Genomic DNA, 72,089 nt, shown 5'->3' with positions numbered 1-72,089 from the left:
TATAGGAAGGTCCCCACTCCCCCCAACACCCATGAGGGCATTCCCAGTCCAATCAGCAACACACAAAAAATGCCAGTTTGGCTCATTGGCAGTGGTAACCTGGCAGTGCCAACTGGGTATCTCAACAGTGCCAGGCTGGCACTCGTCTGGCACTGCCAGGGTGCCCAGGTGGGACCAGCAGTGCCAGGGTACCAGCCTTTCCAAAGGGCATGCACCTGGGGACCTCCGATCCCCTGCGAGACCCCCCCCCCCCACGAGTGCCATTCTGTCTGGTAACAGTAAGAAATCTGACAACACCAGGTGAATGAGGAATCCCGGGAATGAGAAATGAGGATTCACCCGAGGAAGGAGCAGTGCTCCGAAAGCTAGTGTTTGAAACAAACCTGTCGGACTTTAACCTGGTGTTGTAAGACTTCTTACTGTGCCCAGCCCAGTCCAACGCCGGCATCTCCGCATTCTGTGTGGTGACCTTTGTGGCGACCAGTACTGAACGGCACTCACCCGAGATCTCTAAGGCAAAGAGGATAGATTCCAATGCCTCGCGTGCCTCGGGAAACTGCACATTTGCCAAAAAGTGATCCCGCCCACAATGGACGCAACATCGTTAAATCTCCGGAAGCGTTGCGAGCCAGGGAGATACCGGGAGCGGGGTCTCCCGGCTTTTATCGCTGCGGCGAGCTGCTTTTCGGGCGCAGCGTGGTCACTAGATCGCGGCCAAAGTGTTTTGGGCTGTGCTGGGGTGATGAACGGCGATATGTAAATGCAAGTTCCTCTTCCAAAACTTTCTTCTATCAGATCTGAGTTGTTGCATTTCGAGCTACTTCTCAACAGCCACAGGAACCGTTATTTGCAAAATACAGGAAATGGTTTAACACATGCTGCGTGTTATGTTTGTGGTGTGTGAGTGTGGAGGAGACAGGGAACTGCCAACCTCAACTTCAAACATTCATTTCCGCCTCCTGATAGTTCTGTGGGTGAAAGCAGAGTGCGGTGTTGAGCAAGGAACCAGAGGAACAGGAGGAGACCATTCAGCCCACCCGCCTGTTCTGCTATTCGATCAGAACATGGCTGATCTCGGCTCCATTTAACCGCCTTTGCTCCGTCTCTCTTGAAGACCCTTAACTCACAAAAACCTACCAATCTCAGTCTTGAAAGTTTAATTACTCTTCAGCCCCCCCCCCCCCCCCCCCCCCCCCCACAACCCCGCCGACCTCCCGAGCCTTCTGAGAGAGAACGTTCTTTAGATTTCCTGGGGCGGAATTCTCCGTAAGCCGACGCTCAAATCGGGAAAGGAGATTGGGCAGACAATTGGTTCCGATGTCAAAATTGCGGCAGGCGCCGATTTGATGCCAAATTGCAATGGTCCAGCGCCTCTACAGCGGCGTCAATGTGTTCCAGAACGCATGTACAGTAAACACCATTTGCATTTCATTAGCAGGCCCGACCACCGGTATTCTCTGGGGCCTCCATAATTCTCCGCCTCCGACGGGCCGAGTTCCCGATGGCACGGTTCACTTGTGCTTTTAAAAATCATGAAACTGGCGTGGCGGATGCTGAGGGCGAGAGAGAGGGTACAACACTGTCTCAACATCGCCGGAGTTTGCTGTCAGTTGTGCCGCTGGCCGGGGGGCTTCTGCCGCTGGCCGGGGGGCTTCTGCCAGGGTTGGGGGGGGGGGGGGGAGTAGTGGGGGTGGCCAGGAGGTGGGCTCTGGGGTCGGGGTGGACGGGCATGGAGCACCATTGCCACAGCAGGAAAGGCAGCCATGCAGCTGTGCACGCTGCTGACTGCCCACTGTGAATTTAGGGCCCCGGGTCCCTATTTGTGTCCCCCCAAGGCCACCCCCCCGGGTGCCCTCTGGCCTCAGCCGACACTTCAGCTGTAGGGGCCGCTCCAGCACGACCAGTGCCATCTTGGTGGCTGGGATGAGTGTGTGTGGGGAGTGTAATGTGTGTGTGCGGCTGGGATGAGTGTGTGTGGGGAGTGTAATGTGTATGTGCGGCTGGGATGAGTGTGTGTGGGGAGTGTAATGTGTGTGTACGGCTGGGATGAGTGTGTGTGGGGAGTGTAATGTGTGTGTGCGGCTGGGATGAGTGTGTATGGGGAGTGTAATGTGTGTGCGCGGCTGGGATGAGTGTGTGTGGGGAGTGTAATGTGTGTGTGAGGCTGGGAAAAGTGAGTGTGGGGAGTGTAAAGTGTGTGTGAGGCTGGGATGAGTGTGTGTGGGGAGTGTAATGTGTGTGTGGGGCTGGGATGAGTGTGTGTGGGGAGTGTAATGTGTGTGTGGGGCTGGGATGAGTGTGTGTGGGGAGTGTAATGTGTGTGTGCGGCTGGAATGAGTGTGTGTGGGGAGTGTAATGTGTGTGTGGGGCTGGGATGAGTGTGTGTGGGGAGTGTAATGTGTGTGTGGGGCTGGGATGAGTGTGTGTGGGGAGTGTAATGTGTGTGTGCGGCTGGAATGAGTGTGTGTGGGGAGTGTAATGTGTGTGTGCGGCTGGGATGAGTGTGTGTGGGGAGTGTAATGTGTGCGTGCGGCTGGGATGAGTGTGTGTGGGGAGTGTAATCTGTGTGTGGGGCTGGGATGAGTGTGTGTGGGGAGTGTAATGTGTGTGCGGCTGGGATGAGTGTGTATGGGGAGTGTAATGTGTGTGTGCAGCTGGGATGAGTGTGTGTGGGGAGTGTAATGTGTGTGTGGGGCTGGGATGAGTGTGTGTGGGGAGTGTAATGTGTGTGTGCGGCTGGGATGAGTGTGTGTGGGGAGTGTAATGTGTGTGCGGCTGGGATGAGTGTGTGTGGGGAGTGTAATGTGTGTGTGTGGCTGGGATGAGTGTGTGTGGGGAGTGTAATGTGTGTGTGGGGCTGGGAAGAGTGTGTGTGGGGAGTGTAATGTGTGTGTGCGGCTGGGATGAGTGTGTGTGGGGAGTGTAATGTGTGTGTGTGGCTGGGATGAGTGTGTGTGGGAAGTGTAATGTGTGTGTGCGGCTGGGATGAGTGTGTGTGGGGGGTGTAATGTGTCCACGGCTGGGATGAGTGTGTGTGGGGAGTGTAATGTGTGTGTGTGGCTGGGATGAGTGTGTGTGGGAAGTGCAATGTGTGTGTGCGGCTGGGATGAGTGTGTGTGGGTGGTGTAATGTGTGCACGGCTGGGATGAGTGTGTGGGGGGAGTGTAATGTGTGTGTGCGGCTGGGATGAGTGTGTGTGGGGAGTGTAATGTGTGTGTGCGGCTGGGATGAGTGTGTGTGGGGAGTGTAATGTGTGTGTGAGGCTGGGATGAGTGTGTGTGGGAAGTGTAATGTGTGTGTGCGGCTGGGATGAGTGTGTGTGGGGAGTGTAATGTGTGTGCGGCTGGGATGAGTGTGTGTGGGGAGTGTAATGTGTGTGCGGCTGGGATGAGTGTGTGTGGGGAGTGTAATGTGTGTGTGCGCCTGAGATGAGTGTGTGTGGGGGGTGTAATGTGTGTGTGAGGCTGGGATGAGTGTGTGTGGGGAGTGTAATGTGTGTGTGGCTGGGATGAGTGTGTGTGGGGAGTGTAATGTGTGTGTGTGGCTGGGATGAGTGTGTGTGGAGAGTGTAATGTGTGTGCAGCTGGGCTGAATGTATGTGGGGAGTGTAATGCGTGTGTGGGGCTGGGCTGAGTGTATGTGGGAGTGTAATGTGTGTGTGCGGCTGGGATGAGTGTGCGTGGGGAGTGTAATGTGTGTGTGGGGCTGGGATGAGTGTGTGTGGGGAATGTAATGCGTGTGTGCGGCTGGGCTGAGTGTGTGTGGGGAGTGTAATGTGTGTGTGCGGCTGGGATGAGTGTGTGTGGGGAGTGTAATGTGTGTGAGGCTGGGATGAGTGTGTGTGGGGAGTGTAATGTGTGTGTGCGGCTGGGATGAGTGTGTGTGGGGAGTGTAATGTGTGTGTGTGGCTGGGATGAGTGTGTGTGGGGAGTGTAATGTGTGTGTGAGGCTGGGATGAGTGTGTGTGTGGGGAGTGTAATGTGTGTGTGAGGCTGGGATGAGTGTGTGTGGGGAGTGTAATGTGTGTGTGGGGCTGGGATGAGTGTGTGTGGGGAGTGTAATGTGTGGGTGTGGCTGGGATGAGTGTGTGTGGGGAGTGTAATGTGTGGGTGTGGCTGGGATGAGTGTGTGTGGGGAGTGTAATGTGTGTGTGAGGCTGGGATGAGTGTGTGTGGGGAGTGTAATGTGTGGGTGTGGGTGGGATGAGTGTGTGTGGGGAGTGTGTTGGCTGGGATGAGTGTGTGTGGGGAGTGTGTTGGCTGGGATGAGTGTGTGTGGGGAGTGTAAAGTGTGGGTGTGGCTGGGATGAGTGTGTGTGGGGAGTGTGTTGGCTGGGATGAGTGTGTGTGGGGAGTGTGTTGGCTGGGATGAGTGTGTGTGGGGAGTGTAATGTGTGGGTGTGGCTGGGACGAGTGTGTGTGGGGAGTGTGTTGGCTGGGATGAGTGTGTGTGGGGAGTGTGTTGGCTGGGATGAGTGTGTGTGGGGAGTGTAGTGTGTGTGTGAGGCTGGGATGAGTGTGTGTGTGGGAGGCTGGGATGAGTGTGTGTGGGGAGTGTAATGTGTGTGTGAGGCTGGGATGAGTGTGTGTGGGGAGTGTGTTGGCTGGGATGAGTGTGTGTGGGGAGTATGTTGGCTGGGATGAGTGTGTGTGGGGAGTGTAGTGTGTGTGGGAGGCTGGGATGAGTGTGTGTGGGGAGTGTAATGTGTGTGTGAGGCTGGGATGAGTGTGTGTGGGGAGTGTGTTGGCTGGGATGAGTGTGTGTGGGGAGTGTGTTGGCTGGGATGAGTGTGTGTGGGGAGTGTGTTGGCTGGGATGAGTGTGTGTGGGGAGTGTAATGTGTGGGTGTGGCTGGGATGAGTGTGTGTGGGGAGTGTGTTGGCTGGGATGAGTGTGTGTGGGGAGTGTGTTGGCTGGGATGAGTGTGTGTGGGGAGTGTGTTGGCTGGGATGAGTGTGTGTGGGGAGTGTAAAGTGTGGGTGTGGCTGGGATGAGTGTGTGTGGGGAGTGTAATGTGTGGGTGTGGCTGGGACGAGTGTGTGTGGGGAGTGTGTTGGCTGGGATGAGTGTGTGTGGGGAGTGTGTTGGCTGGGATGAGTGTGTGTGGGGAGTGTAGTGTGTGTGTGAGGCTGGGATGAGTGTGTGTGGGAGGCTGGAATGAGTGTGTGTGGGGAGTGTAATGTGTGTGTGCGGCTGGGATGAGTGTGTGTGGGGAGTGTAATGTGTGTGCGGCTGGGATGAGTGTGTGTGGGGAGTGTAATGTGTGTGTGTGGCTGGGATGAGTGTGTGTGGGGAGTGTAATGTGTGTGTGGGGCTGGGATGAGTGTGTGTGGGGAGTGTAATGTGTGTGTGCGGCTGGGATGAGTGTGTGTGGGGAGTGTAATGTGTGTGTGTGGCTGGGATGAGTGTGTGTGGGAAGTGTAATGTGTGTGTGCGGCTGGGATGAGTGTGTGTGGGGGTGTAATGTGTGCACGGCTGGGATGAGTGTGTGTGGGGAGTGTAATGTGTGTGTGTGGCTGGGATGAGTGTGTGTGGGAAGTGTAATGTGTGTGTGCGGCTGGGATGAGTGTGTGTGGGGGGTGTAATGTGTGCACGGCTGGGATGAGTGTGTGTGGGGAGTGTAATGTGTGTGTGAGGCTGGGATGAGTGTGTGTGGGGGGTGTAAGGTGTGCACCGCTGGGATGAGTGTGTGTGGGGAGTGTAATGTGTGTGTGCGGCTGGGATGAGTGTGTGTGGGGAGTGTAATGTGTGTGTGAGGCTGGGATGAGTGTGTGTGGGGAGTGTAATGTGTGTGTGCGGCTGGGATGAGTGTGTGTGGGGAGTGTAATGTGTGTGTGTGGCTGGGATGAGTGTGTGTGGGGAGTGTAATGTGTGTGTGAGGCTGGGATGAGTGTGTGTGTGGGGAGTGTAATGTGTGTGTGAGGCTGGGATGAGTGTGTGTGGGGAGTGTAATGTGTGTGTGGGGCTGGGATGAGTGTGTGTGGGGAGTGTAATGTGTGGGTGTGGCTGGGATGAGTGTGTGTGGGGAGTGTAATGTGTGGGTGTGGCTGGGATGAGTGTGTGTGGGGAGTGTAATGTGTGTGTGAGGCTGGGATGAGTGTGTGTGGGGAGTGTAATGTGTGGGTGTGGGTGGGATGAGTGTGTGTGGGGAGTGTGTTGGCTGGGATGAGTGTGTGTGGGGAGTGTGTTGGCTGGGATGAGTGTGTGTGGGGAGTGTAATGTGTGGGTGTGGCTGGGATGAGTGTGTGTGGGGAGTGTGTTGGCTGGGATGAGTGTGTGTGGGGAGTGTGTTGGCTGGGATGAGTGTGTGTGGGGAGTGTAATGTGTGGGTGTGGCTGGGACGAGTGTGTGTGGGGAGTGTGTTGGCTGGGATGAGTGTGTGTGGGGAGTGTGTTGGCTGGGATGAGTGTGTGTGGGGAGTGTAGTGTGTGTGAGGCTGGGATGAGTGTGTGTGTGGGAGGCTGGGATGAGTGTGTGTGGGGAGTGTAATGTGTGTGTGAGGCTGGGATGAGTGTGTGTGGGGAGTGTGTTGGCTGGGATGAGTGTGTGTGGGGAGTATGTTGGCTGGGATGAGTGTGTGTGGGGAGTGTAGTGTGTGTGGGAGGCTGGGATGAGTGTGTGTGGGGAGTGTAATGTGTGTGTGAGGCTGGGATGAGTGTGTGTGGGGAGTGTGTTGGCTGGGATGAGTGTGTGTGGGGAGTGTGTTGGCTGGGATGAGTGTGTGTGGGGAGTGTGTTGGCTGGGATGAGTGTGTGTGGGGAGTGTAATGTGTGGGTGTGGCTGGGATGAGTGTGTGTGGGGAGTGTGTTGGCTGGGATGAGTGTGTGTGGGGAGTGTGTTGGCTGGGATGAGTGTGTGTGGGGAGTGTGTTGGCTGGGATGAGTGTGTGTGGGGAGTGTAATGTGTGGGTGTGGCTGGGATGAGTGTGTGTGGGGAGTGTAATGTGTGGGTGTGGCTGGGACGAGTGTGTGTGGGGAGTGTGTTGGCTGGGGTGAGTGTGTGTGGGGAGTGTGTTGGCTGGGATGAGTGTGTGTGGGGAGTGTAGTGTGTGTGTGAGGCTGGGATGAGTGTGTGTGGGAGGCTGGGATGAGTGTGTGTGGGGAGTGTAATGTGTGTGTGCGGCTGGGATGAGTGTGTGTGGGGAGTGTAATGTGTGTGCGGCTGGGATGAGTGTGTGTGGGGAGTGTAATGTGTGTGTGTGGCTGGGATGAGTGTGTGTGGGGAGTGTAATGTGTGTGTGGGGCTGGGATGAGTGTGTGTGGGGAGTGTAATGTGTGTGTGCGGCTGGGATGAGTGTGTGTGGGGAGTGTAATGTGTGTGTGTGGCTGGGATGAGTGTGTGTGGGAAGTGTAATGTGTGTGTGCGGCTGGGATGAGTGTGTGTGGGGGGTGTAATGTGTGCACGGCTGGGATGAGTGTGTGTGGGGAGTGTAATGTGTGTGTGTGGCTGGGATTAGTGTGTGTGGGAAGTGTAATGTGTGTGTGCGGCTGGGATGAGTGTGTGTGGGGGGTGTAATGTGTGCACGGCTGGGATGAGTGTGTGTGGGGAGTGTAATGTGTGTGTGAGGCTGGGATGAGTGTGTGTGGGGGGTGTAATGTGTGCACGGCTGGGATGAGTGTGTGTGGGGAGTGTAATGTGTGTGTGCGGCTGGGATGAGTGTGTGTGGGGAGTGTAATGTGTGTGTGCGGCTGGGATGAGTGTGTGTGGGGAGTGTAATGTGTGTGTGAGGCTGGGATGAGTGTGTGTGGGAAGTGTAATGTGTGTGTGCGGCTGGGATGAGTGTGTGTGGGGAGTGTAATGTGTGTGCGGCTGGGATGAGTGTGTGTGGGGAGTGTAATGTGTGTGCGGCTGGGATGAGTGTGTGTGGGGAGTGTAATGTGTGTGTGCGGCTGGGATGAGTGTGTGTGGGGAGTGTAATGTGTGTGTGAGGCTGGGATGAGTGTGTGTGGGGAGTGTAATGTGTGTGTGGCTGGGATGAGTGTGTGTGGGGAGTGTAATGTGTGTGTGTGGCTGGGATGAGTGTGTGTGGGGAGTGTAATGTGTGTGCAGCTGGGCTGAATGTATGTGGGGAGTGTAATGCGTGTGTGGGGCTGGGCTGAGTGTATGTGGGAGTGTAATGTGTGTGTGCGGCTGGGATGAGTGTGCGTGGGGAGTGTAATGTGTGTGTGGGGCTGGGATGAGTGTGTGTGGGGAATGTAATGCGTGTGTGCGGCTGGGCTGAGTGTGTGTGGGGAGTGTAATGTGTGTGTGCGGCTGGGATGAGTGTGTGTGGGGAGTGTAATGTGTGTGTGAGGCTGGGATGAGTGTGTGTGGGGAGTGTAATGTGTGTGTGCGGCTGGGATGAGTGTGTGTGGGGAGTGTAATGTGTGTGTGTGGCTGGGATGAGTGTGTGTGGGGAGTGTAATGTGTGTGTGAGGCTGGGATGAGTGTGTGTGTGGGGAGTGTAATGTGTGTGTGAGGCTGGGATGAGTGTGTGTGGGGAGTGTAATGTGTGTGTGTGGCTGGGATGAGTGTGTGTGGGGAGTGTAATGTGTGTGTGAGGCTGGGATGAGTGTGTGTGTGGGGAGTGTAATGTGTGTGTGAGGCTGGGATGAGTGTGTGTGGGGAGTGTAATGTGTGTGTGGGGCTGGGATGAGTGTGTGTGGGGAGTGTAATGTGTGGGTGTGGCTGGGATGAGTGTGTGTGGGGAGTGTAATGTGTGGGTGTGGCTGGGATGAGTGTGTGTGGGGAGTGTAATGTGTGTGTGAGGCTGGGATGAGTGTGTGTGGGGAGTGTAATGTGTGGGTGTGGCTGGGATGAATTTGTGTGGGGAGTGTGTTGGCTGGGATGAGTGTGTGTGGGGAGTGTGTTGGCTGGGATGAGTGTGTGTGGGGAGTGTAATGTGTGGGTGTGGCTGGGATGAGTGTGTGTGGGGAGTGTGTTGGCTGGGATGAGTGTGTGTGGGGAGTGTGTTGGCTGGGATGAGTGTGTGTGGGGAGTGTAATGTGTGGGTGTGGCTGGGACGAGTGTGTGTGGGGAGTGTGTTGGCTGGGATGAGTGTGTGTGGGGAGTGTAGTGTGTGTGTGAGGCTGGGATGAGTGTGTGTGTGGGAGGCTGGGATGAGTGTGTGTGGGGAGTGTAATGTGTGTGTGAGGCTGGGATGAGTGTGTGTGGGGAGTGTGTTGGCTGGGATGAGTGTGTGTGGGGAGTATGTTGGCTGGGATGAGTGTGTGTGGGGAGTGTAGTGTGTGTGGGAGGCTGGGATGAGTGTGTGTGGGGAGTGTAATGTGTGTGTGAGGCTGGGATGAGTGTGTGTGGGGAGTGTGTTGGCTGGGATGAGTGTGTGTGGGGAGTGTGTTGGCTGGGATGAGTGTGTGTGGGGAGTGTGTTGGCTGGGATGAATGTGTGTGGGGAGTGTAATGTGTGGGTGTGGCTGGGATGAGTGTGTGTGGGGAGTGTGTTGGCTGGGATGAGTGTGTGTGGGGAGTGTGTTGGCTGGGATGAGTGTGTGTGGGGAGTGTGTTGGCTGGGATGAGTGTGTGTGGGGAGTGTAATGTGTGGGTGTGGCTGGGATGAGTGTGTGTGGGGAGTGTGTTGGCTGGGATGAGTGTGTGTGGGGAGTGTGTTGGCTGGGATGAGTGTGTGTGGGGAGTGTAATGTGTGGGTGTGGCTGGGACGAGTGTGTGTGGGGAGTGTGTTGGCTGGGATGAGTGTGTGTGGGGAGTGTGTTGGCTGGGATGAGTGTGTGTGGGGAGTGTAGTGTGTGTGTGAGGCTGGGATGAGTGTGTGTGGGAGGCTGGGATGAGTGTGTGTGGGGAGTGTAATGTGTGTGTGAGGCTGGGATGAGTGTGTGTGGGGAGTGTGTTGGGTGGGATGAGTGTGTGTGGGGAGTATGTTGGCTGGGATGAGTGTGTGTGGGGAGTGTAGTGTGTGTGGGAGGCTGGGATGAGTGTGTGTGGGGAGTGTAATGTGTGTGTGAGGCTGGGATGAGTGTGTGTGGGGAGTGTGTTGGCTGGGATGAGTGTGTGTGGGGAGTGTGTTGGCTGGGATGAGTGTGTGTGGGGAGTGTAGTGTGTGTGTGAGGCTGGGATGAGTGTGTGTGGGGAGTGTAGTGTGTGTGTGAGGCTGGGATGAGTGTGTGTGGGGAGTGTAATGTGTGTGTGCGGCTGGGATGAGTGTGTGTGGGGAGTGTAATGTGTGTGCGGCTGGGATGAGTGTGTGTGGGGAGTGTAATGTGTATGTGCGGCTGGGATGAGTGTGTGTGGGGAGTGTAATGTGTGTGTGTGGCTGGGATGAGTGTGTGTGGGAAGTGTAATGTGTATGTGCGGCTGGGATGAGTGTGTGTGGGGAGTGTAATGTGTGTGTGTGGCTGGGATGAGTGTGTGTGGGGAGTGTAATGTGTGTGTGTGGCTGGGATGAGTGTGTGTGGGGAGTGTAATGTGTGTGTGCGGCTGGGATGAGTGTGTGTGGGGAGTGTAATGTGTGTGTGGCTGGGATGAGTGTGTGTGGGGAGTGTAATGTGTGTGTGTGGCTGGGATGAGTGTGTGTGGGGAGTGTAATGTGTGTGTGTGGCTGGGATGAGTGTGTGTGGGGAGTGTAATGTGTGTGTGCGGCTGGGATGAGTGTGTGTGGGGAGTGTAATGTGTGTGTGGCTTGGATGAGTGTGTGTGGGGAGTGTAATGTGTGTGTGGCTGGGATGAGTGTGTGTGGGGAGTATGTGTGGGGAGTGTAGTGTGTGTGTGGCTGGGATGAGTGTGTGTGGGGAGTGTGTGTGGGGAGTGTAGTGTGTGTGTGGCTGGGATGAGTGTGTGTGGGGAGTATGTGTGGGGAGTGTAGTGTGTGTGTGGCTGGGATGAGTGTGTGTGGGGAGTGTGTGTGGGGAGTGTGTGTGGGGAGTGTAGTGTGTGTGTGTGGCTGGGATGAGTGTGTGTGGGGAGTGTAATGTGTGTGTGCGGCTGGGGTGAGTGTGTGTGGGGAGTGTAATGTGTGTGTGTGGGGAGTGTGTGTGGGGAGTGTGTGTGTGGGGAGTGTAATGTGTGTGTGTGGCTGGGATGAGTGTGTGTGGGGAGTGTAATGTGTGTGTGTGGCTGGGATGAGTGTGTGTGGGGAGTGTAATGTGTGTGTGCGGCTGGGATGAGTGTGTGTGGGGAGTGTAATGTGTGTGTGGCTGGGATGAGTGTGTGTGGGGAGTGTAATGTGTGTGTGTGGCTGGGATGAGTGTGTGTGGGGAGTGTAATGTGTGTGTGTGGCTGGGATGAGTGTGTGTGGGGAGTGTAATGTGTGTGTGCGGCTGGGATGAGTGTGTGTGGGGAGTGTAATGTGTGTGTGGCTTGGATGAGTGTGTGTGGGGAGTGTAATGTGTGTGTGGCTGGGATGAGTGTGTGTGGGGAGTATGTGTGGGGAGTGTAGTGTGTGTGTGGCTGGGATGAGTGTGTGTGGGGAGTGTGTGTGGGGAGTGTAGTGTGTGTGTGGCTGGGATGAGTGTGTGTGGGGAGTGTGTGTGGGGAGTGTGTGTGGGGAGTGTAGTGTGTGTGTGTGGCTGGGATGAGTGTGTGTGTGGAGTGTAATGTGTGTGTGCGGCTGGGATGAGTGTGTGTGGGGAGTGTAATGTGTGTGTGTGGCTGGGGTGAGTGTGTGTGGGGGGTGTAATGTGTGTGTGTGGCTGGGATGAGTGTGTGTGGGGAGTGTAATGTGTGTGTGCGGCTGGGATGAGTGTGTGTGTGGAGTGTAATGTGTGTGTGCGGCTGGGGTGAGTGTGTGTGGGGAGTGTAATGTGTGTGTGTGGCTGGGGTGAGTGTGTGTGGGGAGTGTAATGTGTGTGTGAGGCTGGGATGAGTGTGTGTGGGGAGTGTAATGTGTGTGTGTGGCTGGGATGAGTGTGTGTGGGGAGTATGTGTGGGGAGTGTAGTGTGTGTGTGGCTGGGATGAGTGTGTGTGGGGAGTGTGTGTGGGGAGTGTGTGTGGGGAGTGTAGTGTGTGTGTGTGGCTGGGATGAGTGTGTGTGGGGAGTGTAATGTGTGTGTGCGGCTGGGGTGAGTGTGTGTGGGGAGTGTAATGTGTGTGTGTGGGGAGTGTGTGTGGGGAGTGTGTGTGTGGGGAGTGTAATGTGTGTGTGTGGCTGGGATGAGTGTGTGTGGGGAGTGTAATGTGTGTGTGTGGCTGGGATGAGTGTGTGTGGGGAGTGTAATGTGTGTGTGCGGCTGGGATGAGTGTGTGTGGGGAGTGTAATGTGTGTGTGGCTGGGATGAGTGTGTGTGGGGAGTGTAATGTGTGTGTGTGGCTGGGATGAGTGTGTGTGGGGAGTGTAATGTGTGTGTGTGGCTGGGATGAGTGTGTGTGGGGAGTGTAATGTGTGTGTGCGGCTGGGATGAGTGTGTGTGGGGAGTGTAATGTGTGTGTGGCTTGGATGAGTGTGTGTGGGGAGTGTAATGTGTGTGTGGCTGGGATGAGTGTGTGTGGGGAGTATGTGTGGGGAGTGTAGTGTGTGTGTGGCTGGGATGAGTGTGTGTGGGGAGTGTGTGTGGGGAGTGTAGTGTGTGTGTGGCTGGGATGAGTGTGTGTGGGGAGTGTGTGTGGGGAGTGTGTGTGGGGAGTGTAGTGTGTGTGTGTGGCTGGGATGAGTGTGTGTGTGGAGTGTAATGTGTGTGTGCGGCTGGGATGAGTGTGTGTGGGGAGTGTGTTGGCTGGGATGAGTGTGTGTGGGGAGTGTAATGTGTGTGTGCGGCTGGGATGAGTGTGTGTGGGGAGTGTAATGTGTGTGTGTGGCTGGGATGAGTGTGTGTGGGGAGTGTAATGTGTGTGTGCGGCTGGGATGAGTGTGTGTGGGGAGTGTAATGTGTGTGTGTGGCTGGGATGAGTGTGTGTGGAGAGTGTAATGTGTATGTGCGGCTGGGATGAGTGTGTGTGGGGAGTGTAATGTGTGTGTGCGGCTGGGATGAGTGTGTGTGTGGAGTGTAATGTGTGTGTGCGGCTGGGGTGAGTGTGTGTGGGGAGTGTAATGTGTGTGTGTGGCTGGGGTGAGTGTGTGTGGGGAGTGTAATGTGTGTGTGTGGGGAGTGTGTGTGGGGAGTGTGTGTGGGGGGGGGGTGTAATGTGTGTGTGGCTGCAGCTTGTCAGCCTTCCGAGTGTCAATCATGGATCCGGCGAATCCCGCACCGTTTTCCACTGGAATCGATTGTGTTCCACGTGGCACTGGTGCGAGCCCCTCAATGGTAGCAGAACCGGTCCAGGTGTGGCACCAGTTGTTCTGTCGTGGAAGCCAACAAATTCTTCATCGGCGTCAACACTGGAAACGGAGAATCCCACCCCAGTACTCTCAACATGAAGATCTGCTTCCCAAATAGCCAAGTATCTCGTTTGAGATTCTCCCACCAGAGGAAACACTGGGCTGGATTCTCATCTCCCCCAGCCCCGTGTTTGTCCAGGGCGTGCTGGTCACTGGGGTTGGCCATTGAAGCCACCTCAGTTCCAGCAGCGCGAACCACTGCCGATGAAGGCATGGCAATATATAAATATCTCTAAATTAGAAAGGTGACATAGCCAGTTGCGCAGAGGTGATCTCATCTCTCATTGATGCTGAGAAATGTGGGGCGGGATTCTGCGGTCTGCCAGCCGCGTTCTCCGGCACGGCGCTCCCCCCCCCCCCCCCCCCCCCACAGGCAGCGGGATTCTGCGATCTGCCAGCTGCGTTCTCCGGCATGTCGCGCCCCCCCCCCCCCCCCCACAGGCAGCGGGATTCTGCGGTCCGCCAGCTGCGTTCTCCGGCACGGCGCGCCCCCCCCCCCACAGGCAGCGGGATTCTGCGGTCCGCCAGCCGCGTTCTCCGGCACGGCGCGCCCACCCCCCCCCACAGGCAGCGGGATTCTGCGGTCCGCCAGCCGCGTTCTCCGGCACGGCGCCCCCCCCCCCCCCCACAGGCAGCGGGATTCTGCGGTCTGCCAGCCGCGTTCTCCGGCATGTCGCGCCCCCCCCCCCCCCCCCCCCACAGGCAGCGGGATTCTGCGGTCCGCCAGCCGCGTTCTCCGGCACGGCGCCCCCCCCCCCCACAGGCAGCGGGATTCTGCGGTCCGCCAGCCGCGTTCTCCGGCATGTCGCGCCCCCCCCCCCCCCCACAGGCAGCGGGATTCTGCGGTCCGCCAGCCGCGTTCTCCGGCACGGCGCCCCCCCCCCCCACAGGCAGCGGGATTCTGCGGTCTGCCAGCCGCGTTCTCCGGCATGTCGCGCCCCCCCCCCCCCCCCCCACAGGCAGCGGGATTCTGCGGTCCGCCAGCCGCGTTCTCCGGCACGGCGCCCCCCCCCCCCCACAGGCAGCGGGATTCTGCGGTCCGCCAGCCGCGTTCTCCGGCACGGCGCGCCCCCCCCCCCCCACAGGCAGCGGGATTCTGCGGTCTGCCAGCTGCGTTCTCCGGCATGTCGCGCCCCCCACAGGCAGCGGGATTCTCCTTCCCCGCAGCCGGCCAATGAGGTTTCCCATTGTGGCCACCCCATGCCGTCGGAAAACCCAGGGGTGTGGATGTGCTGCCGGCGGACCAGCAGAATCCCAGTGACGGAAATATCTGCTGGTGAAGTTTCCGAGCCTGGGGAAGTCGAGGTGTTTGGTTGGGTACAGACATTGAGGGAGGTGGGGCGATGGCAGGGAAATGGGGTTGAGGTGAGGATAAGCTCAGACCTAATTGAATAGCAGAGCAGACACGAGGGGCTGAATGGCCGACTCCTGTTCCTGTCCTGGTGTGTCGGAGTGGAAGTCTCCGCACCTTTAGGGGCCAAGCCCTCACATTGAGGGGCTAGGCCCACGCCGGAGTGGTTCCCACTCCGCAGGCTGGCATGAACGGCCTTTGGCGCCACGCCAGCCGGGGCCGAAAGGACTTCGCCGGCCGGCGTACGTCCGCGCATGCGCCGGAGGTTCAGCGGCTGCTGATGTCATACCGGCGCATGCGCAGGGGAGGGGGTCTCTTCCGCCTCCGCCATGGTGAAGGCTATGGCGGAGGCGGAAGATAAAACAGTGCCCCCCACGGCACAGGCCCGCCCGCCGATCGGTGGGCCCCAATCGTGAGCCAGGCCACCATGGAGGCACCCCCCGGGGGTCAGATCGCTCCGCGCCCCGCCACAGGACCCCGGAGCCCGCCCGCGCTGCCAATCCCACCGGTCAGGTAGGTGTTTTGATTCCCACCGGCAGGAGAGGCCTGTCAGCGGTGGGACTTCGGCCCATTGTGGGCCAGAGAATCGGCGCAGGGGGCCCGCCGACCCGCGCGGGGCGATTCCCGCCCCCGCCGAATCTCGAGGGACGGAGACTTCGGGACACAGCGGGGAGGGGATTGACGCCGGCCCCGGGCGATTCTCCGACCCCCCGGGGTGTCGGAGAATCCCGCCCGGAGAGTTGAACATGTGACTGAAAACATGGTCAAAGGTATCGGGTGTGATCTACCTGAATGGAGACAGAGTCCCATATCGAGTGCGTTTCCAGGAGACGCCACGCTACCGAACGGGACTGTATTCCCATTCCGGTAGATTCGGGGTCTCAGCGGTGAACTCCCCGACAAGGCCACACCTATTCTGCACCGAGGCACACCCCTCATTGGAACCCGTCAGTACAGAAGGAGATCATGAAGCCATTTTTAAATGGCGTCCCAATCTCTTGACCCCCACCCCCACCCCCGACGCGACTACCAAACCCCCAAAGCCCTAACTCACCTATAAGCGGGTCCTCCGCCTCCCCCCCCCCCCTCCCCCGAACCCCCTCTACCCACATAGGGAAGCCCCAGGTCCAATCCCCATCACAGGAAAAATGCCAGCTTGGCAGCTTGGCTATGTCCCTGCCAGCTGGCAGTGCCACCTGGTCATTTTGGAACTCTCAGCGTGTCAGGGTGCTAACCTGCCCAGTGGTCAAGGGCCTGGGGGCCTCCAATCCCCGGGGGCCCCCATGAGTGCCATTCCGTCCCATATGTGGAGAGCAGCGCTGAACGGCACTCGCCCGAGTTCTCCAAGGTGAAGGGGATGGACCCGAACACCTTGGTTAGATTCTGGGAGTGCATATTAGAGGGAGGCTAGCTGTCCCGCTCTAATATGCAGATTTGCTAAAATGGGATCCGCCCACAATGGGCGGGATTCACATCACGACGTCTCACAAGATCAAGTTAGAGCTTGCAAGACATGGCGAGCCAGTTGGATCCCGGAAGAGGGATCTCCCGGCATCGACCGACCACGTAGGTAGTGCTGCGCTGCCTTTTGGGCGTAACGCGACCGGTAGTTTGTGCCCAAAGACTTTACAGAATACCTTGAAGTAGAAGAGGTGTCGAGGCTTAAGGAGGGAACTCCAGAGTTGAGGGCCCAGGCAGCTGAAGACATGGCTACAGAGGAGCAAAACAAAATCAAAGATGTTCAAGAGGCCAGAATTGGAGAGGTGCACATGCCTCGAAGGGCTCTAGGGCTAGGAGAGGTCGCAGAGGTATCATACATTTTACATCTCAGAGCTATGCTGAGATGACGCACCAATGTATATTTTTGTAGGAACCTTATTTGCAGTCCTTCAAAATGTCTACTCGACGCTTCAGCTCTGTCTTCCAGCTATTTCTACAGCTTTGTTTACTTTCCTCTGAGTCAACGCCCAGGCTTAACTAATCAAGCACAGTGAGCATCAATAGCAAACAGACTCACATAATTAAACAGTGCAGTGAACACCATGAGACGTAAAGTGGAATGGGGCGATGCTGAGGCCATGGAGGGACAATGAGCAAGGACAGGAAAAGATTAAACTCCTCTGAACAACCCTGATTATCAAGATTCCAAAATGAAAGGCAGCAGAGAGATTGCTCATCCACCCAGGAACCAAGTCTGATCGAGAGTCAGCAACCACCTAAAGAGAAGAAGGAAAAATATCGGCAAGAGACAAAGCGGAAGGGAATGTAGCAGGAGAGGTAACTCACAAGTTTAATGGTAAGTTGCCTGTCATTTTAATAAATCAATTTACCATGAAGGTTAAGCCGTCCTTTCAAAATGCAAACATCACAGCATTTGGAAACTAATTCTGAAATGCAATTCGTCAGAACAAAAATTACATTTCTTCTGAGGGCTGCAATAGTTGTTTAATAATGCAAACCTCAGCATCCAATTATGCCTGAAGAAATTGACAAGTGCAATGTGTAATGTGATATTTCATGTTGGTATAAGACAGGTTAGCAGGTATTAGCCTTATTCTGGGGGAGAAACTGGCATTGGCTGTGCAGGCTGCAAAGGGGAGATCTCAGCCTGTAGTACGGGCATTTAGTCTGGGCGGCTGGGACACTTCTAGGTGCCTCACCATTGCCTATATGCGACTGGATGTTTGTGTCAAGGACAGTGCGTTGTTAACAATCCTAATATGAAAAATGTGAAGCAGCTTTGCAAGAAGTGACAAAAGGACAAAGAACAACAATAATCATCTGTATTATCGTCACAAGTAGGCTTACATTAACACTGCAATGAAGTTACTGTGAAAAGCCCCCAATCGCCGCACTCCGGCGCCTATTCGGGTACACGGAGGGAGAATTCAGAATGTCCAAATGACCCAACATGTCTTTCGGGACTTGTGGGAGGAAACCGGAGCACCCGGAGGAAACTCGCGCAGACGTGGGGAGAATGTACAAACTCCACGCAGACAGTGACCCAAGGAAGGAATCGAACCTGGGACCCTGGTGCTGTGAGGCAACAGTGCTAACCACTGTTACAATGCAGGAACAGGCCCTTCGGTCCTCCAAGCCTGTACTGGTCACGATACCACCCTTGGCCAAAACCCTCAGCACTTCCTAGAGCCGTATCCCTCTATACCCACCCTTAATAGATGTTTAATAGTTTCAGAGCGCTCATTCCTCCTGTTTTATTTGAGATATCTCTCAAAAAAAAAGGTTAATGGGGGTTGTTGGGTTACTGGTATAGGTATATGTCGGCTTGAGTAGGGTGATCATTGCTCGGCACAACATCGAGGGCCGAAGGGCCTGTTCTGTGCTGTACTGTTCTAATTCTAAAAAAAAAAAATCTCGGCATTAAATAGGACAAGCACATCCTGAAACTGAATAATGAAGTAGACCCAGGGCCCAGAATCAGCTCCGAACTACAATTCGCCTTTGCGCGCTTTTTAATAACAACCTTAGCCATAGCAACGCGCTTCAAACAGATTGACGGCAGCGGATTGATGTGTTGGGCCCTCTGGATCCGTGAAGCACACACAGGCGACCAACATTGAAGTTGGTTCAACACTATTTTATTACCTCTTATAAATTGCTAGACATCCTATTACTGTGGGTTTACACGATGCTAGATTAACTAGAGACCTGTGCCTGTCCGAACCAGTTGAATCACTCAACACGTGGTGAGAGTCTGTACTGTAACTGATGAGCTCTTGTGCTTCGGAGAGGCAGCATCCAGAATGAGCGGGAAAAGTGATGCCCTCTGTCTTTATAGTGCGTGTGTTCTGACTGGTGATTGGCTGCGGTGTTTGTGCATGTTGATTGGTCCTGGTGTGTGTCCATCAGTGTGTGGGTCTGCACCATGATATACTGGTGTATATTCTGACACGGATGTCAAACAAAATTTGACATCCAGTCATATGAGGAGATATTAGGCCACACGATCAAGAGTTTGGTCAAAGGGGTTGGTTTTAAGGGGAAGAGAGATGGAGAGGTTCAAGGGGCAAATTCCAGAGCTTGAGGCCCAGGCAGCTAAAGGGGTGGCCATCAGCAGTGCGCGGATTAAACCAAGGGTGCTCAGGAAATGGCGGAACGTGGGCAGCCCGATGGGTGGCAGAACTGGAACGGATTAGAGAGATAGAGAGGAGCGGGGGGCCACAGAGTGATTTTTTTTTAAAAAGGAGAATTTTAAAATTGCGATGTTACCAGACCAGATGCCAGTGGAGGGCAGCAAGCAGAGGGGATGATGGGTGAATGTTTGCTATGCATGGTGCTCACTGCACCTTCATCTGGCATGCCTCCTGAATGTGCATCCTCTCTCAATAATCCACGGCACGATCATCAGAGTGTAATAAGTACGATTAAAAAAAAAAGAAGTTTTAATAACGTTCATGCATCCAGGTTTTAACAAGGACTCGAGGATGAAAAAGCAATAATATTTCACAGCAGACTTAGGTTAAGGTACTTATCCCTCCAACATTCTAAAATCCATTTCAGACTATGATTTATCAATAAAAGATAGGGAGGTCTGGGCATATTTTTAATAATGCAGAGCTCACATTCAGCACTTGATAAGGGCATTATGCAATAGCAATAATTCATACAGGACTAGGTTTACATATTTGTCCTTGTGTTGTTGCAAAATGAATTTCAGAGTGCAATTTATCAGCAATATTGCTTAAGGTTTGTAAAGAGTTGAGCTTGCAGTTCAATTGTTCTCAAGAACATTCTTAAATGTTTATTTTATGATTGCCTTAATCCAGTCCATGTCGTAAAAATTGATGGATTTTCTAATTGTCTGAATAGAGTTTTAACTCTCCACTCCATCACTGACTGTGGATCCTCAATTGGCAAGTCCACGGTTTACAGCACTCCCCTCCTAACCCCCCACCCCGTCCCTACTCACAAAAGGTACCTCAAAATCTACCCCTTCAACCAAACGCACTTATAATTACTTTGATCGCCTCGCCCAGGACAACAAAGTATGGCGGTTCTGTGTTGTGGCCGCGGTAAAGATGCACACAGAATAACTATTAATTTGACTAGTAATATAGTTTATCAACAAAATGAACACGTGGAAAGATAACTAACAAACTATAATGCAAACGGCAACAAATACGTGCATTCTCTTGGAGGTACTTCTAATGTGACTGTCCTCTAGTACGACTAACTACCATCTGCCGGACCTCTGGAGTCACACGGTGTATCTTTATTGCCACCTGCTGGTCGGAGGTTGATTAGATAAGTATATACATTGATAGATGACTATATACATTAACGTGCATATGCATATCACCATAGGTAGCACAGTGGTTAGCACTGTTGCCCCAGTGGCATGGATCCAGTTCGATTCCCGGCTTGGGTCACTGTCTGTACGGAGTCTGCAGGTTTTCCCGGATGCTCCGGTTTTCTCCCACAAATCCCGAAAGACAGCTTGTTAGGTGAATTTGACATTCTGAATTCTCCCTCAGTGTACCCGAACTGGCACCGGAATGTGGCGACTAGGGGATTATCACAGTAACTTCATTGCAGTGTTAATGTAAGCCTACTTGTGACAATAATAAAGATTATCAGTGTAAGCACATTTGAAGGGTAGTCACTGATGTAATGTAGGAAACGTGCATCCAATTTGTATTCAGCAAGCTCCCCAAAACAGCAATGGCCTGATAATCTGTTTTTTGTGATGTTGACTTAGGGATACAACATAGTCACCAGGATACCGGACCGACCTCCCTTGCTCTTCTTTAAAATAGTGGCCTAGGGCAGCACGGTGGTGCAGTGCGTTAGAACTGCAGTCTCGGGGCAGCACGGTGGCACAGTGGTTAGCACTGCGGCCTCATGGCGCTGAGGACCCGGGTTCGAATCCCGGCTCTGGGTCACTGTCCGTGAGGAGTTTGCACATTCTCCCCGTGTCTGCGTGGGTTTCACCCCCCACAACCCAAATGATGTGCAGGGTAGGTGGATTGGCCACGCTAAATTGCCCCTAAATTGGAAAAAAAAATAATTGGGTACTCTAAATTTATTTTAAAAATATAGTGGCCTGGGGCCTTCACACCCACTTGAAATAGAGCTAGGACCACAATCTAGCATCTGATCTGAAAACCGGCAGCTCTGGCAGGGTAGCACTCCCTCGCTGAGCATGGATATGTGCTCAAGGCAGGAGTTTGACGCAGACGTGATGGATTCTTGACTGTATCAGCATTTTATGGGATGCCTTTGGAACATTGGTTTTATTGGAATACTTTTTAACTGGATGTCCAACCAGCGTTCATGTCTTCATCATCGCAATCATTTCCAAACATGGACAACTTTGGAGTTCCTCTTGAAACGGTCACCTGATCTAAACTCACCAACAACCTCTGCATATTGCAATGGAAGCCTGAATTGGGCATTCTGAATTCTCCCTCTGTGTACCAGAAGAGGTGGGTGGTGACTAGGGGGTTTTCGCAGTAACTTCATTGCAGTGAAATGAAATGAAATGGAAATCGCTTATTGTCACGAGTAGGCTTCAATGAAGTTACTGTGAAAAGCCCCTAGTCGCCACATTCCGGCGCCTGTTCGGGGAGGCTGGTACAGGAATTGAACCGTGCTGCTGGCCTGCCTTGGTCTGCTTTCAAAGCCAGCGATTTAGCCCTGTGCTAAACCAGCCCCTTAATGTTAATGTTAGTCTAATGTTAGTGTTAATGTAAGCCTACTTGTGACAATAATAAATAAATAAAAACGTACTGTGAATGCTGGAAATCTGAAGTACAAACTGGAGAAATTTCGTAGAAGGGTCATTTAGACCAGAAACGTTAACCCTGTTATTTTTACATAGAATTTACAGTGCAGAAGGAGGCCATTCGGCCCATCGAGTCTGCACCGGCTCTTGGAAAGAGATCCTACCCAAGGTCAACACCTCCACCCTATCCCCATAACCCAGTAACCCCACCCTACACTAAGGGCAATTTTGGACTCTAAGGGCAATTTAGCATGGTCAATCCACCTAACCTGCACATCTTTGGACTGTGGGAGGAAACCGGAGCACCCGGAGGAAACCCACACACACACGGGGAGGATGTGCAGACTCCGCACAGTCAGTGACCCAAGCCGGAATCGAACCTGGGACCCTGGAGCTGTGAAGCGATTGTGCTATCCACAATGCTACCGTGCTGCCCTGTTGCTCTCCACGGATGCTGCCAGACCTGCTAAGTTTATCCGGCTTTTTCTGTGTTGCTCTGTAACCCATGCTTTTAACATCGGCTAATATCCTAAGAGAGTAAAGATTGAAGTCAGGTGGTAGTTCTTTCCCCACATATATTGGGCTTGAGGAACAGGCTGCTTGCTCATGTGGTGAATACCAATTCCTTCAAGTGAGAACAAGGTCCTCTGCGGTTGATAGCCACTCCTACAGGAGGTAGGTACTATGGAATCAGGTCCACTTGGTCTAATTTTAGTCATCTAAAGGATTTGGAGAGGAACTTTCCAGAATTTTTCTCCCCAGCAGGTGACAGATGGTCAATGGGTTTCTAGAACATGCCGGCGAGTCAGGGCTGTATGTCATCAGCAGACTTCTGGAAGCTGACCTTGTGCCCGTGATGTCACTGAGGGACAGCAGATGAAAAGCAGGACGGAGCCACAAATAGATGCTTGAAGAACCGAGGCGGGAGGTAAACCATTGGAAAAGTCCATGGATCACTGAAGGTGGCAAGACAGGTAGATAGGGAGGTGAAGAAGGCATTCAGAATGCTTGCCTTCATTGGCCGCCACATAAAATACAGGAGCAAAGAGGCCTTGGTACAACTTTATAAACATTGGCTAGGCCACAGATGGCATATTGTGTGTCATTCTGGTCACGTTGGAAGGACGTGACTGCACTGGAGGGGGTTCAGAGGAGATTCACCAAATGGATAGTTTCAGCTCTGAGGAGAGTGTGGACAGGGTGGATTCGTCTTTCCTGAGGCACAGGGGGTTAAGGGGGGGGGGGGATCTGATAGAGGTATACAAAGTTATGAGGGGCATAGATAGGGGTGGATCAGGAAAATCTTTTCCCAATGGCAGAGATGTCTAAGGCCAGAGGGAACAGGCTTAAGGTGAGGAATAAGTGGTTTAGAGAGGAGCGGAGGAAACATTTTTCACCCAGAGGGTGCTGGGAATTTGGAACACGCTGCCTAAGAGGGTGATGGAGGCGGGTACTCTCGCAACATTTAAGAAGTATCGGGATGAGCACTTATATCGCCACGGCATAGTAGGCGGCGGACCAAGTGTTGGTAAATTGGATAAGTATAAATTGGTATTTAATGGTCAGCATAGACTTGGTGGGCTGAAGGGCCTGTTTCTGTGCGGTATGACTCTATGACGGTCTGAAAAGATATATTGGCCGCAAAGTGAATGACTGATGGACCATCATTTGACGCTGAGTAAAGGGATTATGTTGAATGACATAGCATGGTGAGTGGTTGTGGTGAATGTGATTCACACCGGATTATAATCTGTATATACATGTGTCTGCATTGTAAGTGCAGTTGCACTACCTGTCCTCCAGGGGGAGTAGCTCTGGGAATGCTCGAGTTGTACGGGGCTTCTCCCTTGGCTCTGCCCAGGACTCCTCCCCCGGAAGCTGCTGTATAAAAGATCAGTGCCACATGGTCAGCCGGCCAGTTCACCGAAAGGTCAATGGCTAATAGGCTGGCTCTGTTGTGAGTATATTAAAACCGCTATTCTAATCCTACAAGCATGTGTCCATAGAATTGTTGGTTCCAACAATTTAATATACTCAGGAAACAGTCGAAGAAATCATGGAAGCAGCCCTCAAGCCCGGACGCCTCGAACTCGACCCAGAGGATGCAGAGGCTAAGGAAATTTTTTCCCACTGGCTGAGATGTTTTAAAGCCTACCTGGCAGAAGCCAGCACCGTCGGAACAACGGAGGAACAAAAACTCAGCCTACTGCACGCGAGGGTAAGCCACAGAATCTCCACACAGCTAAATCTGGCCGGTTCTTACACCGCAGCGCTGGCAATATTGGACAAAATGTACGTTAGGCCCATTAACAAGGTTTATGCACACCACGTGTTTACAACCCACCGTCAGCGGCCGACAGAAACGCTGGCCGAGTTTGTAAGGGAATTGAACAATCTTTCCAATGACTGTAATTATCAAGCCGTTACCGCGGCTGAACATAGGGAGCTTGCTGTGCGGGACGTTTTCGTAGCGGGCCTTAGGTCTAACTATGTGCGCCAAAGACTGCTAGAAAAGGGCCCCCAGGATTTAGACACTACTGTGGAGGCTGCTACCACTATGGAAGTTTCCTTCCGCAGCCTCACCTCGTTTCCCGCAGACCCCGCGACCTCACCGTGGACCCCCGACCAACAGTCCCCCCAAGCCTGTGCCGCACGCCCCCCCAGCTACCGCGCTGCCAAAGCCAGTTACTCTGCTGCCCCAGTCAGTTACCCTGCTCCCCCAGCCAGCTACTCAGCTACTCCAGCCTGCCATTTCTGTGGCCAAAGCCAGAACCCGCGGCAGCACTGCCCGGCCCGTAACGCGACCTGCAGCAGCTGCGGACGAAAAGGACACTATGCTAGAGTGTGTCTGGCGAAGAAAGCCCCAGCCTCTAACCCTCCCACGGCTCAATGCACTCATTCCCTGAATTCACAGGCCTGCAGGCCCCGAAATGCTGCAGCCTGTATGCCGACTCCGCCCTCACCCGACATGTGCGACCCATGGGGGCAGCCATCTTGGCAATCCTCCTCCATGCGGCCGGCCATGTGCGACTCATGGGGGCGGCCATTTTGGGATCCATCCCCTTCAAACTCTGAAACTCACCTCGACGACTACGAACTCAGAGGGCAGTCATCACGGGGCCACTCCAGCACAGCTGATCGAGCCGCCGACTACCCGCAACTCAGCGCAGTCACCCTGGATCAATCCCGCCCCAAGCACCTACGAAGTTCAATGGCGGAGGTCTAGATCAACGGGTACAGCACGCCATGCCTCTTTGACTCCGGGAGCACCGAGAGATTTATACATCCAGAGCTGGTAAGACGCTGTTCGCTTTCTATTTTTCCGGTGAGCCAAACTATCGCCCTCGCTTCGGGCTCCCACTCAGTCCAAATCCAAGGACTCTCCGTCGCTACGCTCACAATTCGAGGCGCTAGTTATTCTAAATTTAAACTTTATGTCCTGCCCGACCTCTGCGCGCCACTCTTATTAGGCCTGGATTTCCAGTGCAACCTCAAGAGCCTCACCCTCAGCTTCGGCGGGCCCCTGCCCCCACTCACTATCTGCAGCCTAACCACGCTGCGCATCTCCCCCCCCTCCGCTCTTCGCCAATCTCACTCCAGATTGTAAGCCAGTAGCTACTCGCAGCAGGCGATACAGCCTACAGGATAGGGTCTTTATCCGATCGGAGGTCCGACGGCTGCTCAGTGAGGGGATCATAGAGGCCAGTAATAGTCCCTGGAGAGGTCAGGTGGTGGTCGTCAAGACCGGGGAAAAATTTGCATGGTCGTCGACTATAGCCAGACCATAAATCACTTTACGCTCCTAGACGCGTATCCCCTCCCCAGAATTGCAGACATGGTTAATCAGATTGCCCAATATCGGCTATTTTCCACGGTGGATCTGAAGTCTGCATACCACCAGCTCCCAATCCGCCCGGAGGACCGCCACTACACGGCATTCGAGGCTGATGGCCGCCTCTTCCATTTCCTCCGGGTCCCTTTCAGCGTCACTAACGGGGTTTTGGTGTTCCAACGAGCAATGGACCGAATGGTAGACCAGTACGGGCTGCGGGCCACGTTTCCGTATCTGGACAATGTTACCATCTGCGGCTATGACCAGCAGGACCACAACGCCAAGCTCCACCGTTTTCTCCAAACGGCACAGAAATTAAATCTCACTTATAACAAGGAGAAATGCGTTTTCCGCACAAACAGACTGGCCATCCTCGGCTACGTCGTGGAGAACGGAGTCCTGGGCCCAGACCCGGACCGCATGCGCCCCCTCTTAGAACTCCCCTTCCCTCATTGCCCCAAGGCCCTCAAACGGTGCTTGGGGTTCTTCTCATACTACGCCCAGTGGGTCCCTCAATATGCGGACAAAGCCCGCCCACTCTTTAAGGCCACACGATTTCCCCTGTCAGCTGAGGCGCACCAGGCCTTCAGCTGCATCAAGGAGGACATCGCCAAAGCGGTCATGCGGGCGGTGGATGAATCCACTCCCTTTCAGGTTGAGAGCGACGCCTCAGAGGTAGCTCTAGCAGCCACTTTAAATCAGGCAGGGAGGCCCGTTGCATTTTTCTCCCGTACCCTATCCGCTTCAGAACTCCAACATTCCTCAGTCGAGAAGGAAGCACAAGCCATCGTGGAGGCTGTTCGTCACTGGAGGCACTACTTCGCAGGTAGAAGGTTCACCCTCATTACCGACCAACGATCGGTTGCCTTTATGCTTGACAACTCGCAAAGATGCAAAATCAAAAATGATAAAATCCTTTGGTGGAGGATCGAACTCTCCACCTATAGTTACGATATTAAATATCGACCGGGGAAGCTCAACGAGCCCTCGGATGCCCTATCCCGCGGGACATGCGCCAGCGCGCAGATCAGCCGTCTGAAAGCCATCTACGTTGAACTCTGCCATCCAGGGGTCACCCGGCTCGCCCACTACATCAGAGCCCGAAACCTGCCTTTCTCCAACGAGGAGGTAAAAGTGGTCACCAGGGACTGCCCGATCTGTGCGGAGTGCAAACCGCACTTCTATAGACCAGACAGGGCCCACCTGGTCAAAGCTTCTAGGCCATTTGAACGCCTTGCGATCGATTTCAAAGGGCCACTCCCCTCCACTAACAAGAACATTTATTTCCTCAACATCATCGACGAGTTCTCCCGATTCCCTTTTGCCATTCCATGCCCTGATATGACCTCCCACACAGTCATTAGGGCCCTGCATAGTGTCTTCACCCTGTTCGGTTTCCCCAGCTACGTGCACAGCGACCGGGGTTCGTCCTTTCTGAGCGATGAGCTGCGTCAGTACCTGCTCGACAAGGGCATCGCCTCGAGCAGGACTACCAGCTACAACCCCAGGGGGAACGGATAGGTGGAGAGGGAGAACGCGACGGTCTGGAAGACCATCCTACTGACCCTCCGGTCTAGAAAACTCCAAGACTCCCAATGGCAAGAAGTCCTCCCAGACGGGCTCCACGCAATCAGATCCCTCCTCTGTACAGCTACAACTCAAACCCCTCACGAGCGACTCTTCATTTTTTTCTAGGGGCACTACCACGGGAGTCTCACTTCCGGCGTGGCTGAGGACACCAGGCCCGGTCCCCCTGAGGAAGCACGTCAGGGGGCACAAAACTGACCCCCTTGTTGAAAAGGTGCACCTCCTCCATTCCAACCCCAAGTACGCATTCGTGGAGTTCCCGGACGGTCGCCAGGACACAGTATCCCTTCGGGGCCTGGCACCCGCTGGATGCAGCCCCCCCACTACCCCCGCTGAGGAACCCCTTACCCCGTTCCCTATGCTGCCGCCGCCTCGCGCCCCCAATTCCGCAAGCTCACCCCACCGGTTCCACGCGCCAGAACCAGCCCGCCCCCAGCGCCCCCAGTCTGCGGTCGAGCCAGAGATGTATAAAGTTCGGACGAGACCCGCCCTGGAGTCTGCCATCGTACCCCAGCTCTCAACACCCACACAGCCACCGCAAGAGTCTGCAACCCCGGAGCTCCGCAGATCGAAAAGAACAATTCATCCACCGGAAAGACTAACACTGTGAGCCACCACCCCCGCTGGACTCGATTTTTTCACAGAGGGTGAATGTGGTGAATGTGATTCACACCGGATTATAATCTGTATATACATGTGTCTGTATTGTAAGTGCAGTTGCACTACCTGTCCTCCAGGGGGACTAGCTCTGGGAATGCTCGAGTTGTACGGGGCTTCTCCCTTGGCTCTGCCCAGGACTCCTCCCCCGGAAGCTGCTGTATAAAAGATCAGTGCCACATGGTCAGCCGGCCAGTTCACCGAAAGGTCAATGGCTAATAGGCTGGCTCTGTTGTGAGTATATTAAAACCGCTATTCTAATCCTACAAGCACGTGTCCGTAGAATTGTTGGTTCCAACAGTGGTGTCCAGAAAGATCAAGGAGACACGATGCACCGTAGTCGCAGAGAGTGCCTGCTGTGACATTCAGAAATCTGTACATCCAATTGGTGTTGTTCTGTGCCCCATGTGTTGCTGGGGTTTAGCTGATGTGATGTCTAAGCTGAGGCTGGAGTGACTTTGTCGAGCTATCATATTGAAATGGGATGGCCTGAATCCCGTCGGCAGTGATAAACCCGATCACACAGTTGCTCTCCCTCCCAGCAACACTTCCTTAGAGTGTGATCGTGATTATCAGAAAATATGATGAGGGTTGAGGGTCATCGCAGAAACTGAATAATTTTGGAAATTGTTAAGTGAACGTTCAGTGTTGCAATGCCAAAAAACTGAGATAGTTTAAATAAGTGAGGTAGAATATATGAACCTGGTTAGGTAATGGATATTGGGGCCATCCTAATGAATTATGAATAAGATTGGTTCATACCAGAAAATGAAATTTGGTTTTCATTCACTTTGTTTTCAAATGATTTTTCCCCTTGCATTTACCGATCAGTCCTGTTCTGCAGCAGGCTCTCTGGGGCTATTTTCAATGCTTGGACTGAGGGACTATGGGCAGCAAGGTAACACAGTGGGTAGGACAGTGACCCAGGGCCGGGATTCAAACCCAGGTCCTCAGAGCCGTAGGCAGCAAGGAGTTGTTTAGGGGCTGTTTAGCACAGGGCTAAGTCGCTGGCTTTGAAAGCAGACCAAGGCAGGCCAGCAGCACGGTCCGATACCCGTACCAGCCTCCTCGGCCAGGCACCGGAATGTGGCGACAAGGGGCTTTTCATAGTAACTTAATTTGAAGCCTACTTGTGACAATAAGCAATTTTCACTTCATTTCAGTGGTAACCACTGCGCCACCACGCTGTCCCAAATCATACAGAAAAATAATAATGGGCAGCATGGTATCACAGTGGTTAGCACTGTTGCTTCACAGCTCCCGGGTCCCAGGTTCGATTCCCAGCTTGGGCCACTGTCTGTGCGGAGTCTGCACATTCTGCGTGGGTTTCCTCCGGGTGCTCCGGTTTCCTCCCACAAACCCCAAAACATGTGCTTGTTAGATGAATTGGACATTCTGAATTCTCCCTCTGTGTACCCGAACAGGCGCCGGAGTGTGGCGACTCGGGGCTTTCCACAGTAACTTCACTGCAGTGTTAATGTGAGCCTACTTGTGACAATAAAGATTATATAAAAACAAACTATTGAGGGAAGAGAGGTGGAATTTCCCCTGCTGTGGTGTTGATGCCTCAACCCCCATCACTAAAAAAAAGACAAAAGCAAAATACTGCAGATGCGGCACATCTGAAATTAGAACAAAAGCAAGTGGCTGTAGATATCTGTCAGAGTTCATGTTTCAGGTCATTGACCTTTGTTGCAGCTGTGATGAAATGTCATTGACCTGAAACGGTTATAACTCATTTGTTCTCCCTTCAGGTGCTGCCTGACTCGCTAATCAATCCTTATCTTATCCTCGGCCCATGGCTTCTTGTTGCCTGTTTGCTGAGTGTAAATTGACCGTTGCAATGTCCAATATTGCGAGAGTGACTGACGCTTTCAAAACCAGTGTTTAATTGGCCGTACAGCGCTTGGAGAGACGCCGAGGTTGGAGAAAGGGGCTGTATTAATGCATCTTCTTTCCTCAGCGTGAACTGTTTCCTTTTGAATTTTTGAGCGTAAAAAGTTAGGTGTGACATGTGAATGCTTTCGCAGCCTATTACTATGATTAGGGCATTTCAAAACAGTCATTTCACAGCGGCGGTTGGTACGAAAGCCTCTTGGCGAGAAGCAGAACGACAGCAGCGGCCATCACAATGGGGCATCAGCTTTGTTTTTGCGAGCAAAGGTCGGCGCTGGCCCGCAGCTCTTGTGGCTTTCGAGTGCGAGAGGCGACAAAAAGACAGCTCCTCAAGTTGGCTTTCATCCAAGAAGCAAAGTGCTTGAGGTCCAACGGCGGAGGCTTGTCTGTATCAGAAAGAGGAGTCGAATAATTTGTCTTGTATCTGGCGGTTCAGCCGCGACAGTCTTTAGCTTTCAGCTTAAGAATCTGAAATAGACATCACGACCTTTGTTTGCCTTGGTTTGGCTGACAGAGCAGCTCCTGTAACACAGCACTCATATCTATAACTCCCAGCCTGCAGTCTGCACCAACAGAGAACAGGCATCATTGTTAAGACCATAAGACATAGGAGCAGAATAAGGCCATTCGGCCCATCGACTCTGCTCCGCCATTCAATCATGGCTGATATTTTTCTCTTTCCCATTCTCCTGCCTTCTCCCCATAAAACCCCTGATCCCCTTATTAATCAAGAACCTATCTATCTCGGTCTTAAAGACACTCAGTGATTTGGCCTCCACAGTCTTCTGCGGCAAAGAGTTCCACAGATTCACCACATTCTGGCTGAAGAAATTCCTCCTTATCTCTGTTTTGAAGGATCGTCCATTTAGTCTGAGATTGTGTCCTCTGCTTCTAGTTTATCCTACAAGTGGAAACATCCTCTCCACGTCCACTCTATCCAGGCCTCGCAGTATCCTGTAAGTTTCAATAAGACCGTTGATCACTCTCCCTGCTTCTTTCACTCCTTTTTGTTTCAGTTTGCCGATGGTTCTTTGCGAGCTGGCCCAGGCACTAAAATGCATTCAAGGTTCTTATTAGTTCCAGCTGAAGGTAAGACAAATGTCATTCTGAGCGATCGGGTGTTTTTGACCTTTCACCCTATGAAGTTCTGGCCCCAGAGGCCAACGCTTGGTGTAGCTCATAGTTCACCTTCATGTGGCTTCCTCATTAATTGGCGCTTTGATCACCAGAAGAGTTGTGCAGGTTTTAAAAGAGCCCATTTCTGCAATACACAGCCTGTCACCACATTTCCTGCCTCAATAATCTCACTCGGTTGATGTATCATGGGCCTACGGTCATGGAAGCAGCTCACAGTAATTTGTATTTTTCCTCACGTCTGGATTACATTTCAACAAGCACTAAAATGTACATCCTGGGTCACGAACCTGGATTTGTCCACAATCTGCCCAGGTATGGGTCATAGGGGAATGGTAAGATTGATGTCTGCACTTCATTCACCAAGTTTGTTTCCGACTCATCTCCTGAAGATTTTGACGTCTATTAAATTGTGGCAGCATCAGGGGTTACATTCACCACTTTGCAAACACGCACAAGGGAAAGTCTTTTACATAGACATAGACATAGACATAGAACAGTACAGCACAGAACAGGCCCTTCGGCCCTCGATGTTGTGCCGAACAATGATCACCCTACTCAAACCCACCCTATACCCGTATCCCAACAACCCCTCCCCCTTAACCTTACTTTTTAGGACACTACGGGCAATTTAGCATGGCCAATCCACCTAACCCGCACATCTTTGGACTGTGGGAGGAAACCGGAGCACCCGGAGGAAACCCACGCACACACGGGGAGGACGTGCAGACTCCGCACAGACAGTGACCCAGCCGGGAACCGAACCTGGGACCCTGGAGCTGTGAAGCATTTATGCTAACCACCATGCTACCGTGCTGCCCCTAAGATTTTGTCGCACTATTCTGCTGCTCCTATGTTCAAACACGTCCCATTCAGATGGCTCCACATTTGTGATTGTACCTTCAGTGGCCGGGGCCCTTGAAATATGGAATCTCCTCCCAGAATCTCAGCCTCCCTCACTCCCTCTCCTCCTCAAAGATCTCCCGTCTTCGGCCCAGATTTTGGCCACCTGCCCAATTATTCCCTCATGCGACTCGCGTCGAACTTTGTTTGATAACGCTGCTGGACGTTTCACTACATCAAAGGCGCTATATAAATCCAAGTTGTTGTTGTTGTACTGAGTTGGATTGACTCGGGAGCACTTTAAGAGCGGTGGACGGGCCCCGATTCCGGAATTCCAGACCCCATTCCTGAGCTGTCTGATTTTTGGGAGTACCTTCAAAGGCTGGATCATATTGAAAGCCCGCACACAGCACTCCCAGCCTGGCCAGCACCATTGCGGAGATAGATATCTCCTACTCCTCTGCAATTTTCATAGAGGCAGGCCAGGTTTTTTAAAGATTTGTGGTTCACAGCTCCTCAGAAGAGGTTGTGAACCCTATTCTTCATGAGGGAGCCTTTTAAAAGATGAGTTCAAAAGCTCCTCGCCATGTCCCGATGTCAAGCTCTGCCCAATACCCACCCACTTACCGCGCAGGGTCCTTCATGCCCCTTAGCCAGTCTGTGGGTCTTCTCATATCATTGACCTGTATACAATGTACACTGAGCAGAACCAATGAACAGCCCATAGTGAAGTAGGGTGTGTTTAATAGAAGTTAATAAATAAAGGTAATTTATTTCCACTCTAAGCCGGTATGCTTGGTGGATAGAACATAGAACATAGAACATAGAACGATACAGCGCAGTACAGGCCCTTCAGCCCTCGATGTTGCACAGACATGGAAAAAAACTAAAGGCCATCTAACCTACACTATGCCCTTATCATCCATATGCTTATCCAATAAACTTTTAAATGCCCTCAATGTTGGCAAGTTCACTACTGTTGCAGGTAGGGCATTCCACGGCCTCACCACTCTTTGCGTAAAAAACCCACCTCTGACCTCTGTCCTATATCTATTACCCCTCAATTTAAGGCTATGTCCCCTCGTGCTAGCCACCCCCATCCGCGGGAGAAGGCTCTCGCTGTCCACCCTATCTAACCCTCTGATCATTTTGTATGCCTCTATTAAGTCACCTCTTAACCTTCTTCTCTCTAACGAAAACAACCTCAAGTCCATCAGCCTTTCCTCATAAGATTTTCCCTCCATACCAGGCAACATCCTGGTAAATCTCCTCTGCACCCGTTCCAAAGCTTCCACGTCCTTCCTATAATGAGGCGACCAGAACTGTACGCAATACTCCAAATGCGGCCGTACTAGAGTTTTGTACAACTGCAACATGACCTCATGGCTCCGGAACTCAATCCCTCTACCAATAAAGGCCAACACACCATAGGCCTTCTTCACAACCCTATCAACCTGGGTGGCAACTTTCAGGGATCTATGTACATGGACACCGAGATCCCTCTGCTCATCCACACTACCAAGAATTTTACCATTAGCCAAATATTCCGCATTCCTGTTATTCTTTCCAAAGTGAATCACCTCACACTTCTCCACATTAAACTCCATTTGCCACCTCTCAGCCCAGCTCTGCAGCTTATCTATGTCCCTCTGTAACCTGCAACATCCTTCCGCACTGTCTACAACTCCACCGACTTTAGTGTCGTCTGCAAATTTACTCACCCATCCTTCTGCGCCCTCCTCTAGGTCATTTATAAAAATGACAAACAGCAACGGCCCCAGAACAGATCCTTGTGGTACGCCACTCGTAACTGAACTCCATTCTGAACATTTCCCATCAACTACCACTCTCTGTCTTCTTTCAACTAGCCAATTTCTGATCCACATCTCTAAATCACACTCAATCCCCAGCCTCCGTATTTTCTGCAATAGCCGACCGTGGGGAACCTTATCAAACGCTTTACTGAAATCCATATACACCACATCAACTGCTCTACCCTCGTCTACCTGTTCAGTCACCTTCTCAAAGAACTCGATAAGGTTTGTGAGGCATGACCTACCCTTCACAAAACCATGCTGACTATCCCTAATCATATTATTCCTATCTAGATGATTATAAGTCCTATCTTTTATTATCCTCTCCAAGACCTTACCCACCACAGACGTTAGGCTCACCGGCCTATAGTTACCGGGGTTATCTCTACTCCCCTTCTTGAACAAAGGGACCACATTTGCTATCCTCCAGTCCTCTGGCACTATTCCTGTAGCCAATGATGACCTAAAAATCAAAGCCAAAGGCTCAGCAATCTCTTCCCTGGCTTCCCAGAGAATCCTAGGATAAATCCCATCCGGCCCCGGGGACTTATCTATTTTCACCTTGTCCAGCATTGCCAACACTTCTTCCCTACGCACCTCAATGCCATCTATTCTAATAGCCTGGGTCTCAGCATTCTCCTCCACAATATTATCTTTTTCTTGAGTGAATACTGACGAAAAGTATTCATTTAGTATCTCGCTTATCTCCTCAGCCTCCACACACAACTTCCCACCACTGTCGTTGACTGGCCCTACTCTTACCCTAGTCATTCTTTTATTCCTGACATACCTATAGAAAGCTTTTGGGTTTTCCTTGATCCTACCTGCCAAAGACTTCTCATGTCCCCTCCTTGCTCGTCTCAGCTCTCTCTTTAGATCCTTCCTCGCTTCCTTGTAACTATCAAGCGCCCCAACTGAAACTTCATGCCTCATCTTCACATAGGCCTCCTTCTTCCTCTTAACAAGAGATTCCACTTCTTTGGTAAACCACGGTTCCCTCGCTCGACCCCTTCCTCCCTGCCTGACTGGTACGTACTTATCAAGAACATGCAATAGCTGTTCCTTGAACAAGCTCCACATATCCAATGTGCCCAACCCTTGCAGCCTACTTCTCCAACCAACACATCCTAAGTCATGTCTAATGGCATCATAATTGCCCTTCCCCCAGCTATAACTCTTGCCCTGCGGGGTATACTTATCCCTTTCCATCACTAACGTAAAGGTCACCGAATTGTGGTCACTGTTTCCAAAGTGCTCACCTACCTCCAGATCTAACACCTGGCCTGGTTCATTACCCAAAACCAAATCCAATGTGGCCTCGCCTCTTGTTGGCCTGTCAACATATTGTGTCAGGAAACCCTCCTGCACACATTGTACAAAGAACGACCCATCTAATGTACTCGAACTATATCTTTTCCAGTCAATATTTGGAAAGTTAAAGTCTCCCATAACAACTACCCTGTTACTTTCGCTCTTTTCCAGAATCATCTTCGCCATCCTTTCCTCTACATCCCTAGAACTATTAGGTGGCCCATAGAAAACTCCCAACAGGGTGACCTCTCCTTTCCTGTTTCTAACCTCAGCCCATACTACCTCAGAAGAAGAGTCCCCATCTAGCATCCTTTCCGCCACCGTAATACTGTCCTTGACTAGCAGCGCCACACCTCCCCCTCTTTTGCCCCCTTCTCTGAGCTTACTCAGATATGACCAGAACTATATTACGCTTGTTGTAATAGCTGTGCACCAGGGAACAGGTTGTTTGATTTACAGCTCTGGTTCTCTGATCTCTGTGATTCTACAATGTTTATTTACACAACGTTGAGTGATTTCAAGGGCTTGCAATTGCTCTTATTGATACCTTAAAGGGTGTGGATGATTGACACTTTTATTGCCTTGTTGTGAAATTACATTGTAGAAAGTAATGAATGAATGTGTTTTTAGAAGCTTTTTTTTTAACACATCCTACTGTCACTATAGGGTTCATTTTTTCCATACAGTTGTATAGTTGTTTTTTTTTATAAATTTAAATTACCCAATTATTTTTCCAATTAAGGGGCAATTTAGCGTGGCCAATCCACCTACTCTGCACATTTTTGGGTTGTGGGGCGAAACCCACGCAGACACGGGGAGAATATGCAAACTCCACACGGACAGTGACCCAGAGCCGGGATCGAACCTGGGACCTCAGCGCCGTGAGGCGGTTGTGCTAACCACTAGGCCACCATGCTGCCCTATACAGTTGTATAGTTGGTCAATCAGCAGGGAGGTGCCATGGCTTGGCATGAGGGCAGGAGGGTCTATGGGGGGCGGTGGATGGTGCATAGCTAGCTGTGGGGGTACGAGGGGCCATGGGGGCAGTGGGAAGCATGAGGTGGCATTGATGGGGCACGGGGGGTGTGCGGCCGTGAACAGTATGAGAAGTGTGGGCTGAAGGATTTTTCTGTTTTTATTTTAACTGTGACAAAGTCCCACATCACTGAGGCAGGCCTTTTAAACAACACACCTGGTATCACCGACCTCTACCCTGGCTCAACTGGCCTGATTACAGCTCACGTCTGCCACCCACCAATGAAGATCCAGCCTTTGTGGGCACTTTCCTCTCGAGACAGGTAGGCTGAGCCAGGAATCTCTCTTCTCCCACTGCTGCACTTGTGGATGAAATCCAGGCCTCCGCCTTTCTTTGCTCTCACTGACTTCAAATGATTGAAACCCATAGTTGGCATAACCCAAAAACCACTCCTCAAATCATCTCAACATCTTCCCCAGTCATTTCAAACTTAGACTTCCACCTGTGCTGAATATGATTTAAAAAATCTAAATAATGCAACTTTTTGAACACAGGATATTTAATGTGGTCAGTTCTCCCCATGTCAGTGTGGGTTTCCTCCGGGTGCTCCAGTTTCCTGCCACAAGTCCCGAAAGACGTGCTTGTTGAATAAATTGGACATTCTGAATTCTCCCTCAGTGCACCCGAACAGTTGCTGGAGTGTGGCGACTAGGGGATTTTCACAGTCACGTCATTGCAGTGTTAAGTTCCCTGGATTATCCTTGCTACCCTTCTTAAACAAAGGAACAACATTGGCTATTCTTGAGTCCTCCGGGACATCGCCTGCAGACAGTGAGGATCCAAAGATTTCTGTCAAGGCCTCAGCAATTTCCTCTCTAGCCTCCTTCAGTATTCTGGGGTAGATCCCATCAGGCCCTGGGGACTTATCCACCTTAATATTTTTCAAGATGCCCAACACCTCGTCTTTTTGGATCTCAATGTGACCCAGGCTATCTACACACCCTTCTCCAGACTCAACATCCACCAATTCCTTCCCTTTGGTGAATACTGATGCAAAGTATTCATTTAGTACCTCACCCATTTCCTCTGGCTCCACACATAGATTCCCTTGCCTATCCTTCAGTGGGCCAACCCTTTCCCTGGCTACCTTCTTTCTTTTTATGTACGTGTAAAAAGCCTTGGGATTTCCCTTAACCCTATTTGCCAATGACAAATAAGATGATCAGAGGATTAGACAGGGTGGACAGTGAGAGCCTTTTTCCTCGGTTGGTGATGTCTAGCACGAGGGGACATAGCTTTAAATTGAGGGGAGATAGATATAGTACAGATGTCAGAGGTAGGTTCTTTACTGAGAGAGTAGTAAGGGCGTGGAATGTCCTGCCTGCAACAGTAGTGGACTCGCCAACACTAAACGCATTCAAATAGGGCAGCACGGTAGCATTGTGGATAGCACAATCGCTTCACAGCTCCAGGGTCCCAGGTTCAATTCCGGCTTGGGTCACTGTCTGTGCGGAGTCTGCACATCCTGCCCGTGTGTGCGTGGGTTTTCTCCGGGTGCTCCGGTTTCCTCCCACAGTCCAAAGATGTGCAGGTTAGGTGGATTGGTCATGATAAATTGCCCTTAGTGTCCAAAATTGCCCTTAGTGTTGGGCGGGGTTACTGGGTTATGGGGATAGGGTCGGGTGCTCTTTCTAAGAGCCGGTGCAGACTCGATGGGCTGAATGGCCTCCTTCTGCACTGTAAATTCTATGAGAAACTATGAAAATGGTCATTGGATAAACATATGGATGATAAGGGAATAGTGTAGATGGGCTTTAGATTGGTTTCATAGGTCAGCGCAACATCGAGGGCCGAAGGGCCTGTACTGCGCTGTAATGCTCTATGTTCTAATATAAGCCTATTTGTGACACTAATAATAAAGATTGTTGTTATTATTTAAGTGATTCATATTCATCTGCCATTTTTCTGTCTTGGGAGATAATGAACTGTGCCCAGGGCCCATGGCACTTCTGGATTGAACATTGTAGGTTGTTGCTGTAGAGGCTGAAGCATGAGGTCTTGCTTGTAGACATCCTTATATCACAGACACAGGCAACCTTTTGGTCTCGTGCCAAGAGCAAGCTCGTCCGCCACAGGGGGGATGCCTTTGAGGACACGGCCTTCATCCATTTTGCTCGCCTAATCCAGCCAGTCCGCGCTGTGGGCCAGAACATAGAGAGCCCGCCGTCCATCGATAACCTCACCTCTGCGGGGCGCCAACGGCTTCGCAAATCTTGGATCAATAATTACCACCAACCTGTCCCTGGCACCAGAATTGCCGGGGTCGCAGTTGTCATCTCAAAGTTGGGAGATCGAATGTGGACCAACAGTAAACAAACCGAGAATACAAGGGTCTTTAAGTGCATAAGCTGTACAAAATCTGTCATAAACCTTCAATCACAGACTGCTCTGTCAGTGTATATCTGACAGAGCAGAATAAACGCACAGATAGAATGCTCCATTATGTAATCAGATTGATAGCTGCCTAATATTGATCTTTCTTTATATTCGCCTGTGCGTGACCTCTGTCGCTATTCTCCATCCCCTGAAATACTGCTCTCATTCACTGAATTACTGATGACTTTTTCACTTTGCACATTGATTGGAATTTGACCACCTGTGACTCTGGGAGCTCATCAGCAACTCGCCTCCGAGACAGGACTGAATGAAGTGTGACAAATCTCTATTTAGGATCACTAGGTTAGCTGTCAAAGCGGAATACGCAATTAGAATTGGCCACCAAGCTCCTCGCAGACGCTGGCAAGATTAGCGACCCGTCACTGTCTGAAACATTCTCAGATCAATGGCACACAGAGTGAATCAATAAGATCTTGTGCGCACTTTTTACTCTCATTTCTTTTTCTCTCACTCTGGATATTGTGACCCCTTTTCAATTAATTTTTTTTCCCTCCCTCTTTAATAGGTTCCTGCGTTGTTAGTGACCAAATAACGGCAAACACACAGCCCCAGAACTGTCAACGGGGTGATGTTTTAATGCGTCCTTAATGAATATGACTGTTCAATTTATGGATGCTGATGTGTATCATTGAGCTCTTTTACACTTCACTGATCCTTGAAAGGTTACACAGAATTAAATCAGGATTGCTGAATTACTGCCACGTAGAAACATTACAGCCTGGCAGCATTTTCAGCACAATATTAGCCATCAGAAAAGGGAGGTGGGTTTGCCCAAGGAACCAATTGCGGGGACAGGAAAACCAACCTTCAGTCTGCTTCAGGTCAACCCAATACCCTATAAACTCAGAAGCAAAATAGACCATAAGAAACCACCACACACGCACGCCTGCTGGTATGATGCCACAATATTCCGATTATCCGCTTGAGCACAGTACTTTGGCTCCATAGAACAGTACAGGCCCTTCGGCCCTCGATGTTGTGCCGAGCAATGATCACCCTACTCAAACCCACGTATCCACCCTATACCCGTAACCCAACAAACCCCCCTTAACCTTACTTTTTGTAGGACACTACGGGCAATTTAGCATGGCCAATCCACCTAACCTGCACATCTTTGGACTGTGGGAGGAAACCGGAGCACCCGGAGGAAACCCACGCACACACGGGGAGGACGTGCAGACTCTGCACAGACAGTGACCCAGGCGGGAATCGAACCTGGGACCCTGGAGCTGTGAAGCATTTATGCTGACCACCATGCTACCGTGCTGCCCACTAAGTGCACTATTTTGAAGAAGACCCCCTTCTCACTTCACCTCACACCTTTGCTTCATCCAACTCAGGACCTTTTTCCTTGATGTGAAACTTATGGAAGCAAATCATGACCGCCCTTGGCGGCTCATTTGCTTTTGGCTTAAGCCTGAGCGACCGATGAGCCGTGTCCAGCTCATATTATTGGGAGGGTTCTTCCCCCGCCCCCAACAGCTCTGCCAACACCTTCGCGAAGTACTCAGTCGGCCTCGGACCCTCCACCCCCTCAGGCAAGACCACAATCCGTAGATTTATCAGGCCCTCCACCTTGGCTCTGAGTCCGTTGTTGGCCTCCGCCACACCCTGCAGATCCTCACCCTTCGGGGTGAACTGGTCACTGTGCTGCGACAGAGCCTCCTCCACCCCCTTCAACTTCTCTCCTTGCTCCCCCACCTCGACCGATGCCTTTGACACCGCCGCCTTCTCCAATCGCCTCCTCCCCCCACTCCTTCATCGCAGCCATCATCTCCTTCCCAAAAGTGTGCTTAGTGAGCTGGCTCTCGAGCTCTCCAGCCATCAGTTCGGTCAGAGTTTCCACTGCGAGGTGAGCGGCCCCACCCAGTGACCCAGCCACCGCCATCTTTCCTCCTGCCGGGCTTGCCCGTTCACTTGACGGCGAACTTTCGCTTGCACCCTACTTTCCTGCGGTTTTCTTCTGGGGCCTTTGACCACCCCCACCTTCCTGCACCAGCTTGTTCAAAAACTGCCCCTGAAACTGGGCATTAAAATCCAAAAGCCAGAGCCTCGAGCAGGAGCCCTCCACCCACATGCCGCCACCGAAGGTTTTCCCCTGATTGTGATGTTTAAGCAGCGTCCCGTCCCTGACCCTCATTACCCAATTCGATTGCTCTCACCGGCCATCCCAGTGATTTCCCAGAGTTCATGTTACTGCTGAATGGTAAGCACTTTGGTAAGGCAGTGCAGGGGCTGGTTTAGCACAGTGGGCTAATACAGCTGGCTTGTAATGCAGAACAAGACCAGCAGCGCAGGTTCAATTCCCGTACCAGCCTCCCCGAACAGGCGCCGGAATGTGGCGACTAGGGGCTTTTCACAGTAACTTCACTGAAGACTACTTGTGACAATAAGTGATTATTATTATTATTATTAAGAACAGGGGAGTCTGAATCCGACCACTAAAAAGTACAGCTCCAGGGCGGGATTCGCCTTTCCGCCAGCTCCCGTATTCTGGCGCGGAGCGGTGCGCCCCTGCCGGCAGTGGGGTCCACCGTCCCGGCAGCCAGCCACCGGCATTGTGGCCACCCCCGCGCCGTCGGGAAACCTGCGGGCGCGCGGGCGCTGCCAGTGAAGCGGAGTATCCCGCCGACGGAGAATCCCGCAGAGAATATATTCAACCTGCTTCATGGAAGTGTCCCGTGGAAACACCCCCCCCCCCGCCCTTATTAACATTTACTGAACGTGGGAGCATAAGAACAAAGAACAAAGAAAAGTACAGCACAGGAACAGGCCCTTCGGCCCTCCAGGCCCGTGCCGACCATGCTGCCCGTCGAAACTAAAATCTTCTACATTTCCAGGGTCCGTATCCCTCTATTCCCATCCTATTCGTATATTTAAAGGTCGCCTCTTGTAGTTGCAACACTCTTTGGCAATGGAATGTGGCTCAACTGCAATTGAGTCACGCAGATTCGGGAAGACCCATTTCCAATCACCGAACAACCAAAGTTGTTGGCAGAGAACAACCCCAATGAGAAAAGTAAGATTGAACCAAGACTCTCAGTGGAGAGCACGGGGATCACCTGTTCATGTCTTTTAGTGTCCACCGTGGGTAGTCACGGAATCAGACATCAGTCCCACTGTGAATCCCAAAATCACGGTGTTGGAGTTACTGCCACTCCGATGAGACATTAAACCCAGGCTCTGTCTCAGCTGCATGTGAAAGATCACATGGCCACTATTTTCAAGAAGAGCAGCGACATTACCTCCAGTGTCCTGGACCGCTGAGGTGAAACTTCTGTACATCCTCCTTATCTAACTCCATGGAGTTTATTGGGATTTTTTTTCTCATCCAACAACAACATCTTGGCTTTTACATAGGCTCTTTAAGGCAGTAATTTGACACCAGGCCACATAAGGAGATATTAAGATGCTTTTGAGGAGCTTCTTAAAGTAGGAGAGACAGATTGTGATGTGGAGAGATTTAGGGAGGACATTTAGGGCTTCATCAGCTGAAGGCATAGCCACTAATAGTGGAGCGATGAAAATGAGAGATGTGCAAGAGGCCAATGGAGAGTCTTTCCATTCCAGCCATCTTTACAGTCACATTGGCATCTCATGCTGTCTATGGAGTATCCGTATGCACAATTCAATGTAAGAGACAACCATTCAGTTATTAAGAAGCTACGGCTTGGATTTAACTAAATGGGAACAAAGTCCCATAACTAGCGCACCTTGACAGTGCCAGCCTGGCACCCTGGCAGTGGCACCTGGGCACCTTGTCCACCAGCCTAGCACACAGGTGGCACTACCAGGGTGCCAGGCAGGCAGTGCCAGGGTACCAGCTTGCCCAGAGGGCAAGCACCTGAGAGCCTCTGATCCCCTGGGAGACTCCCAGGAGTGCCATTCAATCTGGTCCTCATTTATGGAGACCAGCGCTGGACAACTTGCCCCCTAGTCTTCAAGGCGAAGGAGATAGATCCCAACGCCTCAGGTAACATTAAAGTCAGACTAGCTGTCTCGCTTTGATATGTAGATTTGCTCAAAGTGACCCGCCCACAATGAGTGGGATTTAAATCACAACATCACGCGGGATCGCATTCGATCTCGCGAGGCGTTGTGAGCCGGTTGATCCCGGGAGCGGGCTCTCCCAGCTTCTATTAGCCAGGTTGCGCTGCGGTGAACTGCTATTCAGGTGCAGCGTGGCCGTGAAATTGCGCCCTAAATCTAGAAGCTAAATCAAGGTCTACGTTAGAAGTAACAAGCAATGTGGATAAAGGGGAACCCCTAGATGTACTATACTTGGATTTCCAAAAGGCTTTTGATAAGGTGCTACATCAAAAGATATCTCACAAAATAAAAATTCATGTTGCAGGGGGTAACATATTAGCCTGGATTGAAGATTGACTAGCTAACAACAGGTAGCAAAGGGTTGGGAACATGAGTCATTTTTTTGGCTTGTTAAATTGTAACTAGTGGAGTCCCACAGGAATCAGTGCTGGGGCCCCAGCTATTTACCATCTACAAAACGTATGCCACTCATAATGATATTCAACTCCCTCAATAATAATAATAATATTTTTTGTTGTCACAAGTAGGCTTACATTAACACTGCAATGAAGTTACTGTGGAAAGCCTCTAGTCACCAAATTCTGGCACCTGTTCAGGTACACAGAGGTAGCATTCAGAATTCTCAGCCAGTACAGGAATTGAACCCACGTGGCTGGCTTTGTTCTGTGTTACAAACCAGGTGCCTATCCCATTGAGCTAAACCAGCCCTGTGCTTAATCTTGGTGTTGGGTGGGTTACTGAGTTACGGGGAGAGGGTGGAGGTGTTGACCTTGGGTCGGGTGCTCTTTCCAAGAGCCGGTGCAGACTCGATGGGCCGAATGGCCTCCTTCTGCACTGTAAATTCTATGGAACATGTAAAGCGTGATTTTCCCACATCTTTTTAGAGTTTCAGGATCTGACTGAAAACGCTGTGTTTCTCTCCAGCCGCACAGAGTTTTTAGACCGCTGCACAATTCTCCTAAGTGTTCGTGCTGTCGTGAATGCTGGGACAACTGATTCTGGCCCCCACAGGGGGCCAGCACGGTGCTGGAGCAGTTCACGCCGCTCCAGCCTCCCATCCCGACGCCAAATGGGCGCCGCGCCAACCCGTGCATGTGCGGGGACTTCTTTAACGCTCCGTCCCCGACGCAATATGGCGCGGGGGTTCTGGGGCCGCAAGCGGAAGAAAGTAGACATGGGGGGGAGGAAGAGGCCGGCCCGCCGATCGGTGAGCCCCGATCGTGGGCCAGACCCCATCAGAGGCCATCCCCCCCCTCCCCCCCTCCCCCCCACCGGTGAAGGGGCGCTGTTCTTCCGTCCCACAGTCCACCTCCCCAACCCTTCCCCGAGTGCCCGCCAGCAGAGACTAGAGGTGAATGGCGCCGACGGGACTCTGCCGTTTCCGCGTGGCCGCTCGGCCCATCTGGGCCGGAGAATCGGTGGCCCAGCCTCGGACAGCGGCCCGCGACCGGAGCCGCGCCAAACGCGCCGGCGCAAATGGCGACGATTCTCCGCACCTCGGATAATTGCGCACCGGCGGCGGGGTGGTGTGACGCGGTTGCGGCGATTCTCCGGCCCGGCGCGGGGCTCGGAGAATTGCGACCCTGATATTCTGCCATTCTGAAACAAAAATCAGCGGGCCTGGTTTGTGACGTCAGTCTAGCGAGTCGTGGCCTGATAGAACCGGCAAGGCCACCTCCACAAGGTCAGGGCATCGTCTTTAAAGGGCGCCCCAATCGGAACAGAAAGTGAATGCTACCAGCTCCACCCCTCCATGGACACCGAGGGCCCATCTCACAAGCATCAGCCTTCCTCAACACACATAAGGTGAACCCCTCCCAAAGGGCTCCCCAGAGAGCCGGCCCCTGGCACTGTCCCCGGCATAGAGTGGCACTGCCAGGTTGGCAATACCAACCTGTGCCAACCTGTGAATGCCAACCTGTGCCAGGTGCACTGTCTGGGCATGTCCCTCCCCCCCTCCCCGGTGCGATGCCCTCAACTGTTTCTCGTCTTTCGCAAACCTGTTGTAAACCTCGCTGACATGATGTCATGTTGGCCAGGTATGAATATTAAGTGGGGGGGGGGGGAATCATGTGGCGGGGGCTCGTTAATTACGTTGAAATGTACTCAAATATATGACAATAAGGTTCTCGCTCTTTTCGGTGGGAACTTCTTTACGCCATCGGTGAGGTGCTTGGAAAATAGGGAAATGCAATCTCGCTGGTGAGAATTGTGGTTCCCGACTCCTGTGATATTGTGCACTCACGTTGCTGTTCTCACTGATGGCTAATGCGGGCGCAAAGTCGCCCCCCCTATAGGGTCGGATATCCAGGCAGACACTGTCGCGGGAAAACTTGGAGAACTGTGTTGACTTTTGACGGCTCTCCAGACTTTCCCGGTGATTCACCCGGATGTTGCCTGGGATGGAGCATTGAGCTATGAAGAGAGGCTGGACAGGCTGGGGTTGTTTTCTTCAGAGTAGAGAAGGCCGAAGGGGGAGACCTGATCGAGGTGTACAGGATTATGAGGGGTATGGACAGGGTGGATAGGAAGCAGCTGTTGCCCTTAGTTGAAGGATCAATAATGGGGGGGCATAATTATAAGGTGAGGGGCAGAGGTTTTGAGGAGATTTGATGAAAATCTTTGCACACAAAGGGTGGTGGGAGTCTGGAATGCACTTCCTGGGAGGGTAGTTGGGGGGGGGAAGCTCACAGTGAGCACTTGAAATGTCATAACATTCAAGGCTATGGGCCAAGTGTTGGAGAGTGGGATTACTGTAGATTTAGTGTAGTTGTGTCAGTGCAGGCTCGATGGGCTGAAGGGCCTCTTCTGTACTGTATGGCCCTGACTTACAGGACATGGTATTGTTATTCAGGACAAGCTCCTCGCCTCTCTGGCGTCGAATAAAGGGGGTGAACTGTTATCGAAAGAGAGATAACTCAGAATGAGACTGAGAGAATCATAGAATTTACAGTGCGGTTGGAGGCCATTCGGCCCATCAAGTCTGCACCGGCCCTTGGAAAGAGCACCCTACCCAAGCCCGCACCTCCACCCCATCACCATTACCCCACTGAGGGCAATTTATCATGGCCAATCCACCCAAACCTGCACATCTTTGGACTGTGGGAGGAAACCGGAGCACCCGGAGGAAACCCGCGTCGACACGGGGAGAACGTGCAGACTCCGCACAGACAGTGACCCAAGCCGGGTATCGAACCTGGGACCCTGGAGCTGTGAAGCAACAGTGCTAACCACCGTGCTACCGTGCTGCCGTAAAGCCGTGCAGGCAGAAAGGTCAGGAGCCATTGACAAGGAGCGAGAGAAATGAGATAGAAATTTCAGGCAGAGTTGAAGTCTTTGCATTTGACACGATGGATTAAGTTTTGAGACAACAAGATTGGGGGATGATTTCCCACCAATATGACCAACATTCCGATCAGTCCCAGGTTTCTTCCCACTCTGCATTTCTCCAATTTAAACCTCTTGAGTATGACTGATTTTAATCACACCACCATTGGTGCTTCAGCTCTGGAATTCTCTCCCTGATCACCTCCAACTTCCTACCTCGCTTTCCTCCTTAAAGGCATTCTTCAAACACAACCTCTTTGGCTAACCTTTTGGTTACCTGGAAACAATGGAGGTGGGGTGCCCAAATGTTTGCCGATCAGGCGGACCTGGCTATTGAGGTATGGCCTGAGTTAGGGAGTTAAGGGGACTTGGCCCGAGCAGTGGGTCTGCTGTTCTGTACACAACGTTCTTCTTAGTTAACTAAAACACCATTGTGATGGAACACTGCCTTGTCGCTTGCCTCGCTCTACAACAGCTGATTGCCGACCAAATCAGGAGTTTAGGATCAATGTCAGGAAACATGTGTTCAGACAAAGAGTAATCATTCATTCGCTAGAATGGTGTCCAGGCCTTGAGCAAATAGTTTCACTGTAGCGAAGCCATCAAATGCTTTAATCATCTTAAACACCTCAATTAGATTGTCCTCCATACTTCTATATTCATTCGAATATAAGGCTTGAATAATCAGCCAATTTGATGATGGTATGTGGTAAAACTGTAGATATTATTCCAAACTTGGCAGTTTCCGATTTATTAAGGTAACGGCCATGGACTAAAAATTAGGGTGGTTATTACATTCCAAAATTTCATATTATTTCCTATTGATGAATGTCACCTCCTGAATAGCATTTAATTACCTGGGCGATAATCGTTACTGGTGAAAGCAAAAAGTAATACATTTTTTAAAATACAAAGGATTCATCCCTTGCTGTGGTTGTAAGTGTGTTCAACCGATCTTGCATTGAAAAGCTATCTCATCGACCCCCATTGTTCAAAACTGTGCAATCTGCCAGGATTGTTTCTGGATGAATAACTGGATATTTTTAATCGACGCTGGCTCCACCAATTTGTTGCTGTCTGCTGGGAGTTTGTCTGTCAATGTGGCTGCTCCGAGCCGTACTGTTGAAGGATTGTACATTCAATCCATTTATACCGCCTGTCCATGGTTGCTAAGTGGCTTGGCTCATCTGTTTCCAACATAGAAACATAGAAGATAGTAGCCGGAGGAGGCCATTCGGCCCTTCGAGCCTGCTCTGCCATTCGTCACAATCATGGTTGATCGCCCAACTCAATAGCCTAATCCTTCTTTCCCCCCATAACCTTTGATCCCATTCGCCTCAAGTACCATATCCAGCCGCCTCTTGAATGTATTCAATGTCTCAGCCTCAACTACTTCCTGCGGTAATGAATTCCACAGACCGACCACTCTTTGGGTGAAGAAATGTCTCCTCATCTCTGTCCTAAATGGTCTCCCCCAAATCCTCAGACTGTGACCCCTAGTTCTGGACACACCCACCATCGGGAACATCCTTCCTGCATCCACCCATCTAGTCCTGTTAGAATTTTGTAGGTCTCTATGAGATTCCCCCCTCATTCATCTGAACTCCAGCGAAAACAATCCTAACCTAGTAAATCTCTCCTCGTACATCAGTCCCGCCATCCCAGGAATCAGTCTGGTAAACCTTTGCTGCACTCCCTCGAGAGCAAGAACATCCTTCCATAAGGAGACCAAAACTGCACACAGTACTCCAAGTGTGGCCTCACCAAGACCCTGTACAATTGCAGCAACACATCCCTGCTCCTGTACTCGAATCCTCTCGCAATGAAGGCCAACATACCATTAACCTTCTTTACCGCCTGCTGCACCTGCATGCACTTGTCACCTGTACCACCTTAAAGGTGGGTTCATGGGAACACCAGCACATCCAAGTTCCCCTCCTGACTTGGAGCTATATCATCATTCCTTCATCTTCACTTGCTCAAAATCCTGGAACTCCCTCCTTGGACAATTGGGGATTGGCAGTAAATACCAGTCTTGCCAGTGACACGACAGCCCACAACTAAAGAAAACGTCTAACTAGAATCTATTCTGAGTGTCTATGTATTGCACATGTACTTTTGTTATCCAACAGGTATCCACTTCATGTACAAAGGACTCTGAGAGATGTCACAAGTCCTCGTGTATGCGATAGCCAGTGAGGAGGCAGCCATCACTGTCCATCAAACTTGTACTCACATTGGTGAGGAGCAAATGGTTAAACAAATATTTATTGTAACTTTGCCTTCGGGGTTTGCATTTGAGGGCATGAACAGGACAGCACGGCTATATCATAACTACTGTCCTGTTTCTAATGTGCATCAAGCCCTATTCCCTTATCACCCCATTGCTTGCTGATTTACGTTCGTTCTTGGTTACGAAAAGCTTTGTATTTAAAATGTTCATCCTTGTTGTCCCGTCCCTAACTCTGCAACCTCCTCCAGCCCCACACGCCTCCACAATATCTGCATTCCTCCAATTCTGGCCTCCTGAGCATCCTCAATTTGAATCACTCCACTCTTGGCATCCATGTCTTGGTTTGCCTCGGTCCTTACCTCTGGAATTCCCTCCCTAAATCTCTCCACTTTGCTCACCTCCTTTAAGCTGCTCCTTAAACCAAACCTCTCTTGCCAAGCATTCGGTCACCTGTCCTAACATCCACTTAAATGGCTTGGTGTAAAATCCTATTTTGATAACACTCCTTTGATGTGCTTTGGGCTATTTTACTATGTTAGGTGCACCATATAGATTCAAGTTACCGTTGTTGCAGCTACAGCACAAGACTCTTGTTCCACTGGGTTAGATGGACTATGACAGTTCCCTACACAGCCTTAGGTCAGACACTAGCCGACCAACTCCTCCACCAAGCAGTAAAATGATCCCAAGTGACAAGTGTGGCTAGTAGTCCTGAGAACCAGATTGCAACGGGATTTAAATTCAATGGGATACCGAGAGGACACAATTGGATCACAGCAGCAAAACGTGTCAAAGCTTTATTACGTAATTTAATACAAAAGAGTTAGTAACATAAATAAATTCACAATATACCCAGGATTCGATTACTGTAACCGGCAAAGGAATACCAAATACCACTCTGAATCCTTGGGAAAGAACAGCGTGTCCTTGAAGAATCCTTCGGCCCACAACGTGTGCTTTTTTGTTCACATCTACACTGAAGATATTTATTGCATCTTTGATCTCCCAGTCAGCCTCCACAATGCAATGAACAGATCTGGACTGAGGATATTAGCAAAGAAACAGGAGCAAGAGCGGACCTGTGGTATTAGCATAACTGCAAGGGTCAATGAAGTGCCGAGAGCAGCCACTAGAGGGAGCTGCAGTTACAAGTATATAAGGCAGTGATGCTGAGCCTTGTGGGAGAGTGTGTGCAGGAATTAGCTAGAGAGTGTCAGAAGTATAAATAGTGTGAGTAAGAGCAGATCATAGTTTGTATCAGTATTAAGATTAGCTGTAGATGAGTGTAGTTTAAATATTAATAATCAACTTTGTATTCTTTAGGAGTACGTGTCGAGTCCAAGTTAGCAGTGTTAATCAATTTATAGCTTTGTTCAAGTTTGAGCTGTTTTGTGGTCTTTGTGAACACGACGCCAATCATCCTGAATTAAGCAACACAAAGAACACCACACAACCTGCTCCGCCATTCAATACGATCATCTCTGATATGGGGCTTCAACTCTACTTTTCCAGCTGCTCCAGACATCCCTTCATTCCCTGAGAGACCAAATATGTGTCTATCCCAACCTTAAATATATTCAAGGATGGAGCATCCACAATTCTCTGGGGTAGAAAATTCCAATCATTCACAACCCTTTGAGTGAAGGAGTGTCTTCTCCTCTCAGTCCTAAATCATTTGCCCCCTTATACAGAGACCCCCCTGACGAGCAAAACAATCTCTCAGCATCCACACTAGCAAGCCCCCTCAGAATCGCGTATGGTTCAAGCTGATCAACCAATCAAATACAATTTCCCTTGAATGGAATTTTGAAGAAGACGGCAGCCACGATTCATCATCATAGCCATAGAATTTACAGTGCAGAAGGAGGCCATTCGGCCCATCGAGTCTGCACCGGCACTTAGAAAGAGCACTCTACCCAAGGGCAACACCTCCACCCGATCCCCATAACCCAGTAACCCCACCCAACACTAAGGGCAATTTTGGACACTAAGGGCAATTTATCATGTCCAATCCACCTAACCTGCACATCTTTGGACTGTGGGAGGAAACCGGAGCACCCGGAGGAAACCCACGCAGACACGGGGAGGACGTGCAGACTCCGCACAGACAGTGACCCAAGCCGGAATCAAACCTGGGACCCTGGAGCTGTGAAGCAATTGTGCTATCCACAATGCTACCGTGCTGCCCCAAGAGAATTCAGATGATAGCGCTTTTTCTAAAAGTCTGAGGCTTGTGGGTTCATGTCCCACTCTAGAGATCTGAGCCCAGAATCTAGGCCGACGCTCCAGCACAATACTGAGGGAGTGCTGTACAGTCTGGGGTGCCATCTTGGCGATGAAGCACTGAACAGGTGAACCCAAAAGATTCCGGAGTGTTATTGAGACATGAACAGGGGGGGTGGGGGAGGGGGGAGTTCCCCAGTGACCTGACCAATATTTATCCTTCAACTCTTTCTGAGTCTATATATCATGACTCATGCTGTGATTATCACATTGCTTTCCTTGGAGTTTGCCATTCACAAATTGAATGCGCTGTTTCCTACATTGCAGCAGAGACTACACTTCAAAGTGTATTTTGCTGGGATCAAAGGCGTCCTCATATTGTGTTAAATCTTTTTCCTGCCTCACATGGCAGGATAGTATCACACCCAAAAACAACTGGGCCAAAAACGTTCAAACAATAGTCCGCGGACATTGGGAAAGTTACATTGCAATGGAGCTGGTCCACATTTGGCAAGAGTTCAGGGAACTCAACCCGTTGAGGGGTTGAAAGCATCTAGACGTTGAATTTCCTAAACAGACTGCCGTAACTTCAGCAGAAACCCCGCTTAACATGTGTTTTTATTTTAAAAAGGTGTTTCTTATAACTTCCCACCAAACAATGCCAGCCCCATTCAGCACGGAGGTGAGGCTGACCCGACATTGGACTAAGATCACAAGAGTAGAATGCTGGGCGTTTTTATAACAAAGACATTCACTCTTGGCAGTATCCCATGGGGAAGTGGGGTGTGGCAAAATGTTCTCGCAGAGAGCCAGCATGGTATGAAGAGGTGAATTGCCTTGTTCAGTGCTGCAGCTGTTCTATATTCTATTGGAGCCAAAGGTACACAAGTAAACGATTCTCTTAAGGTTAATGTGCAGGTTCAGTCGGCTGTTAGGAAGGCAAATGCAATGTTAGCATTCATGTCAAGAGGGCTAGAATACAAGACCAGGGATGTACTTCTGAGGCTGTATATGGCTCTGGTCAGACCCCATTTGGAATATTGTGAGCAGTTTTGGGCCCCGTATCTAAGGACCTCAAAGTCCTCTGTTTTCAGTATCAGTGACCTGTATCATTCGTCACCAGAGTGTCGCCCCTTGTGTTCACTTACTAACGTGAAGTCTGGTCGTCACCATCAATAGCTGCTTCATTATTAACAGCAAGTGTTCATTGTTCTTTCCCTCCTGTAGGGCGACTACTGCAGTCTCTCTTCCCTTTTTTTACCATTACATAGAATTCACAGCACAGAAACACGTCATTCGGCCCCTCCCTCGTCAATCTGCTGTCCCTTTCTCTCTCGTGAGTTTATCAAGCTTCCCTTTAAGTGCATTTATAATGTTCACCTCAATTACTCCCTGTGGCAGCGAGTGCCGCATTCAAACCACTCTCTGGCTGAAGGAGGTTCTTCTGAACTCCGAATTACTCCTTTATTACTTACTTGTGACCATCTTACGTTTAGTGTTGGAATCCCCACCCATGCTAGCAAACCCCGTCGATATCAATGTCAGGACGGCTCCTCAGCCCCCTCTCTCCTAGACGGAGGTCTGTTCAGTCTTTCCTGGTTGTTATAACCTCTCAGTTTTGACTACGTTGTGATTGGTCACCCCTGGTTTCTCTGTGATGTGTCGAGGCCCAGTGGCTGACCAATTGAAATGGGAAGGTGCCAGTGACAGAAACTTGCTCTTTCAATGCAGTGGCATTTGTTTCAGCCTAAACATCTGTGGGGTTATAATACACATTGTCCAAGCACAAGGTGTTCAAAATAAAGAGGCCCAGGTGATGGAGAGAGATCCATGCACCTGCATTGTCCTTACAATATAAAGTGAAAAATGAAAATCGCTTATTGTCACGAGTAGGCTTCAATGAAGTTACTGTGAAAAGCCCCTAGTCGCCACATTCCGGCGCCTGTCCGGGGAGGCTGGTACGGGAATCGAACTGTGCTGCTGGCCTGCTTGGTCTGCTTTAAAAGCCAGCGATTTAGCCTGGTGAGCTAAACCAGCCCCAAGTGCTTTGACATTAACCTGGACACTTGCTGGGTTTTTAGTCCTCCAGTGTTGTTCAATGTCAAGGTATCTTTTACTTTGAGTTGTGAATGTAGATAAAGGACAACAGGATAGGAAGTAGCTTGGAGGAGCTGACAAGCCTGACAGTGTGAAGGAGCTGAATTAACATCAGCAGGGATGAGTAGTCATTAACCTCAGGGTGCTTCTTAATCCTGTCACTTCAAATGTGCTTATTTATTTGGTTCTTGTACTGGGGGCGCAGTCTCTTCTCCCAACTCAATGGCCCAAAGAAATCAACACGTTCACAATACATGTGTACACATATTAACAATAACAACCTGCATTTATATAGCATCTTTAATGTCACATAATGTGGCAGGAATGTGAAGAAACAGACCAACATGTGTAATTTAACTCTTTGTGATGTTGTATATTTTGGCAAATTTAATGTTCTTATTAAATAAGGATTGCAGATGATAGGGTGTGAGGTTCTTTGTGTTGCTAAATTCAGGATGGTTGGCGTAGTGTTCACAAAGACCACAAAATAGCTTTAACTTGATAAAAACAATGAATTTATTAACACTACTTATTTGGATTCGACACGTACTCTTAAGTAATATAAGGTTGATAATTAACATATAATCGACACTCATCCACTACTAATTGCTACACTATTATGAACTATGATCTGCTCTCACTCACACTATAATTCCTTCAGTCTGTACTCTAGCTATCTCCTTCACATCTCTCCCCCACAAGGCTTAGCATCAATGTCTTATATACTTGTAACTCTAACTCCCTCTAGTGGCTGATCGAGACATTTCGTTAACCCTCGCAGTCCTTGCATTTATGATAATGCCACAGAAGGGGATTAAATACTTTGCTATTTTTCAAATCCAGTATCAGCATCAAATACACTTGGGTTCGGCACAGTATGGTTTAAATATTGGGTAAAGTTTTCTCTGTCTCAGTTGCACAGTGTGGGTTGGGCTCTCTGGTCCCCCAATCACGTGTTTCTCGGCGACGCGGCATTGGCTGCCGACGGGATTTATACTCCCGCCGCTTGTCAATGGGATTAGCCATGTGGAAACTGACGAGGTGCGCTGCCGGCAGGAAAGGCAAATCGCAACGGCCGGAGAATTCCTGCCTACGTTTGATGAAGCGTAGGACTAATCTGAGACACGGGGCTGGATTCTCCGCCGGCGGGGTGCTCCATTTTGCCGGCAGTCCGGGGGTTTCCTGACGGCGTGAGGTTGCCCCACAATGGGAAACCCCATTGACCAGCCGGCAAAACGGATTATCCGGTCAGCGTGCTGAACCAGAATTCTGGAGCGGCGGGACGGAGAATCCAGCCCATGATGTGTGGTGACTATAGCGTGGCTCAAGAGGAACAGGTGACTTTGGACCTAAAGGCGTCAAAGTTCTCCATCACTGTGGGGGTGGGTCCCCTCACCTCATGTCTGGGTCTGTTGTAGACTCATCGATAGTGACTGATCACTGTGGTTGGTCAACAATTCCGTCACCACCAAGATGGTAGAAGTTGAACTTAATGGATCTTGCTCTTTTGTTATCCAGAAATTCCTATTTCACTGTGTGCCTTCACCCCACCCGCAAAAGGACATACTTGTGTGATATTTACAATTTGCACACTACAATAGAACCTTCTGACCTATTGGAGCAGGTTTGTTAATTTGGCAGCCGCTGCGAGCAGATGGAACAAATTAGGAATTAGGTTGTGACTGGCCAAGCTAATGAGCCAACAGAGAAAATCTATTTTCATCCCATCAATCTGGACTAGAAGTAACCCGAGATGCCAAGTTATTTAAGGTACAGGAAGGATGCAAAGGGCGAAGGAGAGAGAGGTTAAGAGGGAACATGAGAGTTAACATAAAGGGAAATAGTGAGGACTTTCAGAAACACATTAGCAAAAGGATGGTAAAAGAAGGTGGGGACTACGTAGAGATTATCCTGGATTGAGAATGCAGAGATAATTAACTATATTATATAAATAGGAATTCAGGAAGTGAATGCGAATGTGGAATATCTGGAGATAAATATTCAAAAGGAAACTATTGAAAAGGCAACTGGACCATAAATGGGCAAAGCATCAAGTCCCGATATTTCCCAATACATAGAGACATAAAAAATAGGAGCAGGAATAAGCCATTTGGAGTGAGGCTGAGAAAAAGTGTCCGATATTCTCTGGAGTTTAGAAGAATGATTGACCTTCTTATTGAAAACTATAAAATTCTGTCGGGGTTTCATAGGGTGGAAGCTGAGAGATTGTTTTGTTGGTCAGGGAATTTTAAACACAGGGCGGTGGGGAACATTCTCGGGATCAGGAGCCAATCATTTAGGACCAAGACGAGGGTTGTGAATCTTTGGAATTCTCAACGCCAGAGGGTTGTGGATGCTCCATCCTTGAATATGTTCAAGACTGGGATGGACAGATTTTTGGTGTCTCAGGAAATTACGGATATGGGCAGGAAAATGGAGTTGGAGCCCAAGGTCAGCCATGATCGTATTGAATGGCGGACAGGTTCAACAAGTCAAGTGGCCTACCCCGTGCCGATTTCTTGTGTTCTTGTGCTTCATAATTCCCTACCTCTGCAAGCTCCTTCAGCTCCTCAACTTCTGAATCTCTGCCTTCCTCCGATTATTCCTCTTGCGGTCGCCAGGTTTGTTGGTAGTGCCTTCAGGTACCCAAGCCCAAAGCTCTGGAATTACTTCTGTAAACCTCTCCGTCACTCTATGTCTCTCCTCTCCTTTTAAGGCATTCATTAAAACCATTAAAGATTGTTTGACCAGTCTTTTGGTCATCCATCCTAAAAACCTTCTTTTGTATCTCAGTTTCAAATTGGAATTGGGCTATCATTCATTCCTATAAAATTTTTTTGACAATTTACTATGTAAAAAACACTATATAATTGCACATTTTTATTGTGTAAATACAGGTTGTTGTTCTAGTATTACCCAGCATTACCTTGGCTTGGAATGAACAGCTTGCCGTATGAGGAATGGTTGCGGACTCTGGGACTGTACTCGTTGGAGTTTAGAAGGATGAGGGGGGATCTTATTGAAACTTGCAGGATACTACGAGGCCTGGATAGAGTGGACGTGGAGAGGATGTTTCCACTTGTAGGAAAAACTAGAACCGGAGGCCGCAGCCTCAGACTAAAGGGACGATCCTTTAACACTGAGATGAGGAGGAATTTCTTCAACCAGAGGGTGGTGAATCTGTGGAACTCTGCCGCAGAAGGCTGTGGGGGCCAATTCGCTGAGTGCCTTTAAGACAGAGCTAGATAGGTTCTTGATTAATAAGGGGATCAGGGGTTATGGGGAGAAGGCAGGAGAATGGGGATGAGAAACATCAGCCACAAATGAATGGCAGAGCACTCAATGGGCCGAATGGCCTAATTCCGCTCCTATGTCTTATGGTGTTATGACTTAAGCTCAGTACAGTCCAGCGAGCCAGCCACGGAGTTGCCTAATTAGTTTGCCAGTGTATCACCTCATGTGACGCATTCAACTACTGAGGCATGATGCAGACCGTCATCACCAACCTGTTCACCATCTGGGTTTACAATGCAGTAAATCACCACTACGTTTGGAGACTAACAATTGGGAATGCAACACTCCAGTCACACATTCTTGAAGAAGCCTCTGATTGCAGTAAAGAATGATAAGATTCCCATTGACATTGCATCAGCGCAGACTATACAAGGAGGCATGTAGTGTCAACATCCCACATTTCTTGTGTTAGCAGTGACGTTCCCACATCTGAATCCATTCGAGGCTCACTCCAGAGATCTAATCCGAGATGACACACCCAGCGCATTACTGAGCGAGTTCTGCACCATCAGATGTGCTGCCTTTTGGATGGGTCATAAAACCAGGACATCGCCTCGCCTTCCAGGTGGGTGTAAACTATCCTCTGCCGCTATTTTAATGAAGGAAACGTGAGTTCTGCCTGGTGTCCAGGCCAACATCCCTCAGCCAACTAAAAGAGGGTAAGCTGTTTCATCCTGTTTGTGGGAGCTGTGGTACATTTACTCACATCCACTCATATTTACTCACTGATTAGTAAGTTTGCCGACAACACATAGGTTGGTGGAATTGCGGATAGCGATGAGGACTGTCAGAGGATACAGCAGGATTTAGTTCGTTTGGAGACTTGGGCAGATGTCAGATGGAGTTTAATCCGGACAAATGTGAGGTAATGCATTTTGGAAAGTCTAATACATGTAGGGAATATACAGCAAATGGTAGAACCCTCAAGAGTATTGACAGTCAGAGGGATCTAGGTGTACAGGTCCACAGGTCACTGAAAGGGGCAACACAGGTGGAGAAGGTAGTCAAGAAGGCATACGTCATGCTTGCCTTCATTGGCCGGGGCATTGAGTATAAGAATTGGCAAGTCATGTTGCAGCTGTATAGAACCTTAGTTAGGCCACACTTAGGAGTATAGTGTTCAATTCTGGTCGCCACACTACCAGAAGGATATGGAAGCTTTAAGGAGGGTGCAGAAGAGATTTATCAGGATGTTGCCTGGTGTAGAGGGCATTAGCTATGAGGAGCGGTTGAATAAACTTGGTTTGTTCTCACTGGAATGAAGGAGGTTGAGGGGCGACCTGATAGAGGTCTAAAACATTATGAGGGGCATAGACAGAGTGGTGAGTCAGAGACTTTTTCCCAGGGTAGAGGGCTCAATTACTAGGGGGCATAGGTTTAAGGAGCGAGGGACAAGGTTTAGAGGAGATGTTGAAGCAAGTTTTTTTACACAGAGGGTAGTTGGTACCTGGAACTCGCTGCCGTAGGAGGTGGTGGAAGCAGGGACGATAGTGACATTTAAGGGGCATCTTGACAAATACATGAATAGGATGGGAATAGGATACGGACCCAGGAAGTGTGGAAGGTTTTAGTTTAGACGGGCAGCATGGTCGGCACGGGCTTGGAGGGCCGAAGGGCCTGTTCCTGTGCTGCACTTTTCTTTGTTGTTGGTTTGTTCTTATTCAGATTTCCTGGGTTGCAATACTACATTCCAAAGGTACTTAATTGACTGTAAAGCGTTTGGGATGTCCTGACGCTATGAAAGCTGCGATATAAATCCAAGCCTTTCCTTCATCCTATAAATTTGAGACTATTTACAGATTAAATATGTCCCCAAACAAGCAGACCAGAAGAGCAAACTCAGCACTGTTCTGGAAAGGACAGTGAAATGTACCATCGATGGCAGCCCATCATTGAGGGAGTGATTCTCGGGAAAGATAGTGAGCAGGAATTGCCGGGAGCTTCCCGGTGCCCGGCCCAGCGAGGCTGGCAGTAGCAATTCAACCTTCATTGGTCCACTTAACGTGGCCTCACGGGCATCCCGCTGCAAATGAAGACTCGCCAGCTGATTCGCCAGCACCGCGCTCGCCAGCCCCTCCCCCGCTAACAAGGCCGAGCAGCACCTAAGCTGCACTTGCTCAGCCAACCCCAGCCAGCTCGCAACAATGGCACCGAGACGGCCGGCCCCGAGATTCATGGACACAGATCTCGGGAGGCCCCTGGACACAGTGGAGGCCAGGAGGGATGTCCTATTCCCCTGAGGAGAATCAGTCACAAGGCAGCCAGTACCGCCTGGATGGGGTGGCGGCGGCTGTGAGCTCTATGGATGTGACCAGGTGGACTGGTCTCCAGTGCCGGAAAAAGGTCAACGATCTACACCGGGCAGCATGAGTGAGTGGATACCAAACTCCCACCCCACCCCCTCCAAGGGAGCATCCACCTCCCAACTCCTCATGCGACCCCCAACCTTCCTTCCACCCCCTCCCCCTTCAACCCCCCCCCCCACCTCCCCACCATCCCTTCACAAACCCCTTCCCACCCCCCCACCATCCCTTCACAAACCCCTTCCCAAACCCCAACCATCCCTTCACAAACCCCTTCCCACCACTGTGAACCACGCGTGTGGCTAACAATGTCCTTCTGTGTCTTCTCAGGATAAGCTATCCCATAATCGTCGGGATAGGGCCCGGACTGGGGCGGTGAGGTGCCGGACTTATGAATCCTCACCTCCTTCGAGGAGCGGGCCTTCGAGGTGACTGGGTTGGCCCAGGTCACCCACACGGAAGCTGTCGGACGACGCAGCGATGAGGAACCACCAGGCTCCACCTGGAGGACCTGTCAAATGTGAGTAGTGATTGACTTACTGACTGACCCATCCCTCCCACTGACCACTGAGGGTAGGTAGGGGGTGGGGGGGGGGGGGGGGTGGTAGAGAGTGGGGGTTGGGTGGGAGACACCATTGGGAGAGTGGGGAATTGTAAAATACATTCAACACCTTTGTGCACAACCTTTGTGACGCCTCTGTCATTTTCCTCCGCAATGCGGGCTGACCTAAGAACCCTTGGCCCATCTATCCAGGCATCCCCCCTCCCCGTGGCACTCACCCACCCTCCCCGGTACCGGGTCCAATACCATGGGTGTTCGGATGTTGGCTTGCGTGAGTGGTGTTGCCTCCCACAGTGTTCAAGTACACTGTCCATGCATCAGGGTCTGATTGGGATGCTGGGCAATGACTCCCACATGCTACGTGGCTCACCCACCCTACGGCGATATCCTGATTTCGCCCACGGGGGCGGCAAGGTTCCATCGCAAACCATTGCCGCCTGCCGTGGATCTCGTATTTGGCCTCTCCTGCTATTCACCGGCCCCGTTTTGCTCAAGCAAGAGTGCAACAAGGCCAGACGATCGCACCCCAAATGTCTCTATTGGTGTTGAGGCAAGATAGATACTGTTCAATAAATAGTTAAATCAAACAGCAAAGCCCTAAACACAATGAAGAGGCAGAGCTAGCTAAGCTATTTAACGCCATACCCTGGGGGCCTTCTCCAGCTATTACACATTGGGTTATATATTCATGATTGCAATATCACTGTTCATTTCAATTCCTGGCTCCATTTTTTTTTGCAGGATAATTATTCTTCAAAGACAGGAAATATGATGATTCCAGTCCAATCCACAACTCTTGGCCCCAGGCAAGAAGTTAAATGCCTAAATTGAAAAAGCAGTTTTCCATTATAGTCGAAATAAGGGACAGAACAAATCTATTTCTCATTCCTTGACCCCAGTGAAAGGGGGGTGGGGTGGGGATGTGTCTCGGATGTGTGTGCGTGGAATCAGCAGGTAGGAAGAACATTCTTAATGCAAATGATTCGGATTTTCCTTTTTTTCCATAAATGAGGAATGATTTTTCCGCGTGACTTTGCAGTCCAGGAAGCGTGAATTTCATTGCGCGTAATAGCTGTTGATTCGAAAACTCACCTGAGACTAATATACCACCACCTCTCCCCTCGCAGGCCCAGCTTTGAAACCAGGCCAGGAAGACAAGGTGAAGGCTTCAGTCATCAGATTGTTATTAAAGATCCTAAGTGATAACGTTCAAGGGAGTCTCGACCCTGTGTCTGGTTGGGTCCCGGTTAAATTGGCTTTCAAGTGACATTAATTTTGCAATCTCACTTAAAGAAGCCCACAAGGTTACAGGGTGAAACAGAAAATATCTCAGTGATGGAAGGAAAGACTTGCATTTATATAGCACATTACATGGCAACAGGATGAGGTTAAGTGCTTTTTTTTAATGAAGTGTCCTTACTGTTGTGCTGCAGGGGCTGTGGCAGCCACTTTTATGCACAGCAAGCTCCCAGAAACAGCAATGACGAAATAATGTGTTTTAGTGACGACGGTTGAAGGATCAATATTGGTCAGGGCCAGATCTCAAATTCTGATAGACCCTTTGTGGTGAATGTAACTTAGTAATTCACACTGTATTTACCAATACCATTGTAAGCGCAGTAGCGTTATCCGACCACTAGGGGGAGTAGCTCTGGGAATGCTCAGGAGTTTGTACAGGGCTCCACCCTTGGCTCCGCCCACGACTCCTCCCCCTTGACTGCTGTATAAATACCCTTTTCCAGAGCCAGCCTGCAGTTCATCGAGAGTTCAACGGGTAACAGGCTGGCTCTGTAGTAAGTAGATTAAAACCACTGTTCATATCTTAAAGCACGTGTCTAGTGAATTGATGGTTCCATCAATTTAATCTACTTAAGAACAGTCAGGATCGATCATGGAATCAGCCCTCAAGCCTGGACGCCTGGAACTCGACCCACAGGATGCAGAGGCAAAAGAAATCTTCTCCCACTGGCTGCGGTGCTTTAAGGCCTACCTGGCAGAAGCGAGCACAGCCGAAACAACAGAGGAACAGAAGTTAAGTCTACTGCACGCGAGGGTGAGCCACAGAATCTCTACGCAACTAAATTCGGCCGGTTCATATACTGCAGCGCTAGCGATACTCGATAAGATGTATGTAAGGCCGATTAACGAAGTTTACGCTCGCCATGTGTTCACGTCTCGCCGCCAGCGGCCTACAGAATCACTCGCCGAATTTTTAAGAGAGCTCAATAATCTATCAAATGACTATAACTATCAAGCGGTTACCGCGGCTGAACACAGGGAATTGGCGGTACGTGATGTTTTTGTAGCGGGCCTCAGGTCTAATTATGTGCGCCAATGACTGCTGGAAAAGAGGGCCCAAGACTTAGAAACAACTGCGGAAATTGCTACCACGATGGAGGTCTCCCTCCGCAGCCTCACCTCGTTCCCCGTGGACACCGCGACCCAATCATGGGCCCCCGACCAGCGACTCCCCCAGGCCTGTGCCACGCGGCCGCCCAGCCACTATGCTGCTCCAGCCTGCCATTTCTGCGGCCAGAACCAGCACCCGCGGCAGCACTGCCCGGCCCGCAACACGACCTGCAGCAGCTGCGGGCGGAAAGGCCACTATGCGAGAGTGTGTCTCGCAAAAAGGACTCCAGCTTCCAACTCCCCAGCGGCACAAAGTAATCGCTCCCTACACCCGCAGGCCCGCGGGGCCTGAAACGCTGCGGCCTATGCTCCGACTCCACCCCCTCCCGCCACGTGCAATCCATGGGGGCCGCCATCTTGGCAAACCTCCACCACGCGGCCGGCCACGTGCGACTCATGGGGGCCACCACCTTGGACGCCATCTTCCTCGTCGCCCGCCACGTGCGATCTACGGGCCCGACCTGCATCTTCACGCTCGGACAACTCATCGGAAGAGTACAACCTCCCCGGGCGCTCGTCATGCAGCCCGCAACTCGGCGCAGTCACCCTTGGTCAATCACGCCCGAAGCATCTGCGAAATTCGATGGCAGAGGTCCAAATCAACGGGTACAACACGCCACGCCTTTTCGACTCCGGGAGCACTGAGAGCTTCATATACCCAGACCTGGTAAGACGCTGTTCGCTCCCCGTTTTCCCCGTGCGGCAAACTATCTCGCTCACTTCAGGCTCCCATTCTGTCCAGGGGCGCACCGCCACGACACTCACAATCCGAGGCGCTAGCTACTCAATATTTCAACTTTATGTTTTGCCCGACCTCTGCGCACCACTCTTATTAGGCCTAGATTTTCAGCGTAACCTTAAAAGCCTCACCCTCAGCTTCGGCGGGCCCCTGCCCCCACTCACTATCTGCAGCCTTGCTACGCTGCGAATCTCCACCCCTCCTCTCTTCGCCAATCTCACAAAGGACTGTAAACCCGTAGCCACTCGTAGCAGGCGGTACAGCCTGCAGGATAGGGTGTTCATCAGATCAGAGGTCCAAAGGCTTCTCAGTGAGGGGATTATAGAGGCCAGCAATAGTCCCTGGAGAGCTCAGGTGGTGGTCATTAAGACTGGGGGAAAATTACGCATGGTTGTCGACTATAGTCAGACCATAAATAGATTTACACTCCTCGACGCGTATCCCATCCCCAGGATTGCAGACATGGTAAATCAGATGCGCAGTATCGGCTCTTTTCCACGGTGGATCTGAAGTCTGCATACCACCAGCTCCCAATCCGCCCGGAGGACCGCCACTACACGGCATTCGAGGCCGATGGCCGCCTCTTCCATTTCCTCCGGGTCCCCTTCGGCATCACTAATGGGGTCTCGGTGTTCCAACAAGCAATGGACCGAATGGTGGACCAGTACGGGCTGCGGGCTATGTTTCCGTACTTGGACAATGTCACCATCTGCGGCTATGACCAGCAGGACCACGACGCCAACCTCCACCGTTTTCTCCAGACGGCACAGAAATTAAACCTCACTTATAACAAGGAGAAATGCGTTTTCCGTACAACCAGACTGGCCATCCTCGGCTATGTCGTGGAAAACAGAGTCCTGGGCCCAGACTCTTAGAACCCCACCTCCCCCATTGCCCCAAGGCCCTCAAACGGTGCTTGGGGTTCTTCTCCTATTACGGCCAGTGGGTCCCTCAATATGCGGACAAAGCCCGCCCACTATTTAAGGCCACACGATTTCCCCTGTCAGCTGAGGCACGCCAGGTCTTCGACTGCATCAAGGAGGACATCGCCAAAGCGGCCATGCGGGCGATGGATGAATCCACTCCATTCCAGGTTGAGAGCGACACCTCAGAGGTAGATCTAGCAGCCACTTTAAATCAGGCAGGGAGACCAGTCGCATTTTTCTCCCGTACCCTCTCCGCTTCAGAACTCCGACACTCCTCAGTCGAGAAAGAAGCACAAGCCATTGTGGTGGCTATCCGTCACTGGAGGCACTACCTCGCAGGTAGGAGGTTCACCCTCATCACCGACCAAAGATCGGTCGCCTTTATGTTTGACAACTCGCAAAGGGGCAAAATAAAAAATGATAAAATTCTTCGGTGGAGGATCGAACTCTCCACCTATAGCTACGATATTAAGTATCGACCCGGGAAGCTCAACGAGCCTCCGGATACCCTATCCCGTGGGACATGCGCCAGCGCGCAGATTGATCGACTGAAAGTCATCCACAACGACGTCTGCCACCCGGGGGTCACCCGGCTCGCCCACTACATCAGAGCCCGAAACCTGCCTTTCTCCAATGAGGAGGTAAAAGTGGTCACCAAGGACTGCCCGATCTGTGCGGAGTGCAAACCGCACTTTTATAGACCAGACAGGGCCCACCTGGTCAAGGCTTCTAGGCCCTTTGAACGCCTTGCGATCGATTTCAAAGGGCCACTCCTCTCAACTAACAAGAACGTTTACTTTCTAAACATCGTAGATGACTTCTCCCGTTTCCCATTTGCTATCCCGTGCCCCGACATGACCTCCCACACAGTCATTAGGGCCCTGCATAGCATCTTCACCCTATTCGCTTTCCCCAGCTACGTGCACAGCGACCGGGGTTCGTCCTTCATGAGCGATGAGCTGCGTCAGTACCTGCTCGACAAGGGCATTGCCTCGAGCAGGACTACCAGCTACAACCCCAGGGGGAACGGACAGGTGGAGAGGGAGAACGCGACGGTCTGGAAGACCGTCCTACTGACCCTCCGGTCTAAAAAGCTCCAAGTCTCCCAGTGGCAGGAAGTCCTCCCAGACGCGCTCCACGCTATTAGGTCCCTCTTATGCACAGCGACCTATCAGACCCCTCACGAGAGGCTCTTCATTTTTTTCAGAGGCACTACCATGGGGGTCTCACTTCCGGCATGGCTGAGGACACCGAGCCCCATACTCCTGAGGAAACACGTCAGGGCGCACAAAACCGACCCCCTTGTTGAGAAGGTGCGCCTCCTCCACTCCAACACACAGTACGCCTTCGTCGAGTTCCCTGATGGCCGTCAGGACACAGTATCCCTCCGGGATCTGGCACCCGCCGGATCCAGCGCCCCCTCTACCCCCACAGAAGGACCTCTCACCCTACACCCCATGCTGCCACCCCCTCGCGCTCCCGAGCCCACGAGCTCGCTCCACCAGTTCCGTGCACCCGCGCCGGCCATCCCCCAGCGCCCCCAGTCTCCGGTCGAACCAGAAGAGTATGAAGCTCGGACACAACCCTCCCTGGAGTCCGCCATCGTACCCCAGCACACAACACCCATCCAGCCACCGCAAGAGGCTGCAACCCTGGTGCTCCGCAGATCACAGCGGACAGTTCGACCACCGGACAGACTTACTTTGTAGACCACCACCCCCGCCGGACTTGATTTTTTTTGCAGGGGGTGAATGTGGTGAATGTAACTTAGTAATTCGCACTGTATTTACCAATACCATTGTAAGCGCAGCAGCGTTATCCGACCACTAGGGGGAGTAGCTCTGGGAATGCTCAGGAGTTTGTACAGGGCTCAACCCTTGGCTCCGCCCACGACTCCTCCCCCTGGACTGCTGTATAAATACCCTTGTCCAGAGCCAGCCTGCAGTTCATCGAGAGTTCAACGGGTAACTGGCTGGCTCTGTAGTAAGTAGATTAAAACCACTGTTCATATCTTAAAACACGTGTCTAGTGAATTGATGGTTCCATCACCCTTTGAAACCCCCTGAGGGGGCAATAGGCAGCCTTGGTGTTATGCAGCACATCCAACAGTGCAGCACTCCCTCAGTTCGGCACTGGGAATGTCAGCCTTGAGTTTGTGCTCAGGTCTCTGCTGGGACTTTACCTCAGAACCTTCAGTCTTAGCGGTAAGTGTGTGAGCCATGAAAACCACAGCTGGCCAAGCCCCTGGATGTTGCATGGGCCTCTACTTGTTCCCCCCTCCCGCCCCTACAATTGCCTCCCCCCTCCCGCCCCTACAATTGACCCTCCCGCCCCTACAATTGTCCTCCCCCTCCCGCCCCTACAATTGTCCCCCTGCCCCTACAATTGTCCCCTTGCCCCTACAATTGTCCCCCCTGCCCCTACAATTGTCCCCCTGCCCCTACAATTGTCCCCCTGCCCCTACAATTGTCCCCCCTGCCCCTACAATTGTTCCTCCCACTCCTGCCCCTACAATTGTCCCCCCTGCCCCTATAATTGTCCCCCCGCCCCTACAATTGGCCCCCCTTCTCCCGCCCCTGAAAGTGGCCCCCCTTCTCCCGCCCCTACAATTGGCCCCCCTTCTCCCGCCCCTACAATTGGCCCCCCTTCTCCCGCCCCTACAATTGGCCCCCCTTCTCCCGCCCCTACAATTGGCCCCCCTTCTCCCGCCCCTACAATTGGCCCCCCTTCTCCCGCCCCTACAATTGGCCCCCCTTCTCCCACCCCTACAATTGGCCCACTCATATCTTTACGTCACTTGATGTCCCTATTTGGATGGTGATTGGCGTCCTGGCCTGGTAATTGAACGCCTCCTGTAAAATTAAGCCGGCGGGCACAGGGGCCAGATTTGAACCTGACACTGAGGGCGGGATTCTCTCAGCCCGGGGCCGGGCCGGAGAATCCCCGTGACTGGCACGAATCGCGCCACGTCGCCCCGCGCCAGCACGCGGTTTTCTGCAGAGCGGTGAATCGGCGCCGCCATGGTTGGCGCGGCGCCGATCGGGGGCCGCGTGGACCGCCGATTCTCGGCACAGAATGGGCCGAGTGGCCATTGTAACAAAGCCGAGTCCCGCCGGCGCTGTCCACACCTGCTCTCAGTCGGCGGGACCGCGGCGTGGAAGGGTTCGGGGGCGGCCTGTGGGGGGGTAGGGGTGGTCCGACCCTGGGGGGGGGGGGGGCCTCCGATGTGGCCTGGCCTGCGATCAGAGCCCACCAATCGGCGGGCCAGCCTCTCGGGCTGGGGCTCCTTTCATCTGCGTCGCCCCTGTAGCCCTGCGCCGTGTTGCGTCGGGGCCGGCGCATTGAAGGGAGTCACTGCGCGTGTGCGCGTTGGCGCCAATACCACTGCGCATGCACGGGTCCCGCGGCGCCCAGTTGACACCGGAATCGGCAGCTGGAGCAGCATGGTCCACTCCAGTGCCGGGCTGGCCCCCTATAGGGGCCAGAATTGCTGATCCTGAGGCCGTGTTGATGCCGCTGAGAAATGTGACGGCATTTCCGACGGCGTCAACACTTAGCCTCAGGATCAATTGGTAAAATTAAACGGTAAAATTCAATCCATACAGTGGGAAACGCCATCTCTTCTAATGCTAACCTTCAGATTGTCAACTTTGAGGCCTGAGAAGACTTGAGGGGCAAGATCCTAAATGGGACTCTGAATGTAGAAAGACAATTCACACCCTGATATCACATGTGCAAACGTCACATGCAGTGTAGAATTTAGCAGCATTACTGCTTACAGTCTGGGATCGCTTGCTTCAGCGCAGAGATATAAAAGCCCTCATGGCGGCAGCTGGAGATGGTCTGAGCGAGACAACAACAAGTTGCATTTATATAGCAGCATTAACGTAGTAGAATGTCCCAAGGTGCTTCCCTGGAGCAAACCGAGATTGGAGTCCCAGCAGTGGTGTATTGGAATAGTTGAGTCATCAGCATTCAGACTGTGAGCACTAGTTTGCATCACTGGGTAAAGAGCCCCTGGCTTCACCTTGCACACCACCGCCCCGGTCAAACTTCAGACCTTTGTTAAGGTGGCTGCCGGAGTGCTGCAGTACAGCGCTGTCCAGGTAGACACAGGTGTGTGGCACCAGGGAGAAGGTGACCCCTGTGCTCCCCAACCCCAGGCGCTGCACTGAACCGACTCGGTGACACAGGAGGGTCCATGGGTCCAGCAGCATGGTGCTATCCGTGGGGACCAGTTTGACATGTAGATGGAGGCTGGATCCAGTCTGCCCCGGCAGAGTGGGGTGCAGCGCAGCACAGTGGCAGAAAGTTGTTTACCCGGAGATCTCTGGCAAACAGAGGACCGTCTGTGGTAGTCACCACTGTTGTATTATATTGTATATATTGGTATTACGATAAGGCCCCTGTACTACAGGTTCGGGGGTAGATCCGTACCTGCTGGCTCCGCCCAGTAGGCGGAGTATAAATGTGTGCGCTCTCTGAACAGCAGCCATTTCGCCAGATGCTGTAGGAGGCCGCATATCTCTGTGTAATAAAGCCTCGATTACTCTCTACTCTTGTCTCGTCGTAATTGATAGCGCATCACCGTCTTCTGCAAACCACTTACTCGCAATCGGGTTTCAGTCCGATCTAATCTCACGTCGGCATGAAGTGAGGTTGGAAGGTCTGATAGGATGCTGGTGGGCAGCTGTTTTAATGAGCGTTCATGAGGATCAGCTGAATGCAAATTCCAGTCACGCCGTCAGCCAGCGGAAAGAACGACCGACCACTAACCGGCCACAGGGAGAATTGCAACATGACCATTTTGGTTCCCGCTAGATTCTCTGCTCCCGTCTGGCACCGCTCCAGGCATTTTCAAAGAAGCCCTACAGTGCAGGAGGAGGCCATTCAGCCCATTGAGTGTTCACCGACCCTCTGAGAGATCACCTCGCACAAGCCCACTCCCCCGCCCTATCCCTGCAACCCCACCTAACCTGCACATCTGTGGACTGTGGGAGGAAACCGGAGCACCCGGAAGTAACACCTCGCAGACACGGGGAGGACGTGCAGACTCTACACAGACAGTCACCCTAGGCCGGAATTGAACGCGGGTCGCTGCCGCTGTGAGGCGGCAGTGCTAAGCACTGTGCTACCGTGCTGGAATGATGGGAGAATTCCACCCTAGGTTTATGACTATGCTTAGTAAGGTTAGATCAGTGAACATGACCAGACTCGGTAATAGTTTATGATGTGTAAAAAAAGCTCCATAAATGAGAAAGTGAGAGAAAACTGGACTATTTTTAGTGGCTTTAGAGCTGACAGCCCTGCAATCTGGAGATTGCATCACAAGATCTTTTGTCACTAACCACCTTGCCCACACAAACAGCCATTTTTTCCAACCTTCAGTGTTCTTATGACTAATCAATAAAAGGTGCTTTTAAAAAGCACAGCACTTTTTAACATCACTCTGATGTTCCTCCCGAGCTGCTTGCGTCCGGACAGTTAGAAACCGTCACTAGACTGATATAAATACATCGGATGCTGGAATCAGGAACAAAAGAAAAAGAAAATGCTGGAAAAAACTGAGCAGGTCTGGCAGCATTTGATGAGAGAGAGAGAATAATGTTAATGTTTCGGGCCCGTATGACTCCTCTTCAGAGTTAAAGAGAGGGAGACGTGTTGGATACTGTATAAGAGGATGTGGAGCAGCTTGGTATACGCTAATATATCAGAATGTGTGATATATACGCTAATATATCAGAATGTGTGATATATACGGTAAGAGATCAGAATGTGTGATATATAGGGTAAGATATCAGAATGTGTGATATATAGGGTAAGATATCAGAATGTGTGATATATAGGGTAAGATATATACGGGCAGCAGGGTAGCATGGTGGTTAGCATAAATGCTTCACAGCTCCAGGGTCCCAGGTTCGATTCCCGGCTGGGTCACTGTCTGTGTGGAGTCTGCACGTCCTCCCCCTGTGTGCGTGGGTTTCCTCCGGGTGCTCCGGTTTCCTCCCACAGTCCAAAGATGTGCAGGTTAGGTGGATTGGCCGTGATAAATTGCCCGTAGTGTCCTAATAAAAGTAAGGTTAAGGGGGGGGTTGTTGGGTTACGGGTATAGGGTGGATACGTTGACTTGAGTAGGGTGATCATGGCTCGGCACAACATTGAGGGCCGAAGGGCCTGTTCTGTGCTGTACTGTTCTATGTTCTATGTTCTATATCAGAATGTGTGATATATACGGTAAGGGATCAGAATGTGTGATATATACGGTAAGAGATCAGAATGTGTGATGTATAGGGTAAGATATCAGAATGTGTGATATATAGGGTAAGATATCAGAATGTGTGATATATAGGGTAAGATATCAGAATGTGTGATATATACGGTAAGATATCAGAATGTGTGATATATACGGTAAGATATCAGAATGTGTGATATATAGGGTAAGATATCAGAATGTGTGATATATACGGTAAGATATCAGAATGTGTGATATATACGGTAAGATATCAGAATGTGTGATATATACGGTAAGATATCAGGGAGGATGAAGCTCAGTGAAATCAAAACTAAAGAGCAGATGGCCCAGTGGGGGATGGAATTTTGAGTTTGGACAAAAATTGCTTGCGATATATATTTAAAAGTTCAAGTTATAGGAACAAGGTCAGAGTCTAAAGTTGTTGAGTCCAGAAAGCTGTAATGTGCCTAATCGGAAGATGAGGTGATGTTCCTCCATTTTGTGTTGAGCTTCACGGGAGCATTGCAACAAGTCAAGGACGGACGCGTGGACATGAGAGCAAATGGCGAATTGAAATGGCAAGCAACAGGAAGGTTGGGGTCATGGCTGGAATTGGGGTGATCCCATATCATCGGAAATGGAGATAAGTCAAGAAAGAGAAGGAAGTGTTGGAGATGGACAATGTGAAGGTGAAAGAGGTGGAAATTGGAAGCAAAATGTTTCCAGGCCTAGACGGGAAATGAAGCAGCCCCGTTACAGTCATCCATGTAACGGAAAAAGAGTTGTGGGAGAGGACTGGAACAAGGAGTGCTTAACATACCCCACAAAAAGGCCGACTCTCCTGGGGCCCGTGACATATCCGTAGCCACCTTCTTTATGTGCAGGAAGTGAGACAGGTGAAAGGAGAAATTGCTGAGTGACAGGACAAGTTCAGCCAGGCAGAGGGGAGTGGTGGTGGGCAGGGACTGTTCGAGCCTCTGCTAAAGGAAGAGGCAGAGAGCTTCTTGGTGGGGGATGGAGGTGAGGAGGGATTGATACCTCCTAAATTACACATGGCTAAAAGGGTTATAATTGGAAGATAGCCGTCCTAGACTAAGCTTTTCCATTCTTTGATGATTAAAGGGTGGCCTCACAGAGGGCTTAAATGTGGTCAAAGAAGTTGATAGGGTGGATGGAGTGAAAATATTTCCTCTGGCAGGGGGGGGGGGGGGGGGGGGGGGGGGGCTTCCAGAACAAGGGGGGAAAGTCTTAACGTTAGAGCTAGACTGTTCAGGGGTCTTGAAACACTTCTCTACACAGCACAGAGTGGAACGGCCTCCACCAAAAATCTGTTGAGGCTGAGGGTCAATTGAAAATTTTGAAACTGGGATTGACAGATTTCTGTTCGTTAAAAGGGGAGTAGATGGACTTCAAAGTACAGATCAGCCCTGATCTAGTTGAAAGCTGGCAGAGGCTCGAGGGCCTGAATGGCCTCCTCCGATTCCAATGTTCCTAACTCTAAGCAGGCACGACATTCCATCTCGGGTTTTTTTTTGACGCCGATCCCTATTTTAATGCACTCGGACACGGCCGAAGCTGAAATCAGTGACTGTCTCCAGGGATCAGACAGAAGGTCATTCAGACATATCTAAACCATCTCCTTTTTACCTCAAATCATTCCTGTCTCTCCACCGTGCACCCAGAACCCTGGCTCATAAAATATGCATTATTCAATAAAGCAATAATTTTATGATGATTAACACATATAATGAACATAAATTATAAATGTGCATTTAATTTTTATATTACAAACATCCCTGCCTCTCTCTTTCTGTGCTGGAAGATATTAGCTGGGAGAAATTGTACGTGTCCCCATTTTCGGTCCGCAGTGCCGCGATCAGGCACTTGCAGGTCAGGTATAACACAGTCGGCTGCAGCGTAAATCACCCCCTTTAGCCTGCCCCAACAATGTGCCTGAACTTCCCCACTCATTCACCCCCCCCCCCCCCCCCCGCCCCACACCCTTTCCTGAACCAGTCTCGTTGAGTGAGTGAGATTGCCATGTTTGGATGGGAATTTAGCCATTATTTGTTACCATTGAGCTGAGTGCCTTGCACATGCAGGGCAGCCCAGGCCAGACCAGGTGAGGATTACCTTCTCCGTGAACCACGGCTTTGGAGACAGTTGAGGTTATCATGGCCATCCTGGTCAAATCCAGGCGGTGTTAGTTGAATTTAAAATTCTACCAGTCCGGCAGCCGTGGTGGGATTTGAACCCCGGTCCCCAGAGCATTTTCCTGAACCTCTGGATTGCTCGTCCAGTGACATTGTGAGCCTGCAACGCCTCCCCCCCCCCCCCCCCCCCCCCCCCCTGAAGCTCTGCTGGACTGAGACAACCCAAACTCAATTTTTCAGCAGGCAGAGAAGATTGTCTTCAATCAGCCCAGTTCGGATGTTACACACAGCTCCCGGAGCCAACATTACAACAACACGGTAGCATGGTGGTTAGCATAAATGCTTCACAGCTCCAGGGTCCCAGGTTCGGTTCCCGGCTGGGTCACTGTCTGTGCGGAGTCTGCACGTCCTCCCCGTGTGTGCGTGGGTTTCCTCCGGGTGCTCCGGTTTCCTCCCACAGTCCAAAGATGTGCGGGTTAGGTGGATTGGCCATGCTAAATTGCCCGTAGTGTCCTAAAAAGTAAGGTTGGGGGGGGGGGGGTTGTTGGGTTACGGGTATAGGGTGGATACGTGGGTTTGAGTAGGATGATCATTGCTCGGCACAACATCGAGGGCCGAAGGGCCTGTACTGTGTTGTACTGTTCTATGTTCTATGTTCTAACAACAACTTGCATTTGTATAGTACCTTCGACATAGTAAACTATCGCAAGGTGCTGGGCGGGGTGGCGGGGTGGCGGGGTGGGGGGTGGGGTGGGATCGTCTAACAAAGCTCAACACTAAGCCGGACAAGGAGTTAAAAGCAAAATCCCGCGGATGCTGGAAATGTGAAATAAAAACAGAAAATGCTGGATAAACTCAGTGGGCGGAGTTAACATGAAGGCACATCCATAAATCATGGGTACTCATGTGAGAAGAACTGGAGGAGTGCAACGATCTCAGAGGCTTGTGGACTGGATGAGGTTATGAGGAGCGAGATTCTGATGAACTTGAAAACAAAGATGGAGCTGGTGCATGACCGGGCCGGGCAGCTGTGTCGGTCAGCGAGCACAGGGGTGACGGGTGAGTAGGGACTTGGTGCAATTTAGGATATGGGCAACAGAGATTTGGATGAGCTCAGGTTTATCAAGTTTAGGAGCTGAGTGATCGACTGGAAGAGCGTTATTGAGCCTTGAGGTAACAGATCAAGAGGTGAATGCTTTAGCAGATGAACAGCTGAGGCTGAGATGGAGGTGGATGATATTACAGGGGTGCAAGCAGGCAGCAGCGGGTAGCACTGTCGCTTCTCAGCTCCAGGGTCCCAGGTTCGATTCCTGGTTTGGGTCACTGTCTATGCGGAGTCTGCACGTTCTCCCCGTGTGTGCGTGGGTTTCCTCCGGGTGCTCCGGTTTCCTCCCACAGTCCAAAGATGTGCGGGTTAGGTGGATTGGCCGCGCTAAATTACCCTCAGTGTCCAAAAAGGATAGGTCGGGTTACTGGGTTACAGCGATAGGGTGGAGGGGTGGGTTTCAGTGGGGTGCTCTTTCGAATGGCCGGTGCAGACACGATGGGCTGAATGGCCTCCTTCGGCACTTTAAATTCTCTGATTATTAATTTTTGGGAGGCTTTGTTGGCTGTTCCTAATTGCCCTTGCGAAGTGGATGGTAACCCGCCCTCCAAAACCACTGTAAGTCCTGGT

This window comes from Scyliorhinus canicula, chromosome 12 (genome assembly GCF_902713615.1).
Source record: "Scyliorhinus canicula chromosome 12, sScyCan1.1, whole genome shotgun sequence".
NCBI lineage: Eukaryota > Metazoa > Chordata > Chondrichthyes > Carcharhiniformes > Scyliorhinidae > Scyliorhinus > Scyliorhinus canicula.
Note: the sequence above shows the minus strand (reverse complement) of the source record.